We start from the raw sequence: 72,089 nt of genomic DNA, 5'->3' as shown, positions 1-72,089 counted from the left end.
CCAGGGATACAGCACCATGGCTTCCCCCCTGTAAGCACTCACCTCTCCCAAGGTCCTGTTCACGTGGTCCCCTGCTGCGGACCGGGCGTTCCGGGACCTCAAACACCGCTTCACCACTGCTCCCATCCTGGTTCATCCTGACCCCTCCCGTCAGTTTGTGGTGGAGGCCGATGCGTCGGATGTAGGAGTGAGGGCGGTCCTGTCCCAGCGTTCTGCCCTGGACCTGAAGCTACATCCCTGTGCCTTCTTCTCCCATTGCCTCAACGCCACAGAGAGAAACTACGATGTGGGAAATCGTGAGCTTCTCACAGTGAAGATGGAGTTGGGGGAATGGAGGCACTGGCTTGAAGGGGCGGAACACTCGTTTATCATATAGACCGACCACAAAAATCTAGAGTATCTCCGCACCGCCAAACGTCTCAATTCCAGGCAAGCTTGATGGGCCCTGCTGTTCACACGGTTCAACTTCTCCCTCTCCTATCATCCGAGATCCAAGAATGTCAAGCTGGATGCACTTTCGTGCCGTTATGGCCCCACAACTATTAACCTGGGGGGTAATAGCCGTGGCACAGCGGTCCCAGCCGAACCCCGGGGGGGTCCTGAAAACCGGATGTTTGTGCCTGACGCAGTCCGCACCGCAGTCCTGGAGGGGGCCCACTCCTCTAGACTGGCCTGCCACCCGGGCTCCCACCGGACCCTGGCTTTTGTTCGACGACGCTTTTGGTGTCCCACCATGGTCCCTGACGTCTCCGCATTCGTCGCCACTTGCACAGTGTGTGCACAAAACAAGACTCCTCGACAAGCTCCTGCTGGTCTCCTCCAACCTCTGCCTGTCCCTCACCATCCCTGGTCCCACATCTCCCTGGACTTTGTCACGGGTCTTCCCCCATCTGATGGCAACTCCGCAACTCTGGCAACTCCGTCTTCTGGACCCATGGACTGCCGGTCGTCATGGTCTCTGACCGGGGCCCTCAGTTCTCGTCTCGGTTCTGGAAGGCGTTCTGCACTCTCATTGGGTTGTCGGCCAGCCTGTCCTCCGGATTCCACCCCCAGTCCAATGGCCAGTCGGAGCGAGCCAACCAGGATCTGGAGACTACTCTTCGCTGCCTGGTCTCCGCCAACCCTACCACCTGGAGTTAGCAACTGGTATGGGTTGAGTGCACCCGCAACACCCTTCCCTGCTCTGCCACGGGCCTATTTCCTTTTAAGTGTTCCCTGGGGTATCATCCCCCGCTCTTCCCTGAGCAGGAATTCCTTCTGCCCAGATGTTTGTCCGCCGCTGTCGTTGTACCTGGAGGAGAGCCCAGTCGGCCCTCAAGACCACATCCAGGTATTGACGACAAGCGGATCGTCATCAGACCCCGGCTCCCCAGTATCGTCTCGGGCAGAAGGTATGGCCCTCCACCCGGCACCTACCCCTCTGGGTGGAGTCCCGTAAACTTTCCCCCGTTTCAAGCCCGTTCCTCATCTCTATTAGCCCCACTGCTGTTCATCTTCTGTTACCCCATACCCTCCGTATTCACCCTACTTTCCATGTGTCTATGATTAAGCCTGTGTCTCACAGCCCTTTGTCTTCTGTTTCCAGGCCCACCCCTCCTCCCCGTGTCATCGATGGCTATTCGGCATACACGGTGAGACGCCTACTGAGTGTTCGACCACGGGGCAGGGGTTTCCAGTACCTGGTTGACTGGGAGGGTTATAGCCCGGAGGAGAGGTGCTGGGTCCCTGCTAAAAACATCCTGGACCCGGCCTCTCACCACCGGCACCCCAGTCAACCAGGTATGCGCCCAGGTAGGACACCAGGTGGCACCCCTGGGGGGGAGGGGGTACTGTCATGCCCTGATCTGTTTCACCTGTCCTTGTGATTGTCTACATCCCCCTCCAGGTGTCTCCCATCTTCACCATTATCCCTGTGTACTTATACCTGTGTTCTCTGTTTGTCTGTTGCCAGTTCGTCTTGTTTGTCAAGTCAACCAGCATTTTTGTATCAGCTCCTACTTTTCCCCAGTCTCTTTTCTCATCCTCCTGGTTTTTGACCCTTGCCTGTCCTGACCCTGAGCCCGCCCGCCTGACCACTCTGCTTGCCCCTGAGCCTGCCTGCTGTCCTGTACCTTTGCCCCTGTTGCTGTAATAAACATTGTTACTTCGAGACTGTCTGCATCTTACCTTATCCTGATACTAAAGTGTTCTGGTGAAAGTAGTACTTGAAGTCTGAATGAATAACGCGGAAAAGAGGAGAGAGGTGGATGTGAAAGATGGAGACCGGGGTAGAGAGGTGGATGTGAAAGATGGAGACCGGGGTAGAGAGGTGGATGTGAAAGATGGAGACCGGGGTAGAGAGGTGGATGTGAAAGATGGAGACCGGGGTAGAGAGGTGGATGTGAAAGATGGAGACCGGGGTAGAGAGGTGGATGTAAAAGATGGAGACCGGGGTAGAGAGGTAGATGTGAAAGATGGAGCCCGGGGTAGAGAGGTGGATGTGAAAGATGGAGACCGGGGTAGAGAGGTGGATGTGAAAGATGGAGACAGGGTAGAGTGATGGAGTAAAAACTTTGCACTCGTCTTTTGCTACTAGCTATAACTATACTGATAACTTCTTTAATGAGGAAAAGTGTAGTTACTATGACTGATATGTGGTTGTCTCAATTAGTGCATTCATCTTAAGATAGCTAACTGTAAGTCGCTGTGGATAAGTGTCTGCTGAATTACTCAAATGGGAAGGACTGGAGGGGAGAGGCATATGTAAAAACAGAAATTGAGGAATGACGCAAAAATGAGGTGAGATAATGAAGATGGAATCACACTCAAACTGTGTTGGATAGGATGGCAACAAGCTCTCTGAGTGGAGTGCATAATGAATTCCATTAGAAGATGTGTGTATGTTCATTTGTGTGAGAGAGTGAGAGGAAATTGGTTCTCTGCTTCCAGGCGATATAGAAGGAAAGATCCTCAGAGACTACATGCTCAGCCCAGACAGAGCTCTATGCTATATAGCAATAATGTGCAACATAAGTACATTAGAGCTTTAATAGTTCTCAAATTCCACATTCCCCTCAATTCCTAATTTTCCAGATTTACACAAATCCTATATGTGGGTCATGAATCTGTCAGGAATGACACCATGTTTTATTCAATTGGATTTCTGTCATTAATACGAAAGGCTTGTTTGTCATCCTCCCTGATCTTGTTGTTGGAGAGGTCAAGGCAGTGGGGGTTTGTGTTGGGAGGGAGCATTTACAGGCAAACACATGCCACATGCACTCTTAAAATCAATTGTTACGAATCCCTTTGGCCCGGCAGTCTAGGGGGGATGGCATCGAGACCCGTAACATAACTCATGCAAATTATAAATGGTGATAAAGTAACAGTGAGAACAAATAACCACAGACAACTTATAATCTACCGTCAAACACTATTGGTTTATTCCTTAAACACACGGTAATGGGGTGTGAGAAAAGGGGCTGAGCTGGACCCAAGGAAAGAAACAATAATCCAAAAACACCCCTGGGCTAGACTAGCCTATTTCAATAACAGCTAGCTAACTAACCAAAAATACAGTGGGTGGTCTGCCCAGTTCTAACTAGGGTATTTAGACAACAATTAGCTACGGGTAGTGGATGCCCATGGGCGACTTGTCTTGTTACCCCCTTTTCCCACCATCAAACAAACAGTCAAACAACAAAACAATACTCATAGGTACCGGACAAATGTGACATGTATGGGCAAAAACAAACGAGCGATCTGCATACAAAGAGAGAGAGCGCGATATAGCGAGAGCTTGAGACACAGAGAGATTTAACACAGAGAGAGATTGAACTCCAGAGAGAGAGATTGACTGGGGTTTTAAACCAAGGGAAAGGGATGTGATTGGGTAATGGAAAAGGAGCAGGTGTCTTCTGATTGATGACTGATTGGGGAATGATGATTGCCACCTGTGAGGAGGAGAAGGAGAGAAAAGAAATACACATACAGGATACACACTACCTGTATCCGTAACATCAATGAATAAATATAGCCCTTCATGCTTAACAAGTCAGGAATGACACGCTGCATTTACAGGCAAAGACAGAGACATACTCACATCAACATAAAACAGGTAAAATGCATACGTAACAACACAGGGGACATAAAACTCAGACAGTTGTAAACAAAAATAGACAGAGAGACAGAGAGAGGAGGGGGGGTATCAGCGATAGAGAAAGAGTAAGAAAGACGAGAGTGGTGTCTGGGGTGGGATGATGACAGCCTCTGGCTCTGCTCCATCACTGACGAAAGCTGCTCAGCCCCTCAGTTGCCATGGAGACCTGCAGGAGCAGCCAGAGAAAAAGAGGGGATAGGGAGAGGGGAGGGGCATGTGAGGGAGAAATAGAGGAGAAAGAGCTGGAGGGGAGAGATAGGCAGAGGGAGGGATAGAGAGAGGAGAGAGAAACATACTGCAAGCAATTGGAGCACAGCTAGTCTGCAGAGACGGGAAAAAGCGTAAGGTACGAGAAAATAATGGTAAATGTTCAGTTAGCTATAGGTGGGTGAGAGAAATAGAGCACGAAATAGGAAGAGAACAACAGACAGGAATATAGAGATTCAAAATGGATGTACAGTCGGAGAGTAGCGAACCCTCGCCATGCGATCCCCAGCCTCCTGGAAAAATCAGAAAAGCTTTCAAGCTGTTTGGGAAGCGCAAGCCAGGCAGCATCTTCTCCATACGTGGCAAAGGCGAGGGGAACAACAAGTCACCTATCGCCAGGAGCAAGACAGTGGACGGATTAACGGAGTCCGTGGCAGCAGAGTTGGAGCTGGAGAAGGACAAGGAGCCAGAGAAGGAGCAGGAACCAGAGGTGAGTCAGAGAGAGGAGCAGGAACCAGAGGAGGAGCCCCTGGGTGATGATGGAAATCCCTCCATCCCTTCTGCCGACCTTCCCTCCATCTCCTCCATGAACTCCGCCAAATCCCTCAGCTTTCTGATGAAGCTGCAGCGCAGCCGACAAGGAGGAGTAGACCGGAGGTTCCGTACAGAGTCTCAGCCAACAATACGCCAGCGTCGGGGCTTGAAAGGTCTCTTCGGCAGTATGGGATGGAACCAGCGAGAGGAGGCCAGCGACGAGACCGATACCCCTCCGAGCCGCCCCCTCATGTCGTCCTGTACAAACAGCATGGAGATTATCAAGGAGGACATGACTTTGACCCCCAGACCTGTGCCTCACAGCCTGGACGTCCCAGAACCTGAGCCTGGACAAGAGTTCCCTGTTTCATCCAAGAGCCCCACAGTGCATGAGAGCTCAGCCTCTATCCCACCAGAGACAATGGCTCTCTCAGCGGCTACAAACAGTGTCACTGGATCTAATGAGGATGTAGTGTCGCCTCTGCCCACCACTGAACCACCACCGTTTGATCCTGCTGTGGATCGTCTGAGGTCGCTGCTTGCAGACATCTCCTCTCTGATAAGCTTCGACTCGCTGACCGGATGTAGAGACATCACTGCTGAAGTGGAGGCAGAGTGGGGCAAAGCCAGCACCACTGTCGGAACCGGACCTGGGACCAATGGAGCTGTGGTTGGAGAGAAAACCTCATCAACTACTCTTTCAGCCAAATCTGCCCCTTCCCCTATACCAACCCCTGCTCCTACTGCTGCTAATTCATCTAGTACAACCCCTATCCCAATGCTTACCCCTTCCTCTGCCCCTACTACCAAACCTACCTCCACTTTTACCCCTACAACCAAACCTGAACCTACCAGCTGGTCGATAAAACCTGAACCTAACACTATTGCGACAACCAAACCCTCAACTACGCCCACAATTATCACTAGCCCTACCACCAAATCAAGCCCCACCCCTTTAACAAAACCCTCCCCTCCACCAACAACAAAATCCACCCCAAGCCCTGCCCCTATTGGCATCACTGCTACCTCTACTTTCAAACCTGCTCCAGTAGTAACCTCATCCCCACCTCCTGCTCCAATGGTAACCTCATCCCCACCTCCAGCCCCTGTAGTAGCCTCATCCCCACCTCCTGCTCCAATGGTAACCTCATCCCCACCTCCAGCCCCTGTAGTAGCCTCATCCCCACCTCCTGCTCCAGTAGTAACCTCATCCCCACCTGCTCCAGTAGTAACCTCATCCCCACCTGCTCCAGTAGTAACCTCATCCCCACCTCCTGCTCCAGTAGTAACCTCATCCCCACCTCCTGCTCCAGTAGTAACCTCATCCCCATCTCCTGCTCCAGTAGTAACCTCATCCCCACCTCCTGCTCCAGTAGTAACCTCATCCAAGCCAGCTCCTGTAACCACCCCAGCCACTTTTACCTCTGCCCCACCACACAAAATGATATCTGCCCCATGTCTGGATTCCATTACCGCACCTCCTTCCCTAACATCCTTTTATCCAATGGCTGTCCTGAGCTCAGCATTTAAAATTCCCTTTATCCCGGTTCCAGTGCCAGCCTCAGTCACTAGCCCTGCTCCTGTACAAACCCCCTCTTCAATTCTAGCTGACTCAAAGGCTCCCCCTGCCCCTACTCCAAAACCAATCCCTATGTCTAAGACTCCTCCTTTCCCTACCCCTGCCCCTACTACAACTCCAGTCCCTATGTTTAAGACAACCCCTGTCTCTACCCCTGCCCCAGTCCCTTCCTCTATGCCCTCTCCTGTTCTCACCCCTCTCCCTCTGCAGGGTACACCCCTTGCCTCTGCTCAGGTGAAGGGTTGTGAGCGCAAGATCTCTCTGAATAGAGGAGAGGACATGACGAGTCCAAACGGCATGGATGTGCGGGGTGCCTGGAAAAATTCACCCATGAGAGAAGAGAATCGTCATGTTACACAGAATGATATACACATGGTCCCCCAGGGCCCCCCCACAGAGAAGAAGACACGCCCAGTGAGGGCAGCAGGGCTCAGTAAGATCCCTGTCTGCAGTGGAGGCAGGACGGGCAAGTTGCCACTCCGTGAGAGTCAGCCCACTGACCACAAGGGGTGCTGGGACCCACCTATTACAGGGCTGGAAGAGGAGAGTCAACGCCCCAGCTTACGGCACGGAGTCAGCAAGGACACAATTAGTAACTCCTCTGCTGAAGCTGAAGTAGAGGCCAGCCTGTCCCCTGTAAAACATAGCCCGGAGGAAAGTCGCCAGCTCCGGCAACCCACAGTCTACAGAGGTATACCACGTGACTCCAAGATCCCTGTCAAGCTGGGAGTCCAGTCCAATATCCCTGTCCCCCAAGGAGCTAAGGAGCCCCCGCGCTCCAAGATACCTTTGTCCAAGGTTCCTGTCCGCAGGATCAGCAATAAGCTCACAGCCACCACAGCTTCCAGCGCTCAAATCAGAAAATGATACTAAGAGACTGCTTCAAACATAAACATCCAAATGGTGCTTTCACTCAAAATCATTATTTTAATATTATCACATGGGCACCCTTTGCCCTGTATATTTACAAAGACAGTTCAATAATTGTTTTGCTCTGGTTCATCTTCATGACTTTCTCAAATGGCTCTCTATCCCACATCGCTGTCGTCTCTTACTTATCCACACCAACAACAGCTTCAGAGCAACACTAACATGGAGGCTGAGGCTGAAGAACAACAACACATCTCCCCTGGGAACCGGAGTAATGACCATGGCTCCCTTGTATTGTGCCAACTTGACAGATGCATTCAGCCAAGGTTCAGGGCTAATCTCAACCTGGGATAAAATGGTGGTTGAGGAGGACAGTCACAACAACATTTCTTTGAGATGTATCATTAAAGGGGACACGGTACGGTAGCATACCAAGGTCAGAAGCAACAACACATGGAAGAGAGAGACATTCTTAAGGGTGCTTTTTTCCTACTGAATATCAGAGTGAAAAATCTACTTTGTCTACAATACTTTTTATCTTTTGTTACTCCCTCTTTTTGAATAACTGTCTAAAAATCCTGTTTTCTTTTTCTTTTGATAAGTGATACTGTAGCCTTCGTGCCAAGAGAGGGTCCACACCTATGAAGAAACGCAACAAACAAACCAGTATCCTGTAACATCTCTGGATGTACGGCAATATGAGCCAGACGACTCTTCCAATTTTCTCCATGTTTTTTATTTACACTGTGTGGAACCGTACAGACCCTGCCTAGCTGCCTGCTCATAAATAACAATAAATCACACTGTGGACTTTGGGAAAGACTGTTGCTCTGGATGGAGTTCATTATGGATGAGACGGCCCCTATGGAAGGTTTGGACAATATAACGGACCCTGTGAAGTTTGAGTTACACTGAGTAGATGCTGAACACTTCAGATTTCGGAAGGGTGCATCCCTTTACCAATCCCACCAATATATACCTATTCCCCAGGTCGTTGCTGTAAATGATAATGTGTTCTCAGTCAAATTACCTGGTAAAATAAGTATAAATAAAAATAGCGGTAGTCATGCACAGATGAGGACAACATTTGTGTTTATACATGATCTATGTTTCCTATTTAATCAATAAAACAATGTGAGTACACTGTACGCAAGTCACCTTAAAACGACCCTAGATATCTCTAAGTGTGATGTCAAGGATCCATTTCACAACTGCTGTTTTCAGTAACGTGTGACTATGATGCAGTATTTGTATAACAACAGCACAGCGTCTGAAGCAGCTTCATCTGAATAGATAGCGTAGGGATATGTACACACACGATGCAGTTAGCTGGTAGAGATAAATGTGTCAGCTTTATTTTAACAGATGGCATAAGGATTTGCATAGACACTGTGGGTCGAAGAGTGTGTATCTCTCACATTACATACCTAAGGAATTGCTATGCCTATCTTAAGCTGAGATAAATGACACATTGTGTAACTTAATTTCATGTGCGGGTGCATCTTAGGATGTAGAGGCAGCGGGGAGGGATAAACAATGTGTGTCCTGAGGATGTAGAGGCAGCATGGAGAGATAAGTCTATGTGGGTCCTGAGGATGTAGAGACAGCATGGAGGGATAAGTCTATGTGGGTCCTGAGGATGTAGAGACAGCATGGAGGGATAAGTCTATGTGGGTCTTGAGGATGTAGAGACAGCATGGAGGGATACGTCTATGTGGGTCCTGAGGATGTAGAGACAGCATGGAGGGATAAGTCTATGTGGGTCCTGAGGATGTAGAGACAGCATGGAGGGATACGTCTATGTGGGTCCTGAGGATGTAGAGGCAGCATGGAGGGATAAGTCTATGTGGGTCCTGAGGATGTAGAGGCAGCATGGAGGGATAAGTCTATGTGGGTCCTGAGGATGTAGAGGCAGCATAGAGGGATAAGTCTATGTGGGTCCTGAGGATGTAGAGGCAGCATGGAGGGATAAGTCTATGTGGGTCCTGAGGATGTAGAGGCAGCATGGAGGGATAAGTCTATGTGGGTCCTGAGGATGTAGAGGCAGCATGGAGGGATAAGTCTATGTGGGTCCTGAGGATGTAGAGGCAGCATGGAGGGATAAGTCTATGTGGGTCCTGAGGATCAATAGTATGTGTATGTTCATACAGTATGCATGAGTAAGAGACAGTATCAGCAGTGAGGGTAGGGCTCAATGGCGAGGTGACAAACCATTCCACCCCAAAACAGTCTCTACTGCAGTGGCATTATGTTAGGCCTGACACCATTAGAACAGAGGAGGGGAGGGACGAAGAGAGGACAGCATGGGAAAGAGGCAGTCTTCTGGTCCTTTAACTAACCTCCTGGCCCGCTACCATATCCTGTAGGCATTATAATGATGACTGTGCACTGGGATGGTCCAATCTCGGTAGAGCAGCATTCTGCCATGCTCCAAACCCACTGACCTGGTGATCGGCGGCTAGTCGTTTAGCAAAAGGAGAGAGAAATAAAGGATGGATATTTCAGCAATAAGGCCGGAGAGGGTGTGGTATTTGGCCAATATACCACAGCTAAGGGCTGTTCTTAGGCACGAAGCAATGCTTAGCCATGGTATATTGGCAAAATGTACCACAAACCCCTGAGGTGCCTTATTGCTATTATAAACTGATTACCAACGTAATTAGAGCAGTAAAAATAAATGTTTTGTCATACCCGCGGCTGTCAGCCAATCAGCATTCACGGCTCGAACCACCCAGTTTATAATTATAGATGAAGCGCAAGGCAGGCTGCACAAACACAGCTCTGTTCACTAAGTGAAGCCAGAGACCCTGAGCAGAGAAGAGAGCAGTCGCCGTTTCACAGGAAAAGCATGAGATACTGAATTAGACATCAGGACTGTGAAAACGTATCACCCTGCTAAAATAGAACAATATCCTCCCCAGGCTCTATCTATCTACGAAGCAAGCAGGACATGAGAGAGGCTGGGTGGGACAGAATTAGGTGGAAGTAAAAGTTGTTTCAAAGGATCGAGGGGAGTTGTTCAGGATAATATGAAGTGGAGTATGCGATAGATAGGAACATGGAATGTCTACACTGGCAGATTGTTTGGTAGCGAGATGGTGTAAGACAGAAAGGAGTAGCCTGTAGAGTGTTAGCTAGGTCGAGCAGGGAGGTCAGAGGTCAGCCACAGAGACAATAGAGGCATTCATGAGAGATAATTATGGATTTTCACTGGAAATGTTGATGATGGGGGCAAAGAAAAATCTGGGATTATAATGAGCACAGATCAATTTGATTCTCTGTAGTTTGAGTCTCTTTAGTTTGATTCTCTGTAGTTTGAGTCTCTGTAGTAGTGTTTCTCTCTCTCTCTTCAGTCACTGTATGTATACATGACACTGGGACAGATGGAAGCCATTACCAAAGGTGAGGGAGGGTTTACAATGTCAGTGATAAGCTCATTATGCATGTATTATAAGGCCTCCTGAAATTGGAGATGAGAATTTCCATGAGACTTACACAGGAAGCAGATGCATCTATTCCATGTTGTGCTTATTCAATACGGTACATAGGTCTCTATCTGAGCACATACATGTAAACAATGCCCTGAACGGTAACCTTGGTTGCCTGCTATTTACCATAGTTTTACTGTCACGTTGCTTAAATGTTGAATACTATGATGATAAACTATGTACTTTAGTATGGTATAAGACATGCTGATTCTGTCAGGCTGTACAGAAACATCAAGCTGACTGTTTACATTCTCAACCAGCTAGTCAATGTAGTTCTACCAACTAAACCACCCTCCTGCCCCAGATGTTACACAATTTCCCATCCCCACATTGCACTTGGGCAATTCAAAGTGCAGTCCGTGTATGTGTGTGCTCGTCTGCTTCTGCCTCGAGAGAAAGGATGTACTCCTTTTGAAGCTAATTTAGCATGCTCAATTTCCAGTATCTCCATGCCAACCCCACTAGGTCAACCAATGAAAGGGCTGTGAGAGTAGGGAGGAGTGGTCTAGATGTACAGTACCAGTCAAAAGTTTGCACACACGTACTCTTTCCAGGGTTTTTCATTATTTTTACTATTTTCTACATTGTAGAATAATAGTGAAAACATCAACACTATGAAATAACACATATGGAATCATGTAGTAACCAAAAAAAGTGTTAAACAACAGATTCTATATTTTGAGATTTGAGCTTCACCTGGAATGCTTTTCCAACAGTCTTGAAGGAGTTCCCATATAGGCTGAGCGCTTGTTGGCTGCTTTTCCTTCACTCTGCGGTCCAGCTCATCCTAAACCATCTCAATTGGTTTGAGGTCGGGTGATTGTGGAGGCCAGGTCATCTGATGCAGCACTCCATCACTCTCCTTCTTGGTCAAATAGCTCTTACACAGCCTGGAGGTGTGTTGGGTCATTGTCCTGTTGAAAAACAAATGATAGTCCCACTAAGCTCAAACCAGATGGGATGGCGTATCACTGCAGGATGTTGTGGTAGCCGTGCTGGTTAAGCGTGCCTTGAATTCTAAATAAAATAAAATATATTTTGATTTGATTAACACTTTTTTGGTTATTACATGATTCCATGTGATATTTCATAGTTTTGATGTCTTCACTATTATTATACAATGTAGAAAATAGTACAAATAAAGAAAAACCCTTGAATGAGTAGGTGTGTCCAAACTTTTGACAGGTACTGTATGTATACGTGCCCCAACGTGTGAACACACAAATAGGATGATGTCTGTAATAATATGCATCATACCATGCTTGGATGTATAATTCTAAATATTACCTCATTCACTCATGATTTGCATAATGGTATCATAAGTGTACCTGCAAATTTGAAATAATCTATTTTAATGTTGTTATGAAATGTAAAATGAATATTGCCTCTTAATCCAGTTTGTGCTGTGAAGAAACACAGAGTTAGTCTGCTGTGATGGGTGTTGTCTCTGTCTGGGCACCCGCTGTCTCTGTCTGGGCACCCCCCCCTTTCATCTCCACCAAAACACACACGTTTGAAAAAAGCAACCAATTATTCTCTAATGTATAATCTGTATGTGGTTAAGCAGAAAGAAGTTGGTTAATTAGTGTGCACCAGATGGATACGCTGAGCCATGTAGGAGTTTGCAAATTAGGTCACCAGTTCACAAGTGAAGACAGTTAGCTAGTGTAAAGGCAGCAGAACACTTTGCATTTCATATAACACCTTAATTACTAACTGGCTACACCACAATCTATAAAATACAAAAAAACATGATTATGGTCCATACATGTTGAATATTTTCACCGTTACAATATTTGAATAAAAAACATGAGCTGGCGCAACACCCAGAAAATGTATTTTATGTGGAAGTGCTGACTAACGGCGAATAAACTATAAACTATAAAAATAAGGAGAGTTGCACACTCCATCTATCAACTCCCAGTCGTTTATTGGGTAAATCACCAACGTCTCGGCATCACTCTGCCTCCTTCAGGGTGACGTCAAGTGGTGGCACTGGAATCCTCATCTCTCCCAAGTGGACATTCTCTCTTTCTCCCCTGACCCATCTGTCTATCTCCTCATTTGAATTCCATGCTGTCACAGTTACCAGCCCTTTCAAGCTTAACATCCTTATCATTTATCGCCCTCCAGGTTCCCTTGGAGAGTTCATCAATGAGCTTGACGCCTTGATAAGTTCCTTTCCTGAGGATGGCTCACCTCTCACAGTTCTGGGTGACTTTAACCTCCCCTCGTCTACCTTTGACTCATTCCTCTCTGCCTCCTTCTTTCCACTCCTCTCCTCTTTTGACCTTACCCTCTCACCTTCCCCCCTACTCACAAGGCAGGCAATACGCTTGACCTCATCTTTACTAGATGCTGTTCTTCCACTAATCTCATTGCAACTCCCCTCCAAGTCTCCGACCACTACCTTGTATCCTTTTCCCTCTCGCTCTCATCCAACACTTCTCACTCTGCCCCTACTCGGATGGTATTGCGCCGTCCCAACCTTCGCTCTCTCTCTCCCGCTACTCTCTCCTCTTCCATCCTATCATCTCTTCCCTCTGCTCAAACCTTCTCCAACCTATCTCCTGATTCTGCCTCCTCAACCCTCCTCTCCTCCCTCTCTGCATCCTTTGAATTCCTCTGTCCCCTATCCTCCAGGCCGGCTCGGTCCTCCCCTCCTGCTCCGTGGCTCGACGACTCACTGCGAGCTCACAGAACAGGGCTCCGGGCAGCCGAGCGGAAATGGAGGAAAACTCGCCTCCCTGCGGACCTGGCATCCTTTCACTCCCTCCTCTCTACATTTTCCTCTTCTGTCTCTGCTGCTAAAGCCACTTTCTACCACTCTAAACTCCAAGCATCTGCCTCTAACCCTAGGAAGCTCTTTGCTACCTTCTCCTCCCTCCTGAATCCTCCTCCCCCTCCCCCCCTCCTCCCTCTCTGCGGATGACTTCGTCAACCATTTTGAAAAGAAGGTTGACGACATCCGATCCTCGTTTGCTAAGTCAAACGACACCGCTGGTCCTGCTCACACTGCCCTACCCTGTGCTTTGACCTCTTTCTCCCCTCGATCTCCAGATGAAATCTTGCGACTTGTGACGGCCGGCCACCCAACAACCTGCCCACTTGACCCTATCCCCTCCTCTCTTCTCCAGACCATTTCCGGAGACCTTCTCCCCTACCTCACCTCGCTCATCAACTCATCCTTGACCGCTGGCTACGTCCCTTCCGTCTTCAAGAGAGCGAGAGTTGCACCCCTTCTGAAAAAACCTACACTCGATCCCTCCGATGTCAACAACTACAGACCAGTATCCCTTCTTTCCTTTCTCTCCAAAACTCTTGAACGTGCCGTCCTTGGCCAGCTCTCTTGCTATCTCTCTCAGAATGACCTTCTTGATCCTAATCAGTCAGGTTTCAAGACTGGGCATTCAACTGAGACTGCTCTTCTCTGTGTCACGGAGGCTCTCCGCACTGCTAAAGCTAACTCTCTCTCCTCTGCTCTCATCCTTCTAGACCTATCTGCTGCCTTTGATACTGTGAACCATCAGATCCTCCTCTCCACCCTCTCCGAGCTGGGCATCTCCGGCGCGGCCCACGCTTGGATTGCGTCCTACCTGACAGGTCGCTCCTACCAGGTGGCGTGGCGAGAATCTGTCTCCGCACCACGTGCTCTCACCACTGGTGTCCCCCAGGGCTCTGTTCTAGGCCCTCTCCTATTCTCGCTATACACCAAGTCACTTGGCTCTGTCATATCCTCACATGGTCTCTCTATCATTGCTATGCAGATGACACACAATTAATCTTCTCGCTTCCCCCTTCTGACAACCAGGTGGCGAATCGCATCTCTGCATGTCTGGCAGACATATCAGTGTGGATGACGGATCACCACCTCAAGCTGAACCTCGGCAAGACGGAGCTGCTCTTCCTCCCGGGGAAGGACTGCCCGTTCCATGATCTCGCCATCACGGTTGACAACTCCCTTGTGTCCTCCTCCCAGAGTGCTAAGAGCCTCGGCGTGACCCTGGACAACACCCTGTCGTTCTCCACTAACATCAAGGCGGTGACCCGATCCTGTAGGTTCATGCTCTACAACATTCGCAGAGTACGACCCTGCCTCACACAGGAAGCGGCGCAGGTCCTAATCCAGGCACTTGTCATCTCCCGTCTGGATTACTGCAACTCGTTGTTGGCTGGGCTCCTTGCCTGTGCCATTAAACCCCTACAACTCATCCAGAACGCCGCAGCCCGTCTGGTGTTCAACCTTCCCAAGTTCTCTCACGTCACCCCGCTCCTCCGCTCTCTCCACTGGCTTCCAGTCGAAGCTCGCATCCGCTACAAGACCATGGTGCTTGCCTATGGAGCTGTGAGGGGAACGGCACCTCCGTACCTTCAGGCTCTGATCAGGCCCTACACCCAAACAAGGGCACTGCGTTCATCCACCTCTGGCCTGCTCGCCTCCCTACCTCTGAGGAAGCACAGTTCCCGCTCAGCCCAGTCAAAACTGTTCGCTGCTCTGGCACCCCAATGGTGGAACAAGCTCCCTCACGACGCCAGGACAGCGGAGTCAATCACCACCTTCCGGAGTCACCTGAAACCCCACCTCTTTAAGGAATACCTGGGATAGGATAAAGTAATCCTTCTAACCCCCCCTTAAAGATTTAGATGCACTATTGTAAAGTGGTTGTTCCACTGGATATTATAAGGTGAATGCACCAATTTGTAAGTCGCTCTGGATAAGAGCGTCTGCTAAATGACTTAAATGTAAAAAATGTAAAATGTCAAGAACGCTTGAACCAGGTTATGTAGACAAACAGTGCAATTAGTGCAACCAATAATTATTAAGTTAATTAGAATCAATTGAGTGAAACTGTTAAAAAATGATAGTTTATGGCATATTAAATATATTAGCCTATTGTTATCATATGGAAACATAATTGAATATTGGACATAATATTAGCATCAACATACATTATTGTAAAATTACATTTCACATATTTAATTGTTTCCTAGTTCATTTCATATTTGTTGGTTCAACCTTAATGCATAATAAGCATTATCAACAGGGGAACATATTAGGTTTACGCTAATAAGCTGTAGAAAGAATATATAAATGTATAAGACTTGTTCATAAAAAAGAGAATTGTTCAAAGTCAATATTCAGACCACTAGGGGTCAATGTTTCTAGGTAGGATATCCAGTAAGCCTCCCTTTGTAGCAGTTGGATCTCAATATGACTTCCTCTCCTTGGTAGAGCAACACCTCAATACAATATTTGACAAAATATTTAGGACTGAAGTATAAATATAGTGCAATAACAATAGTAACATGAAACAAATTAGTAAACGTATATGATTTATTCTTACATTTGTTTAAAAAACATGCAGGATTAACAATAACACTGTTCATATAAAAATACAAAATATATATTTAAAATGCATCAAAAAAGTGTTGCAGTTATGTTGGTAACTTATACATGGAAAATACCTGAAAAGTGTGCCCGTATTGTGTAGTCACACAGACTGAGCACATCCTGCTTTAAAAGACAACTGGTCACAGAGAGCTTGTCAGTCACCTCTTCATAACACTGTGAAAGATTCCCTGTGAGCTAACCTGCTGTCACCTCCGCAACACTGTCAGAGAAGTCCCTTTAGTCTCGTGTGCACTCTCCCAGTCACCTCATTGACAGTCAGGGACCTTGCTACTACGTTCTACCTGTGAGTTCATGGTGAATGAGAGCCAGTTCAGTATCATTACATCTTACAATTATCATGACTTTTTTTCATCAGTCATAATTACAAATATATCAGCTAAGATACCTGGGTCAAATAAGTAGAATCGCATTTTCTTTTTTCCATGACTTCATATAATCTCCCTAGAATACTGCAGATTGCATTGCTCTTTGGTTTCACACAAATAGCTGATTTGTATGTTCAACATGCACATACTACTGACAAATATGAATATATTTGTTAAACAACAAAAGGAAAATTAAACTAATATAAATTAATGTGCCATTATTTGTGACCCAAAAAGTAATTTTAAAAGTAGTAAGTATATCCAAGTACTGCACAGGTTTTATAGCGACTGTGTAATAACTCAAATTATAAACTGGGTGGTTTGAGCCCTGAATTCTGATTGGCTGAAAGCCATGGTATATCAAACCGTATACCACGGGTATGACAAAACGTTTAGTTTTTCTGCTCTAATTACGTTTGTAACCAGTTTATAATAGCAATAAGCTCCTCTGGGTTTGTGAAATATGGCCAATATACCATGGCTAAGGGCTGTTCTTAGGCACAACGCAACGCTTCTCAAACTTTCAGAAATGAATGAGCCCATTGATCGGTTAGGGAGCTGCACCCAGCCCACTGGCAGCATGATATTACACTACATGTCATAAAACACAACTCACATAAAGGCACAATATACAATGTCACGCTCCATTAAAACATTTCATTTGAACTAGTACTGGAAGTTTTTGCTAACATATTTTAGCTGTATGGCACACACGAAAGGTACACACACACACACACACACACACACACACACACACACACACACACACACACACACACACAGTGTCAATGCCTTCCACACCCGGTAAGTAGCCCTTTGTGGAGCCTTAAGGTTCCATTTCCACGATTTCCATATTAAATACAGACATGGTATGTCTTTGGTACGTAGTGCTGAGAAAGGTACTTTCAAAACCTTCAAGTCCCTGGTGTTTCAGGGTTTCCCCTGTTATCTCCACGTTCCTGAGCAACAGTAGGGTACAAAGGACACACATCGGTGATGTGCATCACCTTGGGTTTTCCACTGGAGGGACATATTGTCCTCTCAGTCTATGCAGATGCTAGACAGTCTCTGGAGGGTTTGGCCCCGGAGAGAGAGGGAGCGTTTGAGGGAAAAAAGAGACTGTCCAGCTGGAAGGAAAACAGAGGGAGAGCTTTGGTTGACCAATCAACAGCCAGCTCAATTTGGATGATGAAAAGGATGGGACAGCTTGTGATCCTTTAATCAATCTGGGCCCGGTTTCCCAAAAGCATCTTAAGGCTAAATTCATCTTTAGAACCATTCAGCCTTAAGATGCTTTTGGGAAACCAGGCCCTGGTCCTCTTCTCAAACCAGAGAAGTAGAGGCGTTAGCTCAATTGTAGCTCAATTGGTAGTGCATGGGCCTTGCAACGCCAGGGTAGTGGGTTTGATTCCCGGGGCTACCCGTACGTAAAATATATGCATGCATGACAGTAAATCGCTTTGGATAAAAGCGTCTGTGAAATGGCATATATTATAATATTATATCCAACGGCAGTCTCAATCCTATGATTCTACTCATAAATAATATGAATAATATATGCTACTTTAAAGGTTTCGATTCGATGTGTAATCTCACTACGCCACAATGGAAGAGAAGTATCTTGTTCTGAATGGGCAGTAATCTCTTGTACACTGTGAGCCTATCAGACTACATAATACACCTCAGACATAGACTCTGGGTCATTAACAGTCATGAAATATCATGAGGGTAAACCATGTTAAGGTGCCAAAAGGCTCCTCTCCAAACGTAAAGCGATAAGTATCAGAATCTTCTGAGTAAGTCCTTTCCGAATGAACAAGCGGCACTGGGCACCCAATCCTCCAGAGGAAGCCATTCCCTGCTAGACTGCGAAGTATCAGATTACCATTACATCAGCTGAATCCGGAAGAGGAGGAGAGAGCTGGGCTCACTGAAGTAAGATGGAAATAAAAGTGGTTACAAAGCTAAAAACCAGAAGGGTATTGTGCTGAGGTCACAGAGGTTCTCAAACCTGACCAGTCAACTTGTTTTGTCTTTTAGGCACTAATGGGACTGGAGGAGAGTATATTCCCTGTTTGTTAGTCATCTGAGAGTCTGTGGTCAGGATGTGCGACCATGGGGGGTTGTTTAGACCAGTAGCGGCCCGCCCATTAGGGCGTTAGGGGCGGTGCCCCAATTGTGATTGGTCAACAAAAATATTTGTATAAAAAATATATACAGTATATATTATATAATTCATGAATTATGTTTTAAATGCTCATAAAAGTGCAGTAAATGTGTACATGTTCCTATTTAAAAAATGTTAAAAACCAGCTGTTCAGTTACTTACTACTCTGTCCCTTGCGGGTGCATATGCCATGCAAACATTGCTTATATTGTTTTGCCAGCTATTTGCTATGAGGGGGAACTGCCCCAATGAAATCGCAGGATTTCTTAGCATAAATTATACCAGCACAAAGGTAATGGACTGTCCTGGGGCGCTCAAATGCGTACTCCATCAGAACTTCTGGGTCTGTTCTAGTCTCCCTCCCAATGAGTCTCTCATGCCAGATCAGGTACAGATGTGTGCTCTATCAGGTACAGATGCGTGCTCTATCAGAACTTCTGGGTCTGTTCTAGTCTCCCTCCCAATGAGTCTCTCATGCCAGATCAGGTACAGATGTGTGCTCTATCAGGTACAGATGTGTGCTCTATCAGGTACAGATGTGTGCTCTATCAGGTACAGATGTGTGCTCTATCAGGTACAGATGTGTGTGCTCTATCAGGTACAGATGTGTGTGCTCTATCAGGTACAGATGTGTGTGCTCTATCAGGTACAGATGTGTGCTCTATCAGGTACAGATGTGTGCTCTATCAGGTACAGATGTGTGCTCTATCAGGTACAGATGGCGCTAAAGCAACAATCTAATTGTAATTAACTTGTAAATAAATAACCACAACAGTCATGGGAGCCTGGGAGCTGACATCTACATACATCCAACAAGTGTCGAAAGACAGAGGGATACACTAGCTAGAACTTTCTCATTGGGGATCTGGTAGGACAAAAAAGCATGACAGTGGCTGGCCAATTGTATTGTTTCCCCCCATGTTGTTCCTTTGGTTCTCTTGTAGGTGACAGGGTGACATGTAGTGTGGACTGAAACAGCATGATAAAATTAATTAATAAGCCAGATACAGTAATTTTTATAAACATTGAGAAATAGTTTAGTAGATTGTTTTGTAAAATTAACCAGTTATCTACCTTTGACAAGCAGCTAGCTAGTTATCGCTATCTTGTAACTTGATTGGTAGTTAGCTCCCATGCCAATTTCAAGTCTTTCTAAACTAATATCTAACTCAGAAATATGGAAAATATTCAGAATGAACTGGCTAGCGCATCCTGCTTTGTGACAGTATATTAGCTATATTACCCCAGTTAGATAATGGGTTTTCACTTATTGCATCTGCATGCTTGTTACGTTCTCGTTCGTTCGTGACCTGGCTTCTCATTCTAAATAGTATAATCTAATCTGTTCAAATCAGTGGCAGCATGTGCAGCAGTGGTCATTTATGCTGTTGTTCAAATGCACAGATCGCTTTATATATCTTCTCAAAGAAACTACCAGTAGCACAAAAACTTGGCATCATATGTCATGCTGCTTTGTTGACAACTCCAACAACCTCGCGCCCCGGGCATTCAGCCAATCACCAACCGCCACTGGTTTAGACCATGAATTGCATGTATCCCTCCGCCCCGGTAACGATGACATCCATCCAGATGCGCATAGCCTCAGGGGAGGGAGACACCATGTAGTACACCCTGTCATGGGTCTTCACACTAAACGTCAGAGATGGGTTGGGGCTCTGGGAGGGAGGGTGGGGGCAAAAGACAGAGCAAAAAGAAAAGCAATGTTACTATAGTTTAAAAAAAAATGTTTCTTAGCATAAAATATGGATACTTCAATACTTTAAATGTGTATACCATTTGTCCCTTACCTTGTGTGCATTCTTTAAATGGTCATAGTAAACCTCTTCTATGGCTTGGAAGTATATGACCCCTTTCATCTTGACCTCATGTTTGTCTGTAAGAGAGCACACACTGTAGCACTGGAATGACCATGTTTATGGGTGGTGAAACAAAAACCACTTGAATCAAAGCTCTTCCTAGATATCCAGAGTAAAACAGCATAGCTTGATGATGATGATGTCATCGCTGCTTTTCTTGCAGCACTCTGATTAATCTACCATTTACAGCTGCAACAGACAGAGAGAAAAGAGCGAGAAGAGAGAGAGAATGTCAGGGGAGAAAAAGAGAGGGAGAGATAGTAGAAGGTACCTGCGTAGTAGGCCAGGGTCTTGCGGTTCCGGTCAAAGACAAACCAGCGTTTTTTCCAGGTCTTGATCTTACCACCCATCTTGACCAGGAACCCTCTGCAGGTTTTATTTGTGATGGCTAGGTGGTAGCAGTTGTCTGGGTTGTGTCCAGCTGCCTCGATGTGACCATGGAGGTCAAAGTCATCCTTCCTCTGAGGGAGGTAGCGTGTCAGCGGCCGGGCCTGGGGACAAATGTCAGAGGTGTCTGGTCTTTGTTGACCCCATGCCTGAAAGCTAAAGATCTGACAGACATTTTTCTTTCAAATGTCATAGTTGCTTTAAAGCATTTTAAAGCTATGGCCTAATTAAATTACCATGCATCTGAAATGATTGGTATTATGAATCTTGGCCCATCCCTTTCTGGATCTCTCACCTGTGCCCTCTGTTTCTCGCGTAACTTCACCTCCCTCTCGATCATTTTCTGTCTCCTGCTGGTCTCCTCTTGCAGTCTCTTCTCCAGGTCCTCCCTCCTCCTCCGCTCCTCCTCCAGGGCCTGCCTACGCACCTCCATCTCACGCTCCTATACACGCCACACACAGAAAGTTACAGCATGGTCAACACACACACAAAAAGGATGGTACAGATGGTTTTAGTTATGAAGGCTTCATTACCTTGTGCTCAAGGAGTCGATGCTTGTCAGCCTGGGCTTCTCGTAACAAACGTTCCATCTCCTTAATCTTTCCTACGTTGGATGTGCTGGCACTGTGGAAAAAGGTTTCATAAACACAAAGCAAGGAGAGTACACACGTCCACCAGAAAAAGGACTGTCCATCCTGGAACCTATTAAGTGTGAGTTCAATTCCAGACCAGGGCCCTTACTATAAAGTTAACAAACTGCACCTCTGCACCAGTCATACCATCACATTCTGTACAACGTATAGACCATACATTTGCTCTCATATTTTTCCATCCTGTATATACTGCATGGACTGACCAAGATCACACTCACACACTTTCTTATTTTTTAAATGTAACCTTTATTTAACTCTCACACACTTAACCAATTTTAACTTTCAGGGTGGTCCTAGGTGTACAGAATCAGTAAAGTAAAAAAACACTTTACTGCCTCTAAAACTGGGTGTGAGACAGCTGGACAACATATGGCCAAGACACGTTCAGCATCCTCACGAACAAAATAAAATGGTCTGATCCCACAAGTAAATGTTCTGGTCCACCTTGGTCAATTCAGAGTAATGATTTGGAGACCTCTTATGTTGATAAATGTGTTTCTTTATAGGCTACCTGCCGACACATGCAGAGATATATAAATAAACATTGTTTTCCCATTGCAACAGGATATCCTGAAGATTTAGAATGAATCTAATAGTTTCACTTGGAAGAGCATGAGATCTAATGGAAAACAGTCAGAACCATGTGTCTGTTAAGCATAACCAACGAGCATAATCAACTTTTGTCTGAGGGTTCAACTGATTTCATCTAACTGATTATTTCTGACAAGAACATGGTTGACAAAGTACTAGTACTTGATTAAAAACAATAACACACAAGTTGTAACAACAAAGGATCCAAAAAGGATACTTTGGTTTAAACAAACACCGCCTCTTCTCTGCAACAGACAACCAAGCACCAACAAACAAGCACACAAACAAGCTCTTTACTCACATCAGATTCAGCCTCTTGGCACTATCCCAGCGACACAGTAACAGTACTGATGGGCTGGATCTCCACGGTGGCTGGGCCCCTTCACTGAGACCACAGCTGTGTGTGTAACCTGACCCTTCTGCAGCAGCCTCAGCCACCCCACTCCCTGCTGGTCAGCCCTCCAACTGGGGCTCTCACCCTGCCTCACTCCTGCATGCTTCGCTCAGCTTCACACCTGAACGCTTCACTCAGCTTCACTCCTGAACGCTTCACTCAGCTTCACACCTGAACGCTTCACTCAGCTTCACGCCTGAACGCTTCACTCAGCTTCACGCCTGAACGCTTCACTCAGCTTCACGCCTGAACGCTTCACTCAGCTTCACGCCTGAACGCTTCACTCAGCTTCACGCCTGAACGCTTCACTCAGCTTCACGCCTGAACACTTCACTCAGCTTCACACCTGAACGCTTCACTCAGCTTCACGCCTGAACGCTTCACTCAGCTTCACGCCTGAACGCTTCACTCAGCTTCACGCCTGAACGCTTCACTCAGCTTCACGCCTGAACGCTTCACTCAGCTTCACGCCTGAACGCTTCACTCAGCTTCACGCCTGAACACTTCTCAGCTTCACGCCTGAACGCTTCACTCAGCTTCACTCCTGCCCGCTTCACTCAGCCTTACTCATGCACGCTTCGCTTAAAATCACAGAACTTGGAAAGAACCATAATATGGAATGATGCTGAGTCACATCTCTCTAATTCATAACATGTTTCTTACATGCCATGCCCCTGGATCTCCTCTGAACAAAAATGCTCTTTAAACTAATGTCACATTGAGCTAACAATGGTCATACTTTAACAGTGGGCCTACTTGAATCATTGTTCTACTTGAACAATGGTCCTACAGTTCTCTCTATCACCTGGAGATGTTGTCTGGGGAGCAGGCAGAGATGCTGGTCTCCATGCTGTCAGAGCTGTCCATACTGAGCGTGTCAAAGCCATGGCCATTGTCTGCGTAGTGGAAGGGGTCCAGGAAGACATTGGACTCAGACACGGTCCTGCTACACAGGTCAACCAGTCTCTGTCTGTTCTCACTCATGTACAGGTGGCTGTGGCCTGCTGAGAGACAGATGAACACACAGACAGACATACTCTTTATAAAGCATTTTATCAGATTAGATTAAACATTTTAAAATGTTTGTTGCTGGTTAACTGTCCCAACTTATTTGCAGTTGGTCAGAGGGCATTGCTGATGTACAAATAGTATATTCCCCTCCAACACTGAAATGGGCATGGTCATTCAACCCCCTCAGACCTGTTTCCAAAGGCTCTAGTTACTTCTGCTTGAGATACTGTCAGAGTATAGCTGAACATGTCTTTCCTGCTCAGACCGATGTTAATGGACACTGGGGGAAAGATGCCCTGTGGCAGTCCATGTTAACTAACAGACTGACATGCAATATTGACCACTCAAGAAAGGAAAAGCTATGAATGTCTATCTCTGCAGCATGTAGCTAGCATGCAGTGAGAAACAGGCAGCAGGTACGGAGAGAGGCAGGGAATCCATGAATGATTAGAGAAAAGCTAGAGAGAGACAGAGCGATAATGAGATGGTGTTACAACACTGAACCAAAATATAAACGCAACATGTAACGTGTTGGTCCCATGTTTCATGAGTTGAAATAAAAGATCCCAGAAATGTTCCATATGTACAAAAAGCTTATTTCTCTCAACTGTTGTGCACAAATGTGTTTACATCCCTCTTAGTGAGCATTTCTCCATTGCCAAGATAATCCATCCACCTGACAGGTGTGGCATATCAAGAAACAGCATGATCATTACACAGGTGCATCTTGTGCTGGCCACTCTAAAATGTGCAGTTTTGTCACACAACACAATGCCACAGATGTCTCAAGTTTTGAGGGAGAGTGCAATTGGCATGCTGACAGAAGGAATGTAATGTTCATGTCTCTACCATAAGCCGCCTCCAACGTTGTTTTAGAGAATTTGGCAGTGCGTCCAACCGGCCCGACAACTACAGACCATGTGTAACCATGTCAGCCCAGGACCTCCACATTCGGTTTCTTCACTTGCGGGATCGTCTTAGACCAGCCACCTGGACAGCTAATGAAACTGTAGGTTTGCACAAGCGAAGAATTTCTGCACAAACTGTCAGAAACCGTCTCAGGGAAGCTCATCTGTGTGCTCATCATCCTCACCAGGGTCTTGACCTGACTGCAGTTCGGTGTCGTAACTGACTTCAGTGGGCAAATGCTCACCTTCGATGGCCACTGACACACTGGAGAAGTGTGCTCTTCCCGGATGAATCCCGGTTTCAACTGTACTGGGCAGATGGCAGACAGCATGTATGGCGTGGTGTGGGTGAGCGGTTTGCTGATGTCAACGTTGTGAACAGAGTGCCCCATGGTGGTGGTGGGGTTATGGTATAGGCAGCCATAAGCTACGGACAATTAATAATGAACTTCTAGACAATAGGTCATTAGAGGCATCATAAAAACAAAATACAAATGAAAGTATTCCCAGACATGCACACAAGTTCACAAAACAAAAAAGTGTTTTGGCTCACCCTTGAGCAGGCGTGGAGTTTCCAGATCTCTGGGAGAGATAGAGAGGCCCCGGGGGATGATACTACCACAGCTGGAGCTCTGGGACAGGGGCAGGTGGGACTGCAGAGTAGACAGACGGACACAACAGAGAGTGAGATGACCTGGTAAGTGTCTCTCTAACCCAATGCTCCTGTAATCAGATGCGGGGACTCTGGGATTCAATGGCATTATCAATTAATGATTAAATTAAGAGAAATGAAGGTCCTGAGGGACTGGAGTTGTGCACTGCTGATCTAACCCCTGTGGTTGTCCTCTGCCCAGCACGCCCCAGGGAGGAGAGGTTGATCTGGTTCCCCAAATGCTCCCCAAATGCTCAGGCTGCCCCCAGGAAAAGGAGGTTGGTCGCTTATGCTCACCTTAGGGGACAGGCTGCGGCCCAGGGAGGGGAGGTTGGTCCCCCATGCTCACCTTAGGGGACAGGCTGCGGCCCAGGGAGGGGAGGTTGGTCCCCCATGCTCACCTTAGGGGACAGGCTGTGGCCCAGGGAGTGGAGGTTGGTCCCCCATGCTCACCTTAGAGGACAGGCTGCAGCCCACGGAGTCGAGGTTGGTCCCCCATGCTCACCTTAGGGGACAGGCTGCAGCCCAGGGAGGGGAGGTTGGTCCCCCATGCTCACCTTAGGGGACAGGCTGCGGCCCAGGGAGGGGAGGTTGGTCCCCCATGCTCACCTTAGAGGACAGGCTGCAGCCCAGGGAGGGGAGGTTGGTCCCCCATGCTCACCTTAGGGGACAGGCTGTGGCCCAGGGAGTGGAGGTTGGTCCCCCATGCTCACCTTAGAGGACAGGCTGCAGCCCACGGAGGGGAGGTTGGTCCCCCATGCTCACCTTAGGGGACAGGCTGCAGCCCAGGGAGGGGAGGTTGGTCCCCCATGCTCACCTTAGGGGACAGGCTGCGGCCCAGGGAGGGGAGGTTGGTCCTCCATGCTCACCTGAGGGGACAGGCTGCGGCCCAGGGATGGGAGGTTGGTCCCCCATGCTCACCTTAGGGGACAGGCTGCCCCCAGGAAGAGGAGGTTGGTCGCCTATGCTCACCTTAGGGGACAGGCTGCAGCCCAGGGAGGGGGTGTTGGTCCTCCATGCTCACCTTAGGGGACAGGCTGCAGCCCAGGGAGGGGAAGTTGGTCCTCCATTCTCACCTTAGGGGAGAGGCTACGGCCCAGGGAGGGGAGGTTGGTCCTCCATTCTCACCTTAGGGGAGAGGCTACGGCCCAGGGAGGGGAGGTTGGTCCTCCATTCTCACCTTAGGGGAGAGGCTACGGCCCAGGGAGGGGAGGTTGGTCCTCCATGCTCACCTTAGGGGAGAGGCTACGGCCCAGGGAGGGGAGGTTGGTCCTCCATGCTCACCTTAGGGGAGAGGCTACGGCCCAGGGTAGAGCTGCTGTAGTGACTGAGGGCCTGCTGGCTCCTCTTACGGGGCAGAGTGTCACTGAGGTGGGAGGAGTTCTCCTTACTGCCCCGCCTCCTCTCCTCTAGAAAGCGGAAGTGCTGCACAGACCAGAACAGAAACATCAACATGTTAAAGGAAAGAAGGTTGGGGATGAAACGCATAAAATATCATTGTACGCTGGCGATGTTGTAGTATAGGTCTGCTATGTCTGACCCTGTGAAGTCTGTCCCAAAGCTAATAGAACGTCTTAAATACATTTGGCAGTTACTCCAGGTACAATATGAATGTTAATAAAACGGAAGCACTGGTCCTTAAATACACATATCACCCCCTATATAAAAACATTGTTCTCTTTTAAGTAGTCAAATGAAGCTATCACATATCTAGGAAATACTATAACTGCTGAACGTGATAACTTATACAAAGCCAACTACACGAAGCTGATAGATAGAATCAAAGGTGATCTGGACTGCTGGTCTGTGCTGCCCCTCACCCTATCGGGAAGGGTAGAATCAATAAGAATGAATGCATTACCTAGATTATTGTTCCTCTTTCAAACACTTCCAATTTGACCACCAAAATCTGTTTGTGCTATTAGACAAACTCATCTCCAGATGTATCTGGCAGGGACGACATCCCAGGGTCAGATATAAAAAAATAAAAACAGGGAGGATGTGCACTCCCCAATCTGAAACATTACTGGCTTGCAACCCAATTTAGGGCCATGACAGTATGTCTGAAGCTGCAGGTACAAGGTGGCTGGAAATAGAAAAGTCAGACTTTACTTTGGTCCCTCTGCCCGTACTCCCATTCACTGAGGAAAATATATTGAGTGAGTTGTGGAAAATGGGCAGGAACCACATAAAAAGAACAGAAAGAGACGCAGCGAGTTTTCAACCTTCCTACAGGAATCTCAGCGTTATCACCCATTGTACATATGAAGGGTTTTAAGCCACTACGATTAGACACAGGTTTTAGAAACTGGGCACATTTGAAACTTCAATACATCCATCACTTATTTGAAAAGAGTACTCTAAAATTTGAAAGACTGAGCTCTGAGTTTAATATACCAAGGTCAGACTTCTTCAGGTATCTACAAGTACGAAGCTTTCTATCCAAACACCAAAACTGGATAAGGTTACAAGGCACCACCACGGCCATAGAACAATGCTTAGCCAGACAACTAACTTATACAGTGCTTTATCAGCCATGAAACAAGATAACACATTGATTCTTAGACAAAGGTGGTAAGGTGAACTTCATCAAGATAAGTGAAGAGACATGGTTAGATATATTCTCTGAAGCTCATAAAGTTACCAATGCAAATTCATGGAGGGGAATTCAGTGGTAAATAGTAGTTTTTTTCAGAACCCACAGATCCCATGTTAGCCATTCTTGGATCCAAGTCGGACATGGTGTTAGAAAGGAAGAAATTATATTTGTTACAAATACTTTTCATTGCAGCTAAAAAAGCTCTGCATTAAGATGGTCCCAGAAAGAATGTCAATTAAAGAATGGCCCCAGAAAGAATGTCAATTAAAGAATGGCCCCAGAAAAATAGCAATTAAAGAATGGCCCCAGAAAAATAGCAATTAAAGAATGGCAAGAGTGGCAATTATAAGAACAATATACATAAAAATCCCATTTAGATTAAGATTAAAGCAAGATCAATGTGGACACGTGGTCATTACTATCTGTGAACATGGAGATTCAGTGGGACTAGAGATAGTGTCTGATCAATGATCCCTTACTCTTTATGGACTATACATGTATATATTAACTGATTCCTTCAAAGTATGTACACAACCCAACCCACTCGGGTGTGGTGTGTCTTGCTATTGCCATTTTTGGTTTATTTTAAATGTTTTGTTGTTGTTGTAGTTTTTCCTTGTATGTATTTGTTGCTTTTGTTTATGCGTCTTATCTTTCAACAACAATCCGTGCAGTACCTGTATGTTGGAAATGAATGCAAAAAAATACGTTTGAAAAAAAAGAAACATATGGAAACGATAAAAGACTTCCATTGATAGAAAATGGGAGGTTTCTTAGAAAGGAACCTCCTCTGTTGTCAGGCATTTCAGTCATGCACTGTGAGGCTCTTAGTAGAGACAGCTGCCATCTGCTGGCCAGACATATGCACTGTGAGTAGTGTATTGTACATCATACCTCCTTCATGGCAACAGGGTTGTTAGGGAAGGCCTGCCCTCCAGTCAGTTCAGCATACTTCCTCTCCAGAGAAGCCAGGTTCTCCCTCTCCTAGAGACACACAGACTGCCAGTCAAACAACGGTAAAGGTATACAGATACAAAACAGAACCAGTACACAAAAACCTTCTTACCCTCTGAACCATCAGGAGCAGGTTGTTCTTCTCTTTCAGGAAGCTGTCCTTCTCTCGCTGAGACTGCTGGGTAATCTGTGTAGACTGCTTCTTCAGGGTCAGGAGTCTCTCCTTGCGTGTGACAGTACTACGCTGGTAATCTGCTATCTCTCGGAGTAGTTGCTGGGTCTGACCCTCCTTCTCCTCGTCCTGACCACTCTCTCTTTCCAGCTGCTGGAACTCCAGGTCCTCAAAACGCTTCCTCTCCGCCTCCAGCACCTCAGCATCCTGACGAACAACACACACACACACACACACACATATGGGTGATTATGCAACTTCGGGCACTTTGGCTGTGCAAACTTTCAGAAATTAAAACTTATTCAAACACCATTTTACCAGCATTGTACTTGTCTTTGATTTGTCTAGAAACTATATCTGATAATGGCTGCGATCGTACTATTCAGGAATGTATATATTTTTGTCAATTTTCCCAGACAGCCATACACAAATGTACATACACATCACGTCATTAAACATCAATTTTAGTTGAAAATGTAATATCATACAATTGATTTATAACGGATTTCTTATACATTTGTACATGAAATTGTATTGAATATTATTTAAAGTGATTTTTAAGGTTTTCCTAATATTAATAATTCAACACGAGGCCTGAATGTATAAACTTGCCTTGGTGAAAGTTGAAAACATTTATTTATCATGAAAAATAAGATATTTCCACCGAACCTTTTTGTGAGATTATGATAACAACCATATGATTTCCATATCTAAAACAAATAAATATATGTAAATTATACATAATATACTCATTTACCTCAAAATATGGGTTGTGATGGAAATGACAAGGTGTGGTGGAAATGACATCTATGTAAAAATAAAACGTATGAAAACAATATTTTATTGCAAACATTTTGAACAACAACCATTGATAAACATTTCAGACCTATACTGGGTTGTAGGCCCATCACTCACAAAGTGTACAGCAGTAGCCGATGGGCAGAGCTCAAGGAAGTAGGCCAGTGTTTTTAAGAGATGGGCCCAGATAGCAGAGGGGTCATGCCGCATAGAAGAGCTCAGTGAGCAAAGTGAAACTGTATCATTTGTGGTATATCCAACACAGGTGTGGAGGGTCACCTGCTTGTGAGAATCACCAAAGTGAACTGCCTGGATTTCACTGGTGTGTTTACACAGGTAGTTCTCTGCCAAGTCAATATGCACAATGATCTCCTCTTTCCCCAGATTCTCTTAATTCTCTCAGTTGAGTATTGGTGTCGAATGTTGTACACGTGTTTCCCCAACTTCTCTTTCAATCCTTTGGAGAAGTCCTCCAGTAGAATCTGCAGTGTGCCACATACCTTTTCTTTTACTGTCAAATGTACAGTGAACTTCTCCATGTTTCCCTCTTTGTTTTTCTTCTCTCTCTCTCCAGCTTTGTTTTTCCACTCAAACCACCATGTCTGCTCACCAGCATCAAAGTCAGATGTTTTAAGCTCTTTTGCTTGACAAAGGGAGCACTCTCTATACATGAGCTCCTTCTTCAGGTTCTTCAGGTTCACAGCACAAAGACTCACTAACTTTCTCAATGTTGCTGCAGCTGATCACTTTGTGATGCTGTAGTTTGTCCTCTATGAACTGGAGGTTGGCGTGGGTTTTGCAGAGACGTGTCCCTATCCTGGACTGTTGGCTTGACAACCCAAAAAGGAAGTATTTTGCAGAATTCACAGTAGGAAATTAGAATTTCTGAATATTCCCTCTTAAACTTCTGATAAAGGTTCTGAATTGTGCCATTCAAGAAGCGCTTCTGCTTTTTCTTCTTGTTCCTCGTTAGTTTGTCCTTTTTCCCTGTTGTTGCTCTGCTGTTGTCATCACATTCATAGAATCTAGTGATTTTCTCTTCTGTGGCAGTGCTAATTCTGTTACACTGATTTTTCCTGGAGTATTGAAGACTTGATGGCCTGTTTTCATTTGCCCTCATTGCTTTTGCTGAAAATCCAAATTCTCTGTTTGCGGCTTTGACCAGGCCATACTTTCTCAGGATGTTGCCTCTGAGCATTTTTGAAGCCACTTGTTTGTCTTTGGCACTGCACATTTTTTTATACTTTTGTTTTAACTCTGCACTGATGGTATTTTGAAAACAATAAAATCCTTCTCAAGTTCTTCGGAGTTCCCTTCATTTGCTGTTTTGTCTTTGGGGAATTTTGTCTCTTCATTTTGTTCATCAGTCGATCATACCTTTTTTTGTATTTCTCAGCTTTCCGTAAAGCATTATCAAGTTTGACATTTGTCATACTAAGATCTCTGTATGCCTTTGAGCGACCTCTCAACCTTTTTCCTTCCAGCAAGTATTCGACTTCTCATTCATGTTGCAGACAATGAGGAAGGGGTATCAGCGCGTGCATCTGGGGCAGGTAAGTTAGGGGCAGGTATGTTAGCCTCATGTTCTGGCTGCAGGTCATCTGGTGACTGAGGTGGTGTGTTGCCTGATAGGTAGGTCTCCATTGCAACTGTTCTCTTTAAAGTCTGTCTTCTATTCCGTTGGTTACATTTTCATTGCCTTCTCTTGTTTCTTTGTCCTCGCTTTGTAAGCTCAGAGATAGATTTCACTTCTCCCTTCTCTTTTTTTCTTCCAGTATCTCTCCCTGTCTTTTTGCAGATGTTCCTGGTATCGTATAGGATCATTTTTTATTTTGTTTCTATATGTCTGTGACCTCTTTGCTGTTTTATATGGCATCTTCAAAAAATAAAGACAAATACTACTTAGTTTTCAACTTGTGCACACCTTGGAGCATTTTCTAGATTCAATTAATTTAAAACATGATTAAATAAAAATAAAAAAGTCAAGTAAAACTGAATAAGATAATGGACTTGTGTCATTTCCACCACATTCTGTCATTTCCACCACACTTAAGTTTGTGATGGAAATGACTGTGATGGAAATGACATTTCTACAGTTTCTGGAGAAAATTGACAGACAGCTTAGCATGCTTTGATTAGTATTACAGCTAGCATATCGTTTACCTTAAATACATAAAATATTTTTTTTTAAATCAAAAGTTCTACCACAAATTAAAGAAATTATAGCCTGTTTGGAAATGACTGACAATTAAAATATTCTCTACACAAGCAATATTTACCTCGATTTTTCTTAAACTTCTGGACATCACATCTGGAACAACTGTCCACTGCAGCCATTGTTGGAAATGACTCCACTCCCAAAGGACAGGTATATTTTGTGTAAAAAACAATATAAGGGCATACTCACAATAAATATTGATATAGATTTTATTTAATTGACTCTTTCTGTAGTACATAACATGATATAATGCGTAATTATTAATGTTTTGTCACAGAAAAACATAGTAGAAGCTTAAAAGTCTGGGTCAGGGACAAGGGCAAAATAGTGAAATTGAGGTATATAATGCATCTAAAACGTGGCTAAAATACTTGATAGAGAGGTGTTAAAAAAGTATGGGGTGATTCCAGTGTGGACTTAACATACAAATATTTGTATTTGTTTTATTTTTTATAAAATCCCCCAAATTGACCCGAGGACATGGAAGTGCCCGTAGTTGCATAATCACCCATATACACACACACATCATTTAAGGTTGAGAATGCACTGGCTTTGAGTGGGTCCTTGTGTGGAGGATTCAAACTCACAGAGACAAATACATTGACATTTTACAGACAAATAGACCACAATAATGAGCTCCCATTATCCTGTAATGCCAATTAAATTCCTTAGCTAGATAACAACAACCTACAATCTCCTTCTTAGCACATACTTCATGTCACTGCACTTTCCATTCTTGGATGGGACCACTGCTACTCCCATTTTCGAACTGCCTACAAGGCCCTCCCCCACCCTCCCTTCAGCAAATCAGATCACAACTCCATTTTGCTCCTCCCTTCCTATAGGCAGACACTCAAACAGGAAGCACCCGTGCTAAGGTCTATTCACTGCTGGTCTGACCAATTGGAATCCATGCTTCAACATTGTTTTGATCACGTGGACTGGGATATGTTCTGGGTAGCCTCTGAGAATAACATTGACGTATACACAGACACGGTGACTGAGTTCATCAGGAAGTGTATAGAGGATGTTGTTCCCACTGTGACTATTAAAACCTACCCAAACCATACACCGTGGATAGATGGCAGCATTCACGCAAAACTGAAAGTGTGAACGACTGCATTTAACCATGGCAAGGTGACTGGGAATATGGCAGAATATAAACAAACAGTGTAGTTATTCCCCCTGTAAGGCAATCAAACAGGCAAAACGTCAGTCCAGAGAAAAAGTGTCTCAATTCAACAGCTCAGACACAAGACATATGTGGCAGGGTCTACAGAGAATCACGGATTACAAAGGGAAAACCAGCCACGTCGCAGATACCAACGTCTTGCTCCCAGACAAGCTAAACACCTTCTTTGCCGCTTTGAGAATAACAAAGTGCCACCGACATGGCCCGCTACCAAGGACTGTGGGCTCTCCTTCTCCGTGGCCGACGTTAACCCTCACAAGGCTGCCGGCCCAGACGGCATCCCTAGCCACGTCCTCAGAGCATGCGCAGACCAGCTGGCTGGAGTGTTTACGGACATATTCAATCTCTCCCTATCCCAGTTTGCTGTCCCCACTTGCTTCAAGATATCCACGATTCTTCCTGTACCAAAGAAAGCAAAGGTAACTGAACTAAATGACTATCACCCCGTAGCACTCACTTCTGTCATCATGAAGTGTTTTGAGAGGCTAGGTAAGGATCATATCACCTCCACCTTACCTGACACCCTAGACCCACTTCAATTTGCTTACCACCCCAATTGGGTCTGAACCCCACCCTGTGCAACTGGGTCCTGGACTTCCTGACGGGGGTGGTGCGGTCTGCCCAACGCATCACCGGGGGCACACTGCCTGCCCTCCAGGACACGATGTCACAGGAAGGCCAAAAAGATCATCAAGGACATCAACCACCCGAGCCACGGCCTGTTCACTCCGCTATCATCCGTAGGTCAGTACAGGTGTATCAATGCTGGGACCGAGATACTGAAAAACAGCTTCTATCTCAATGCCATCAGACTGTTCACTAGCCGGCTACCACCCGGTTACTCAGCCCTGCACCATAGAGGCTGCTGCCCTATATACATAGCCATGGAATCACTGGCCACTTTAATAATGGAACACTAGTCACTATCTTTTGTACTGTATTTTAGTCAATGCCACTCCGACATTGCTCATCCAAATATTTCTATATTTCTTAATTCGATTCTTTTACTTTTAGATTTGTGTGTATAATTGTGAATTTTTAGATTCCGCTGCCCTGTTGGAGCTAGGAACACAAGCATTTTGCTACACCCGCAATAATATCTACAAAAAATGTGTATGTGACCAATGACATTTGATTTGATTTGACCATCTCTGTCTGAACCATAACAGAAAGGCCATCAAGTGAAACCATGGCGATTACAAGGAGTAGGGGGGGAAGTTAGGAGGAAAAGGGGGGACAGTTAGGATGAGGAGGGGCAGCCAGAGAGGAAAAGCAGCCAGAGAGAAGGAGGAGGGGCAGCCAGAGAGGAGGAGGAGGGGCAGCCAGAGAGGAAAAGCAGTTAGAGAGGAGGAGGAGGGGCAGCCAGAGAGAAGGAGGAGGGGCAACCAGAGAGGAGGAGGAGGAGGGGCAGCCAGAGAGGAGGAGGAGGAGGGGCAGCCAGAGAGGGAAGCAGAAGCACTTTAGTGGAAGAAAGGCAGCCATACTAACTGAGGAGCATGAGGGACCAGTTAGGAGTTAGCGCCTCGGGACAGGTGTCCAGCTGGGTCCTCTGGTCAGAGACAAGCTCCTCCAACCACTCTACCTTTACCCTCTCAACATCGAGCAGGGCTTTGTGCTGCACAGCAGTGGACACACACATACACACACGTATACAAGAGCACCCACATACACACACGTATACAAGAGCACACACATGCGTGCGCGTAAGAACACACAAACACCCACAACACAGCAAAGACTGAGAGCAAGGAAATAGAGTGTTAGTGAAGGTTAAGGAGGAACCAAGGAGGCAGCAGAAAAGAAGGCCTGCCCTACTGTATTCAGACCTGTGGGCTGGACTGTAGATTCCTCCAACTCAGATTCTCACCACTGAAACCCCAACTCCCACATGTACCCTGACCGTATGTCTCTCTCTCTCCCCTCTCCGCCTCACATTCCCTGTGTCTGAAAGCAATGGCATCCAACTCACAGAGATGGACAACATGTCTGCTGCTGTTACCTGGGACTTGTCTGTGAGGACAGTCTTGTCATTGCTGCCAATCTTCTCATTGAGTTGGTCCAGTACCTCCTTCTCCCTATGCAGCAGGGCCATCTCAGAGTCCTGCTCCCCCTCCAGCAGAGCCCGCTCCACCTCCATCTGCACCACACGCGCGCGCACGCACGCACGCACGCAACACAACACACACACACACACACACACACACACACACACACACACACACACACACACACACACACACACACACACACACACACACAGCTTAAAATCAGTATTGTTAGCTCCCCAAAGCCAGACACAGATGGACCAAAACTACCCCCCCCCCCATTACTATCATTACCCAGCCACTGTAAACACTCATTTCCTAACTCCACAAAGTATCCCAACTCATAAACACACACATGTCAACACACACTGACACACACAGCATGGGTGAAGCTCCCTCCATTCACTCTCCCATGCTGTGCTCTGTTGTGCTCTGTTGTGTTGTGTGGTACTGTGTTGTGCTGCATACCTCTCTGATGGATTCCTCCATCTGGTTGTCCAGGTCTTTGATCTTCTGCTCCAACTCTTCTATGTTGTTTAGCACCTGGATCCTCTCTTCCTCGATACGCGTCACTTCCTGTTTCAGATGCACATCCTCCGTAGCCTGCTGCTGGTGATATTACAGAGCCATCATCAGTCCATGGGCCTACAAACTATCAATTAATCAATCAACCAATTTAAACTATCAAGCAATCAATCAACCAATCAAATGTATTGTATAAAGCTCTTTTTACATCAGCAGTTGTCACAGAGTGTTTTACAGAAACCCAGCCTAAACCCCCTGCTATCTACTCACAATGTGTGTTACTGTCAACACTGTGATGATGTCATGTCTTAAACACGATATGGTCCACTACAGGATCATGCCTCATTTAAAGCTATGGTACATGTTTTTATGTTTTCTTAACAACCTTCTGATTTGTAGCTAATAGTACATTGGTTAGATGGATCTGCCTCAGATTGCTGTCAGCGATAGTGAGGGGGAGTAATGCCCCTTCCATGTGTCTGTAATGCAGCAGAGATTCAGGTCCCTCAGGAGAACAGGGACTGGGTTAATACTCTACTGTCTCACAAGGAGTCTACTGCACAAGCCTCAGTGATCTCCTATCAGTAAGAGAGCCCTGCTGCCACCAGAGAGTCAACATCAGCTCCTGTCATCAGCCCCTGATCTAATCCACACACATCCGGGCACACACTGTATCTGACACATCACAACCTGTATCATATCTGCTGCCTGCTCGAGGCCTGCTGAACAGCAGTCAGAGCCTCACGTGGCAGGCAGGCAGCAGTCCTGGGATTTATGGGCTGTTTCAGAGGCAGTATCTGACTGCCTGCTCCACTGTTCCACTGCCAGGATTTAGGAATGAGATGGGAGAAGAGATTGGATTGGGGCGGCAGGTAGCCTAGTGGTTAGAGCATTGGACTAGTAACTGGAAGGTTGCAAGATCAAATCCCCGAGCTGACGAGGTACAAATCTCTCGTTCTGTCCCTGAGCAAGGCAGTTAACCCACTGTTCCTAGGCTGTCATTGAAAATAAGAATTTGTTCTTAACTGACTTGCCTAGTTAAATAAAGGTAAAATTGGAAGGTTCAATAACTAATGTATTTAATGGGACTCTGGCTCAGCTGTAAGAAATTATAGTGGAAATGTATTCCCTACATGAAATATAATGCTGATCTTGTAGTTGGGTACCAAATGAAAGTAGTAAAGTAGGCCCCAATGTATTTTATTTTCCAAATACACAATGCTTGTATGATTATCTGTTGTAATGGTATAAATATTCATATCAGCTACAAAGTAGGTACCGGGTATTATAAGTACTTTAATATTAACAAAACATCTTACACACAGCACACGAGTGCGCACAGTTATTCTACTGAGGATAAAGTCATTTCCTGTTCCCCTTCCTTTCAGAAAGACTGAGTGGCTGTAACTGTATTCCCCAGAGAACTCCTCCATTAAAACTAAACACACCATTAAGTCATTACTGCTCTAGAGTGGAAAATGCCACAGTCTTACAGCACCTCTACAACTGTAACAGTGGCTCTAAGACTGAGACTGGGGTTAGGTGCAGAGAGAGTGAGCTACTCGTGACATACTGGGGCACCATTGGAGGTGTACTCTGTGTGTAAGAATTCCGTATATCTTTAACAACACTGATACCTCAACCCCCACTGCGCTGCATAGTTTCCTCTACATTCACACCAACTCTGTCATGGGTGAACACACACAGCTATGTCGGAATGAGTTACTGTGTCATGCAGATGCTTTGATAAATCCCTCCCTAACCCTGTAATTATCAACAACAAGCCCCTGGGCAAGGGGAATTCCTTCTTTCATTTCATACTTTTCCCACTCATGTTCTACTGTGAGTATGTGTGCACCCACATGTTTGGCTGTCTAAGATGATGTGCTTGTTTGAGTGCTGAAGGGTTGAGATGAAAGACCTCGGGTCTCAAGACAATGTTAGACATGTCACCAGGACTTACCCTGGCTCTGTGGTGAGGGGAGGGTGAGGGGACAATAATGCGCAGGCTGACAGCAGGTGACTGGGCCCTGGAATCCCTGGCTTCTCTGTGCCCGCTGTGGCGGCGCTGGCGGACCTGCCGCTCCTCAGCCAGCTGGTACTCCCGGGCTTTGGTGCCAAAGACATTCTCCGGGGCAGTGCCACTGACGCTGCCGGGGGAGTTGGAGAACACTGAGTCATCATCAGACTCTTGCAGCTTCTCCAGCTCCTTGTTGATCTTCTGCAGGTCGGAGATGGCTGAGCCGCCCTGGTCCCGGCCCAGCTCAGTACACAGGCTCAGGATGGTCTCCAGCCGCTGGTGCTCCTATACACATTACATTAAGATGACCAGTGGTTAACACAGTCACACATTACAGGGAGAGGACCAGTGGTTAACACAGTCACACATTACATTAAGATGACCAGTGGTTAACACAGTCACACATTACAGGAAGAGGACCAGTGGTTAACACAGTCACACATTACAGGAAGAGGACCAGTGGTTAACACAGTCACACATTACAGGGAGAGGACCAGTGGTTAACACAGTCACACATTACATTAAGATGACCAGTGGTTAACACAGTCACACATTACAGGAAGAGGACCAGTGGTTAACACAGTCACACATTACAGGAAGAAAACCAGTGGTTAACACAGTCACACATTACAGGAAGAGGACCAGTGGTTAACACAGTCACACATTACATTAAGATGACCAGTGGTTAACACAGTCACACATTATAGGAAGAAAACCAGTGGTTAACACAGTCACACATTACAGGAAGAAAACCAGTGGTTAACACAGTCACACATTACATTAAGATGACCAGTGGTTAATACAGTCACACATTACAGGGAGAGGACCAGTGGTTAACAGAGTTCCACATTACAGGAAGAAAACCAGTGGTTAACACAGTCACACATTACAGGGAGAGGACCAGTGGTTAACACAGTCACACATTACATTAAGATGACCAGTGGTTAACACAGTCACACATTACAGGAAGAGGACCAGCGGTTAACATAGTCACACATTACAGGAAGAAAACCAGTGGTTAACACAGTCACACATTACAGGAAGAAAACCAGTGGTTAACACAGTCACACATTACAGGAAGAAAACCAGTGGTTAACACAGTTCCACATTACAGGAAGAGGACCAGTGGTTAACACAGTCACACATTACAGGAAGAAAACCAGTGGTTAACACAGTCACACATTACATTAAGATGACTAGTGGTTAACACAGTCACACATTACAGGGAGAGGACCAGTGGTTAACACAGTCACACATTACATTAAGATGACCAGTGGTTAACACAGTCACACATTACATTAAGATGACCAGTGGTTAACACAGTCACACATTACAGGAAGAGGACCAGTGGTTTACACAGTCACACATTACAGGGAGAGGACCAGTGGTTAACACAGTCACACATTACAGGGAGAGGACCAGCGGTTAACACAGTCACACATTCCATTAAGATGACCAGTGGTTAACACAGTCACACATTACATTAAGATGACCAGTGGTTAACACAGTCACACATTACAGGAAGAGGTCCAGCGGTTAACACAGTCACACATTACATTAAGATGACCAGTGGTTAACACAGTCACAAATTACAGGAAGAGGACCAGCGGTTAACACAGTCACACATTACAGGAAGAAAACCAGTGGTTAAAACAGTCACACATTATAGGAAGAAAACCAGCGGTTACCACAGTCACAAATTACAGGGAGAGGACCAGTTGTTAGCACAGTCACACATTACAGGAAGAAAACCAGTGGTTAACACATTCACAAATTACAGGAAGAGGACCAGCGGTTAACACAGTCACACATTACAGGAAGAGGACCAGCGGTTAACACAGTCACACATTACAGGAAGAAGACCAGTTGTTAACACAGTCACACATTACATTAAGATGACCAGTGGATAACACAGTCACACATTACAGGAAGAGGACCAGCGGTTAACACAGTCACACATTACAGGGAGAGGACCAGTGGTTAACACAGTCACACATTACATTAAGATGACCAGTGGTTAACACAATCACACATTACAGGGAGAGGACCAGTGGTTAACACAGTCACACATTACATTAAGATGACCAGTGGTTAACACAGTCACACATTACATTAAGATGACCAGTGGTTAACACAGTCACACATTACAGGAAGAGGACCAGCGGTTAACACAGTCACACATTACAGGGAGAGGACCAGTGGTTAACACAGTCACACATTACAGGGAGAGGACCAGTGGTTAACACAGTCACACATTACAGGGAGAGGACCAGTGGTTAACACAGTCACACATTACATTAAGAGGACCAGCGGTTAACACAGTCACACATTACAGGGAGAGGACCAGTGGTTAACACAGTCACACATTACAGGGAGAGGACCAGCGGTTTACACAGTCACACATTACATTAAGATGACCAGTGGTTAACACAGTCACACATTACATTAAGATGACCAGTGGTTAACACAGTCACACATTACATTAAGATGACCAGTGGTTAACACAGTCACACATTACAGGGAGAGGACCAGTGGTTAACACAGTCACACATTACATTAAGATGACCAGTGGTTAACACAGTCACACATTACATTAAGATGACCAGTGGTTAACACAGTCACACATTACAGGAAGAGGACCAGCGGTTAACACAGTCACACATTACATTAAGATGACCAGTGGTTAACACAGTCACACATTACAGGAAGAGGACCAGCGGTTAACACAGTCACACATTACAGGAAGAAAACCAGTGGTTAAAACAGTCACACATTATAGGAAAAAAACCAGTGGTTAACACAGTCACATATTACAGGAAGAGGACCAGCGGTTAACACAGTCACACATTACAGGAAGAGGACCAGTTGTTAACACTGTCACACATTACATTAAGATGACCAGTGGTTAACACAGTCACACATTACAGGAAGAAAACCAGAGGTTAACACAGTTCCACATTACAGGAAGATGACCAGTGGTTAACACAGTCACACATTACAGGGAGAGGACCAGTGGTTAACACAGTCACACATTACATTAAGATGACCAGTGCTTAACACAGTCACACATTACAGGAAGATGACCAGTGGTTAGCACAGTCACACATTACAGGAAGAGGACCAGTGGTTAACACAGTCACACATTACATTAAGATGACCAGTGGTTAACACAGTCACACATTACGGGGAGAGGACCAGTGGTTAACAAAGTCACACATTGCATTAAGATTACCAGTGGTTAACACAGTCACACATTACATTAAGATGACCAGTGGTTAACACAGTCACACATTACATTAAGATGACCAGTGGTTAACACAGTCACACATTACATTAAGATGACCAGTGGTTAACACAGTCACACATTACAGGGAGAGGACAAGTGGTTAACACAGTCACACATTACATTAAGATGACCAGTGGTTAACACAGTCACACATTACATTAAGATGACCAGTGGTTAACACAGTCACACATTACAGGAAGAGGACCAGCGGTTAACACAGTCACACATTACATTAAGATGACCAGTGGTTAACACAGTCACACATTACAGGAAGAGGACCAGCGGTTAACACAGTCACACATTACAGGAAGAAAACCAGTGGTTAAAACAGTCACACATTATAGGAAGAAAACCAGTGGTTAACACAGTCACATATTACAGGAAGAGGACCAGCGGTTAACACAGTCACACATTACAGGAAGAGGACCAGTTGTTAACACTGTCACACATTACATTAAGATGACCAGTGGTTAACACAGTCACACATTACAGGAAGAAAACCAGTGGTTAACACAGTTCCACATTACAGGAAGAGGACCAGTGGTTAAAACAGTCACACATTATAGGAAGAATACCAGTGGTTAACACAGTCACACATTACAGGGAGAGGACCAGCGGTTAACACAGTCACATATTACAGGAAGAGGACCAGCGGTTAACACAGTCACACATTACAGGAAGAAAACCAGTGGTTAAAACAGTCACACATTATAGGAAGAAAACCAGTGGTTAACACAGTCACATATTACAGGAAGAGGACCAGCGGTTAACACAGTCACACATTACAGGAAGAGGACCAGTTGTTAACACTGTCACACATTACATTAAGATGACCAGTGGTTAACACAGTCACACATTACAGGAAGAAAACCAGAGGTTAACACAGTTCCACATTACAGGAAGATGACCAGTGGTTAACACAGTCACACATTACAGGGAGAGGACCAGTGGTTAACACAGTCACACATTACATTAAGATGACCAGTGGTTAACACAGTCACACATTACAGGAAGATGACCAGTGGTTAGCACAGTCACACATTACAGGAAGAGGACCAGTGGTTAACACAGTCACACATTACATTAAGATGACCAGTGGTTAACACAGTCACACATTACGGGGAGAGGACCAGTGGTTAACAAAGTCACACATTGCATTAAGATTACCAGTGGATAACACAGTCACACATTACATTAAGATGACCAGTGGTTAACACAGTCACACATTACATTAAGATGACCAGTGGTTAACACAGTCACACATTACATTAAGATGACCAGTGGTTAACACAGTCACACATTACAGGGAGAGGACCAGTGGTTAACACAGTCACACATTACATTAAGATGACCAGTGGTTAACACAGTCACATATTACATTAAGATGACCAGTGGTTAACACAGTCACACATTACAGGAAGAGGACCAGCGGTTAACACAGTCACACATTACAGGAAGAGAACCAGTTGTTAACACTGTCACACATTACATTAAGATGACCAGTGGTTAACACAGTCACACATTACAGGAAGAAAACCAGTGGTTAACACAGTTCCACATTACAGGAAGAGGACCAGTGGTTAAAACAGTCACACATTATAGTAAGAATACCAGTGGTTAACACAGTCACACATTACAGGGAGAGGACCAGCGGTTAACACAGTCACATATTACAGGAAGAGGACCAGCGGTTAACACAGTCACACATTACAGGAAGAAGACCAGTTGTTAACACAGTCACACATTACAGGAAGAAAACCAGTGGTTAACACAGTTCCACATTACAGGAAGAAAACCAGTGGTTAACACAGTCACACATTACAGGAAGAGGACCAGTGGTTAACACAGTCACACATTACAGGGAGAGGACCAGTTGTTAGCACAGTGACACATTACAGGAAGAAAACCAGTGGTTAACACAGTCACACATTAAAGGAAGAGAACCAGCGGTTAACACAGTCACACATTACAGGGAGAGGACCAGTGGTTAACACAGTCACACATTACAGGGAGAGGACCAGCGGTTAACACAGTCACACATTACATTAAGATGACCAGTGGTTAACACAGTCACACATTACATTAAGATGACCAGTGGTTAACACAGTCACACATTACAGGGAGAGGACCAGTGGTTAACACAGTCACACATTACATTAAGATGACCAGTGGTTAGCACAGTCACACATTACAGGAAGAGGACCAGCGGTTAACACAGTCACACATTACATTAAGATGACCAGTGGTTAACACAGTCACACATTACAGGAAGAGAACCAGCAGTTAACACAGTCACACATTACAGGAAGAAAACCAGTGGTTAAAACAGTCACACATTATAGGAAGAAAACCAGTGGTTAACACAGTCACACATTACAGGGAGAGGACCAGTGGTTAACACAGTCACACATTACAGGGAGAGGACCAGTGGTTAACACAGTTCCACATTACAGGAAGAAGACCAGTGGTTAACACAGTCACACATTACATTAAGATGACCAGTGGTTAACACAGTCACACATTACAGGAAGAGGACCAGCGGTTAACACAGTCACACATTACAGGAAGAAAACCAGTGGTTAACACAGTCACACATTTCAGGAAGAAAACCAGTGGTTAACACAGTCACACATTACAGGAAGAAAAACAGTGGTTAACACAGTCACACATTACAGGAAGAAAACCAGAGGTTAACACAGTTCCACATTACAGGAAGATGACCAGTGGTTAATACAGTCACACATTACAGGGAGAGGACCAGTGGTTAACACAGTCACACATTACATTAAGATGACCAGTGGTTAACACAGTCACACATTACAGGAAGATGACCAGTGGTTAGCACAGTCACACATTACAGGAAGAGGACCAGTGGTTAACACAGTCACACATTACAGGAAGATGACCAGTGGTTAACACAGTCACACATTACGGGGAGAGGACCAGTGGTTAACACAGTCACACATTACATTAAGATGACCAGTGGTTAACACAGTCACACATTACAGGAAGAGGAACCAGTTGTTAACACTGTCACACATTACAGTAAGATGACCAGTGGTTAACACAGTCACACATTACAGGAAGAGGACCAGCGGTTAACACAGTCACACATTACAGGAAGAAAACCAGTGGTTAAAACAGTCACACATTATAGGAAGAACACCAGTGGTTAACACAGTCACACATTACAGGGAGAGGACCAGTTGTTAGCACAGTCACACATTACAGGAAGAAAACCAGTGGTTAACACAGTCACACATTACAGGAAGAGGACCAGCGGTTAACACAGTCACACATTACAGGAAGAGGACCAGTTGTTAACACTGTCACACATTACATTAAGATGACCAGTGGTTAACACAGTCACACATTACAGGAAGAAAACCAGTGGTTAACACAGTTCCACATTACAGGAAGAGGACCAGTGGTTAAAACAGTCACACATTATAGGAAGAATACCAGTGGTTAACATAGTCACACATTACAGGGAGAGGACCAGTTGTTAGCACAGTCACACATTACAGGAAGAAAACCAGTGGTTAACACAGTCACACATTACAGGAAGAGGACCAGCGGTTAACACAGTCACACATTACATTAAGATGACCAGTGGTTAACACAGTCACACATTACAGGAAGAGGAATATCAGTTAACACAGTCACACATTACAGGGAGAAAACCAGTGGTTAAAACAGTCACACATTATAGGAAGAACACCAGTGGTTAACACAGTCACACATTACATTAAGATGACCAGTGGTTAACACAGTCACTCATTACGGGGAGAGGACCAGTGGTTAACAAAGTCACACATTGCATTAAGATTACCAGTGGTTAACACAGTCACACATTACATTAAGATGACCAGTGGTTAACACAGTCACACATTACATTAAGATGACCAGTGGTTAACACAGTCACACATTACATTAAGATGACCAGTGGTTAACACAGTCACACATTACATTAAGATGACCAGTGGTTAACACAGTCACACATTACATTAAAATGACCAGTGGTTAACACAGTCACACATTACAGGAAGAGGACCAGCGGTTAACACAGTCACACATTACAGGAAGAGGACCAGTTGTTAACACTGTCACACATTACATTAAGATGACCAGTGGTTAACACAGTCACACATTACAGGAAGAAAACCAGTGGTTAACACAGTTCCACATTACAGGAAGAGGACCAGTGGTTAAAACAGTCACACATTATAGGAAGAATACCAGTGGTTAACACAGTCACACATTACAGGGAGAGGACCAGCGGTTAACACAGTCACATATTACAGGAAGAGGACCAGCGGTTAACACAGTCACACATTACAGGAAGAAGACCAGTTGTTAACACAGTCACACATTACATTAAGATGAGCAGTGGTTTACACAGTCACACATTACAGGAAGAAAACCAGTGGTTAACACAGTTCCACATTACAGGAAGAAAACCAGTGGTTAACACAGTCACACATTACAGGAAGAGGACCAGTTGTTAGCACAGTCACACATTACAGGAAGAAAACCAGTGGTTAACACAGTCACACATTAAAGGAAGAGAACCAGCGGTTAACACAGTCACACATTACAGGGAGAGGACCAGTGGTTAACACAGTCACACATTACAGGGAGAGGACCAGCGGTTAACACAGTCACACATTACATTAAGATGACCAGTGGTTAACACAGTCACACATTACATTAAGATGACCAGTGGTTAACACAGTCACACATTACAGGGAGAGGACCAGTGGTTAACACAGTCACACATTACATTAAGATGACCAGTGGTTAGCACAGTCACACATTACAGGAAGAGGACCAGCGGTTAACACAGTCACACATTACATTAAGATGACCAGTGGTTAACACAGTCACACATTACAGGAAGAGTACCAGCAGTTAACACAGTCACACATTACAGGAAGAAAACCAGTGGTTAAAACAGTCACACATTATAGGAAGAAAACCAGTGGTTAACACAGTCACACATTACAGGGAGAGGACCAGTGGTTAATACAGTCACACATTACAGGGAGAGGACCAGTGGTTAACACAGTTCCACATTACAGGAAGAAAACCAGTGGTTAACACAGTCACACATTACATTAAGATGACCAGTGGTTAACACAGTCACACATTACAGGAAGAGGACCAGCGGTTAACACAGTCACACATTACAGGAAGAAAACCAGTGGTTAACACAGTCACACATTTCAGGAAGAAAACCAGTGGTTAACACAGTCACACATTACAGGAAGAAAACCAGTGGTTAACACAGTCACACATTACAGGAAGAAAACCAGAGGTTAACACAGTTCCACATTACAGGAAGATGACCAGTGGTTAATACAGTCACACATTACAGGGAGAGGACCAGTGGTTAACACAGTCACACATTACATTAAGATGACCAGTGGTTAACACAGTCACACATTACAGGAAGATGACCAGTGGTTAACACAGTCACACATTACATTAAGATGACCAGTGGTTAACACAGTCACACATTACAGGAAGAGGACCAGCGGTTAACACAGTCACACATTACAGGAAGAAAACCAGTGGTTAAAACAGTCACACATTATAGGAAGAACACCAGTGGTTAACACAGTCACACATTACAGGAAGATGACCAGTGGTTAACACAGTCACACATTACGGGGAGAGGACCAGTGGTTAACACAGTCACACATTACATTAAGATGACCAGTGGTTAACACAGTCACACATTACAGGAAGAGGAACCAGTTGTTAACACTGTCACACATTACATTAAGATGACCAGTGGTTAACACAGTCACACATTACAGGAAGAGGACCAGCGGTTAACACAGTCACACATTACAGGAAGAAAACCAGTGGTTAAAACAGTCACACATTATAGGAAGAACACCAGTGGTTAACACAGTCACACATTACAGGGAGAGGACCAGTTGTTAGCACAGTCACACATTACAGGAAGAAAACCAGTGGTTAACACAGTCACACATTACAGGAAGAGGACCAGCGGTTAACACAGTCACACATTACAGGAAGAGGACCAGTTGTTAACACTGTCACACATTACATTAAGATGACCAGTGGTTAACACAGTCACACATTACAGGAAGAAAACCAGTGGTTAACACAGTTCCACATTACAGGAAGAGGACCAGTGGTTAAAACAGTCACACATTATAGGAAGAATACCAGTGGTTAACACAGTCACACATTACAGGGAGAGGACCAGTTGTTAGCACAGTCACACATCACAGGAAGAAAACCAGTGGTTAACACAGTCACACATTACAGGAAGAGGACCAGCGGTTAACACAGTCACACATTACATTAAGATGACCAGTGGTTAACACAGTCACACATTACAGGAAGAGGAACATCGGTTAACACAGTCACACATTACAGGGAGAAAACCAGTGGTTAAAACAGTCACACATTATAGGAAGAAAACCAGTGGTTAACACAGTCACACATTACAGGGAGAGGACCAGTGGTTAATACAGTCACACTTTACAGGGAGAGGACCAGTGGTTAACACAGTTCCACATTACAGGAAGAAAACCAGTGGTTAACACAGTCACACATTACATTAAGATGACCAGTGGTTAACACAGTCACACATTACAGGAAGAGGACCAGCGGTTAACACAGTCACACATTACAGGAAGAAAACCAGTGGTTAACACAGTCACACATTTCAGGAAGAAAACCAGTGGTCAACACAGTCACACATTACAGGAAGAAAACCAGCGGTTAACACAGTCACACATTACAGGAAGAAAACCAGAGGTTAACACAGTTACACATTACAGGAAGATTACCAGTGGTTAACACAGTCACACATTACAGGGAGAGGACCAGTGGTTAACACAGTCACACAATACATTAAGATGACCAGTGGTTAACACAGTCACACATTACAGGAAGATGACCAGTGGTTAGCACAGTCACACATTACAGGAAGAGGACCAGTGGTTAGCACAGTCACACATTACAGGAAGAGGACCAGCGGTTAACACAGTCACACATTACAGGAAGAGGACCAGTTGTTAACACAGTCACACATTACATTAAGATGACCAGTGGTTAACACAGTCACACATTACAGGAAGAGGAACATCAGTTAGCACAGTCACACATTACAGGAAGAAAACCAGTGGTTAAAACAGTCACACATTATAGGAAGAAAACTTGTGGTTAACACAGTCACACATTACAGGGAGAGGACCAGTGGTTAACACAGTCACACATTACATTAAGATGACCAGTGGTTAACACAGTCACACATTATAGGAACAAAAACCAGTGGTTAACACAGTCACACATTACAGGAAGAGGACCAGTGGTTAAAACAGTCACACATTACATTAAGATGACCAGCGGTTAATACAGTCACACATTACAGGGAGAGGACCAGTGGTTAACACAGTTCCACATTACAGGAAGAAAACCAGTGGTTAACACAGTCACACATTACATTAAGATGACCAGTGGTTAACACAGTCACACATTACAGGAAGATGGCCAGTGGTTAGCACAGTCACACATTACAGGAAGAGGACCAGTGGTTAACACAGTCACACATTACATTAAGATGACCAGTGGTTAACACAGTCACACATTACAGGGAGAGGACCAGTGGTTAACACAGTCACACATTGCATTAAGATAACAAGTGGTTAACACAGTCACACATTACATTAAGATGACCAGTGGTTAACACAGTCACACATTACAGGAAGAGGACCAGTGGTTAACACAGTCACACATTACAGGGAGAGGACCAGTGGTTAACACAGTCACACATTACATTAAGAGGACCAGCGGTTAACACAGTCACACATTACAGGGAGAGGACCAGTGGTTAACACAGTCACACATTGCATTAAGATGACCAGTGGTTAACACAGTCATACATTACAGGAAGAGGACCAGTGGTTAACACAGTCACACATTACAGGGAGAGGACCAGTGGTTAACACAGTCACACATTACATTAAGAGGACCAGCGGTTAACACAGTCACACATTACAGGGAGAGGACCAGTGGTTAACACAGTCACACATTACAGGGAGAGGACCAGCGGTTAACACAGTCACACATTACATTAAGATGACCAGTGGTTAACACCGTCACACATTACATTAAGATGACCAGTGGTTAACACAGTCACACATTACATTAAGATGACCAGTGGTTAACACAGTCACACATTACAGGGAGAGGACCAGTGGTTAACACAGTCACACATTACATTAAGATGACCAGTGGTTAACACAGTCACACTTTACATTAAGATGACCAGTGGTTAACACAGTCACACATTACAGGAAGAGGACCAGTTGTTAACACTGTCACACATTACATTAAGATGATCAGTGGTTAACACAGTCACACATTACAGGAAGAAAACCAGAGGTTAACACAGTTACACATTACAGGAAGATTACCAGTGGTTAACACAGTCACACATTACAGGGAGAGGACCAGTGGTTAACACAGTCACACATTACATTAAGATGACCAGTGGTTAACACAGTCACACATTACAGGAAGATGACCAGTGGTTAGCACAGTCACACATTACAGGAAGAGGACCAGTGGTTAGCACAGTCACACATTACAGGAAGAGGACCAGTGGTTAACACAGTCACACATTACAGGAAGATGACCAGTGGTTAACACAGTCACACATTACGGGGAGAGGACCAGTGGTTAACACAGTCACACATTACATTAAGATGACCAGTGGTTAACACAGTCACACATTACAGGAAGAGGACCAGCGGTTAACACAGTCACACATTACATTAAGATGACCAGTGGTTAACACAGTCACACATTACAGGAAGAGGACCAGCGGTTAACACAGTCACACATTACAGGAAGAAAACCAGTGGTTAAAACAGTCACACATTATAGGAAGAAAACCAGTGGTTAACACAGTCACACATTACAGGGAGAGGACCAGTTGTTAGCACAGTCACACATTACAGGAAGAAAACCAGTGGTTAACACAGTCACACATTACAGGAAGAGGACCAGCGGTTAACACAGTCACACATTACAGGAAGAGGACCAGTTGTTAACACTGTCACACATTACATTAAGATGACCAGTGGTTAACACAGTCACACATTACAGGAAGAAAACCAGTGGTTAACACAGTTCCACATTACAGGAAGAGGACCAGTGGTTAAAACAGTCACACATTATAGGAAGAATACCAGTGGTTAACACAGTCACACATTACAGGGAGAGGACCAGTTGTTAGCACAGTCACACATTACAGGAAGAAAACCAGTGGTTAACACAGTCACACATTACAGGAAGAGGAACAGCGGTTAACACAGTCACACATTACATTAAGATGACCAGTGGTTAACACAGTCACACATTACAGGAAGAGGAACATCAGTTAGCACAGTCACACATTACAGGAAGAAAACCAGTGGTTAAAACAGTCACACATTATAGGAAGAAAACTTGTGGTTAACACAGTCACACATTACAGGGAGAGGACCAGTGGTTAACACAGTCACACATTACATTAAGATGACCAGTGGTTAACACAGTCACACATTATAGGAACAAAAACCAGTGGTTAACACAGTCACACATTACAGGAAGAGGACCAGTGGTTAAAACAGTCACACATTACATTAAGATGACCAGCGGTTAATACAGTCACACATTACAGGGAGAGGACCAGTGGTTAACACAGTTCCACATTACAGGAAGAAAACCAGTGGTTAACACAGTCACACATTACATTAAGATGACCAGTGGTTAACACAGTCACACATTACAGGAAGATGGCCAGTGGTTAGCACAGTCACACATTACAGGAAGAGGACCAGTGGTTAACACAGTCACACATTACAGTAAGAGGACCAGCGGTTAACACAGTCACACATTACAGGGAGAGGACCAGTGGTTAACACAGTCACACATTGCATTAAGATAACAAGTGGTTAACACAGTCACACATTACATTAAGATGACCAGTGGTTAACACAGTCATACATTACAGGAAGAGGACCAGTGGTTAACACAGTCACACATTACAGGGAGAGGACCAGTGGTTAACACAGTCACACATTACATTAAGAGGACCAGCGGTTAACACAGTCACACATTACAGGGAGAGGACCAGTGGTTAACACAGTCACACATTGCATTAAGATAACCAGTGGTTAACACAGTCATACATTACAGGAAGAGGACCAGTGGTTAACACAGTCACACATTACAGGGAGAGGACCAGTGGTTAACACAGTCACACATTACATTAAGAGGACCAGCGGTTAACACAGTCACACATTACAGGGAGAGGACCAGTGGTTAACACAGTCACACATTACAGGGAGAGGACCAGCGGTTAACACAGTCACACATTACATTAAGATGACCAGTGGTTAACACAGTCACACATTACATTAAGATGACCAGTGGTTAACACAGTCACACATTACATTAAGATGACCAGTGGTTAACACAGTCACACATTACAGGGAGAGGACCAGTGGTTAACACAGTCACACATTACATTAAGATGACCAGTGGTTAACACAGTCACACTTTACATTAAGATGACCAGTGGTTAACACAGTCACACATTACAGGAAGAGGACCAGTTGTTAACACTGTCACACATTACATTAAGATGATCAGTGGTTAACACAGTCACACATTACAGGAAGAAAACCAGTGGTTAACACAGTTCCACATTACAGGAAGAGGACCAGTGGTTAAAACAGTCACACATTATAGGAAGAAAACCAGTGGTTAACACAGTCACACATTACAGGGAGAGGACCAGTTGTTAGCACAGTCACACATTACAGGAAGAAAACCAGTGGTTAACACAGTCACACATTACAGGAAGAGGACCAGCGGTTAACACAGTCACACATTACAGGAAGAGGACCAGTTTTTAACACTGTCACACATTACATTAAGATGACCAGTGGTTAACACAGTCACACATTACAGGAAGAAAACCAGTGGTTAACACAGTTCCACATTACAGGAAGAGGACCAGTGGTTAACACAGTCACACATTACAGGGAGAGGACCAGTTGTTAGCACAGTCACACATTACAGGAAGAAAACCAGTGGTTAACACAGTCACACATTACAGGAAGAGGACCAGCGGTTAACACAGTCACACATTACAGGAAGCGGACCAGCGGTTAACACAGTCACACATTACATTAAGATGACCAGTGGTTAACACAGTCACAAATTACAGGAAGAAAACCAGTGGTTAACACAGTCACACATTACAGGAAGAGGACCAGCAGTTAACACAGTCACACATTACAGGAAGAGGACCAGCGGTTAACACAGTCACACATTACAGGAAGAAAACCAGTGGTTAACACAGTTCCACATTACAGGAAGAAAACCAGTGGTTAACACAGTCACACATTACAGGAAGAGGACCAGCGGTTAACACAGTCACACATTACAGGAAGAGGACCAGCGGTTAACACAGTCACACATTACAGGAAGAAAACCAGTGGTTAACACAGTTCCACATTACAGGAAGAAAACCAGTGGTTAACACTGTCACACATTACAGGAAGAGGACCAGTGGTTAACACAGTCACATATTATTGCCAATATACTATTCATTAGACTCAGACTGTGCTATTGGGATCCAATTGTTTCATAGATGGGTATTTTCATCTATTTACAGAGTATTTTTTCAACACAATGGGATCATGTCATCACCCAAAAGCCCGATCAAACAACCTATAAACTACCCATAGAAACACAATAAAACCAGAGAAACTACATTTCAAATGTAATCCAGTGATTTTCCGAGGAGCACAAAGTTCAAATGAGTCTTAACCAGTCTGACCAACTGTCTGACCACCAGTCTGACCAACAGTCTGACCAACAGTCTGACCACCAGTCTGACCAACAGTCTGACCACCAGTCTGACCAACAGTCTGACCAACAGTCTGACCAACTGTCTGACCAACAGTCTGACCACCAGTCTGACCACCAGTCTGACCACCAGTCTGACCAACAGTCTGACCAACAGTCTGACCAACTGTCTGACCAACAGTCTGACCAACAGTCTGACCACCAGTCTGACCACCAGTCTGACCAACTGTCTGACCACCAGTCTGACCAACAGTCTGACCAACAGTCTGACCACCAGTCTGACCACCAGTCTGACCAACAGTCTGACCACCAGTCTGACCAACAGTCTGACCACCAGTCTGACCAACTGTCTGACCAACAGTCTGACCAACAGTCTGACCAACAGTCTGACCAACAGTCTGACCACCAGTCTGACCAACAGTCTGACCAACAGTCTGACCAACTGTCTGACCAACAGTCTGACCAACTGTCTGACCAACAGTCTGACCAACTGTCTGACCAACTGTCTGACCAACTGGTTCATGGCGCATCGCTCCGTGTGTTCCATCTCTTTACAGCAGGAGTGTGAGAGTGAGTTCAGTCAATGAAACATGATGACAACTAGCCAGAACATCCAATTAGCCTTCTCAAGAAATAAAAGCTGAAATCAAAGCACTATAAGCACTTTCATGTATTCATAACAGTCCCTAGTAAAGAGACGGGACCAGACGAACTAGCAGAATGAAACCAGGTGTCGAAGTCACACAATCAGAGCCTGCTAGAGTAGTAGACTCTAGAGTCTAGACTGAAGAATAAAGGCAGGATAATAATAATAATAACATAATAATAAAAAAGGTTTAATAATAATGAATAGAGTGCATTAGACAACAAGTAAAATGATTGATCTAAGGCTGTGTTTATCTCACCAGTCTCTGCACCTCCTGTTCTCTGAGCCTCTCGTCTCTCTGGTGCTTGTGATAGTCTGTAAGCTCCTCCTTCCCATTCAGAGAGCTGATGCTGCCTCTTCTTGATCTCAGCCCCAGCCCACCCTTCCCAAAGGACTGCCTCCTCTCCCCCAGGCCCAGGTCCAGGCAGGGTGAGGAACCCCGCAGGCCCCCGTGCTCCAGTTCACAGCCCAGAGAGGCCAGAGAGGCCAGGCTGGCCCTGCGGGGAGTACCCGGTATGCTGGCTGTTGCTAGCACTGTTACGTCTGGCGGCCGCTCCAGAGGAGACAGGCTGCGCCTCATTTTGGAGGACAGGGACACAGAACCCTTCTCCCCTCTGTGGGAGCCCATGGAGCGGCGTGGGGGCAGGGACAGGGCTGCAGAGTCTGACGACCGGTGGAGGCGGGGTAGAGAGCGGCTGTGGGTAGAGCCCAGGCCGTTGAGTGACCCTGTAGAGTACTTCCTCTGACGTGGTGCAGGGTCCATACCATTGTCCCCGTTCCGGCCCTGGGCATAGAACCTGCGGCCTAGACGAGGGCTGGAGGGCATGCTGGCCGCCCCACTGTGGCCCTGAGGAGGACGGGGTGCAGGATCCCCATAGGAAGAGGAACCATTCCACATGGACAGGAGAGAACTGGCTACATTTGGGCGATGCCCGTCAGAGGAGCTAGAGAGGAGCAGGCTGTCCTGTGATTGGTGGCGTGAGCGGGTGTATGGTGGTTTGGGGCTGAGAGGACGCTCACCCTGGCGAGGGGAGGGGGGCGTGCTACTACTGGTTATGTAGGGGAGGCCTCTGGAGGAGGGGGGGCGCTCGGCACTCCTGGGGGGCGTGGGGGACAGGGGGCTAGGAGGGGGCAGGCTGAGGTAGGTACGGGTAGATTCTGTGCTGGCCCTCAGGCTAGCCTCTAGAGCACTCTTCCTGCGCTGCAGAGTCTCCATCAGGTCCTGCAGCTCCGCCTTCGATCGGGAGCCTCTCATCATGGTGCCATCTACTGAGCCGCCATTGCTGTGCTCAGTCTTTACACAGTCTGTGGAAACATCAGATGCATAGAAACCAAACTCTCATTAATGTGTATATATGATGCTGTCTTGGAGCACAGTAAAACACACCCTATACACACCCTCAAGCCTAACGCCTATAAGCTGAAAGAGACTGAGGCAACCAGCCTGAGTGGGATCTAATAACCAAACAGTGATCAGCCCATGTAGTATGCTGACTAAGGAGGGAGAAACCAGCGAAGAACGTCCTTCAGACGGTTCTGGGCCCAAAACAAACACAGTCCGTGGTTAAGGAAAGCTTCTTCTAAAAATGGAAGAATGCTGGCGGAGTGAGACGGGCCGGAATGCCTTTGTACTTTCTGGCACTGAGGGAGAGCCTGGACCCTGAGGAATCCCCTCTGTCAGCACGCCCCTTCCTCCCACCGACCCGGCACCCGCGGCCCAGCATGCAGTGCAGGGTTTCTGCTCTGAGACCACCTGGGCTGGCTGACCTCAGGCTCTGTTTATCTGTGCTGACATGCTGTCATTTGTTCTCTCAGCGGATAAACTCACACCGGACAGGGGAGAATGTGGTGGACTTCCATTTATTTATACCTTACATGGGCAGTTTGACCCAAGGACTTTGGCTGTGTACATACTCGCTTAGCTGAAGAGTATAACCGTCAGACTTGAGTAAAGCAGAGTGGAGCCAAGCAGAGCCAGAGCATGACCCTTGCCCCCAGCAGACAAAGAGACAGATAGATAGAGAGAACGAATACATTCTGAACTCTGAGAACCACTTCCTTACCACACAGCCATCACAGTGACACCTTGGCACTTCTGCAGGTTCCTCATGCAGGGGAAAAAGGGATAAACAGGGAAGAATAGCAGTAGGATTGGGAAATGTAGAGAAATAGCGGTAAGAGTGTAGTCTTCAGGGTTGTGCGAGAGAGAGAGATCAGTCCCTACCTGAGCTGTAGCCCATAGTGGCAACAAGACTCTTCTGGGGCTGCATGCTCTTCATACGTCTGGCCTCCTCAGGGTGGTTAAAGCGGAAGAAGTAGGATTTACCCAGACAGAGTGTGAATCCTGGATAAACAACAGTCAGAACTGACTCTCTCACAAATACACACACATTCAACAGAGCGCTTTGTAGAGTATTTTGAACACAGCCATACACACACACACACACACACACAACAGAATGTTTCTACCTTGGAGTAAAGGGCTTTACTGAGTTTTCTCCAATTACATCAATGTCCAAGTAAAACACATTGTTTAATGCAGAGGGCAGTAGTGTAAGACATTGTCACGATGCCTCAGTCCAGGCAGCATAAGGAGCACATTACAGATACCCTCTGTTCTCTAAACCGTACTGTCTGGAGCCGAGGAGCTAAATGAGGAAACCTTACAGAGTAGGAAAACAGATTCAGCCTCCAGCATTAATGGTATCTGAGATGGAAACAAAATTCTCCTCACTTTTGTGGACAAAGAATTGATGACTGAGAAGGCTGCTGCTGTGTCCCTGAATCAATAAGCCATTTCTCTTGTATCTGTCATTGAGCCGGGCTGTCTTCTACACTGAGACACTGTGATGATTTCAGCAATATTTACTCTCTGAGACTGGGGCTATGACAGAGATGCACAACTCCCTTCCCCCAAACACACACACACACACACACACACACACACACACACACACACACACACACACACACACACACACACACACACACACACACACACACACACACACACACACACACACACACACACACACACACACACTTCAGGGTCGGAGTCTTCTGGGTCTGATAATCCAAGGTTTCCTGCTCCGCCACGCTGATGGTTCTTCAGGAAGTGGGGTATCCTTTTACACAGTCAGCTACATACAATCCATCAGCATGAGTTAGTTCACCCTGCTCTGGCCACCTGAAACAGCTTTCCCTCATATGAGAAGTGGGGGGGGTTAAAGCATCACACAGACAGCAGGGCAGCAAGGCAGAGCAAAAACCAGACAGAGGAATTTTTTTTATACACACCATTGGGGAAACCCAATTCAGAGTCCTCCTACACATTTGGGTTCTACTCAGTGTGTGTGTGTGTTATATGACTAGCCTTCCACTGGAACTACGGCTACTTTATGAAATGATATAGTAGGCTGTATATTACTAACTGATAAGACCTGTAATAAGTTGTTCTAATAAAACATTTTAATCCTCTATTAATAATCTGTCTACTACAGAGAATGGCAGTGTGGTACCTCAGATAATCAAACACCCAGGGCTCAGGGAATTCCCCTCTCACAGCCCCTTCTGAGAATAATAGCCTATCCCTTTTTGTCTAATTAAGTAACCACATAATGACCACTAATGACATGGTTCTTTTGGAGCAAAGATGTAAAAATGAAGGACCAATGTACAGGCAGCTCAACTTCTGATTCGGGACCAACAGGCTGCTCGACTTCTGATTAGGGACCAATGCGCAGGCCTCTCGACCTCTGCATCCATCTATGCTACCTCCCAATCACTTGTTTATTTTTCCCCAAGGAGTACCAACCCACTTCGGGGAAACGTGCAATGAGTACCAAACCACTTCGGGGAAACTTGCAAGGAGTATCAAACCACTTCGGCGAAACGATGCAACCATATGAAAATGATTAAGAAAAGCGCACTCTTGGCCATACAGCACTATTTTTATTTATTCTTTGTTTAACTAGGCAAGTCAGTTAAGAACAAATTCTGATTTACAATGACGGCCTACCCCTGACGTCGCAGGGCCAATTGTGCGCAACCTGATGGGACTCCCAATCACGGCCGGATTGTGATACAGCCTGGAATCGAACCAGTGACGCCTCTAGCACTGAGATGCAGTGCCTTACGCCACTCACGAGCCCATTTAAACCCGCTAAAGTTTAAACAGTCCCCTAAAAGGTGTGCGGCATATCCTACTACTGAGTCTATACTAAAATGCACTTCGAGTATTTCAATGGCTTTAAAATAAAATAAGAAAATTGACTATTTTGCGCGCAACTCTTTGACAAACTGGACATAACCAAAGAAAACCATGTATAGCCTACAATTGAACAATGAATCCAAACTGGAGTTCGCGAAAGATTACTGACGGGTTAAAAAAGTTATTATCCTGCAAGATGAGGAGGGAGAATGGTGAAACAGACACGCATCTTTTCTGGAGCAACTTTTGAAAACGTCTGAGATGTTTTTGTTTCGAGGACGACAACTAACCTTTGTGTGCTGTTCCATTCAAACTGTTGAGCGTTGGTGATGGACGGAACTCCTCTGCCTTGGATTAGCATGACAAAGGGACAGAGGCGCTTCCCTCTGCTACCTTGACGAGTCCTCAGACACTCCTCCTCCCCATTCTCAAGTCTGGTTGGCTGATTTGGGTGGTCGCAGACGCGCCAAATTGGGGAGAGGAGGGGGCTTTGGTGGGACGGGGGAGAAGGGGGCGGGTGACGGGGGATGCTGTAACCCCAACCCTAAGGGACAGTCACATTTTTTTTTAAATGTAACCTTTTTTAACTAGGCAGTTCGAGTTTACAAACGTGGATATCGACTTTGCCAAAAAATACATCTCTTCCTACCTTGTAGGCCTACCCAGAATCAAAGGCTTGGATTGACAATCTCCTAATGTCGTTGAACTTTCTGTTGTTTTGCAACAGAGGTCTCTTTCCATTCATCAAACGGAAGGTGCACAGTTTGGATTGATTAACTGAATGTTTTTATTTGTCAGTAAAAAATACATACAGTATATACACTCAGTACAAATATTTGTAAAAGTGACCAGGATTGCACAATAAAGTCGGGGATTTATTTCCATTGTGTGTAAATACTTAGAGCACATAAAAAATCCGGTTAAATTCCCATGCACCGAAAAAAAATGTTAAATGGGTTCCATCGTATTTTTAACTCTAGGCCTGCTGATGGTTTTGTCACAAAAAATATATAGCTAATATGCTAATATGCACCGTCTGGTAACCTATTGGCACATGCGCTCTAGTGGCTCTAGCCAACAGCTCGCAGATACAGTGCGGGTATATGCTACATGATGAGGATTTATTATGGACAAAAGTGTGAGATTATTTTTATTTGTCAAATGCCAGCCAAGCATTGATCATCATGTCACCAGAATAAAACCCTCGTTATTGAAAGGAGCATCAAACTCATCACCGTGCACATTCACTCCCTGTGAAGTTAATCATAATTTATTTAATATAGCCTAATAAATGGCATGCTTTCCCATGATGTCGTGACATGTTTTATCCGACATGTAGGACTACTTTACTCGCATAAAAGGGTTGGATGTTAACCTAATGTAAAGCCATTTTGAGAATGGTGGAATTATAAATAGGATGAATGTGCGCATGCCTACAGGAGATTTTTGAAGTGGCCTAATCAGATTAAAACATCGTGTCTGGTTGTGTTTATGCCATATATAAAATGTAATACCTTTTAAAAGTTAAATGACAAATATTTAGGCTGTATAGGTTAGGTTGTAGGTACGTGAGGAATAGCCGCTCAGATTTGGAGAGGCAGAGTGCGCTTTAAACTTTCCTGACTAACTGGTCATGTCAGGTGCACACGTGGCCACAATATTATTGGACGACTTGGGAGAATGATGATCTGCAACAGACAGCACATCTCAGTATCATCCTTAAAAAAACAGCCAGACTGTGTCTTTCTAGACCTTATAAACTGTCGAGAGTAGACCCGCAACTGATCTAAATGCTTTTGCGCCATTATTCAAATGACATTTACCCTGCAGCCCAGAGTATACTTTTTTACTCACTTGAAAACAATAATGCAATTATTAACATGACCTTTATGAATTATGAAGCCTTTCTGTAATGTATGTTTTTATTATTACAAATTCTTCAAAATTAACAAAAAGTGACGTTAGCTGATTAAGATTATCTCATACAACAAAATGTATAAGATCTCCTAAACCTGCGTTTGCCACAGACGATACAAAACCCTACAAAACGCCATTAATTTCCCCCATAAGCTTTGTATAGCGAACCATAGTGGAGTTCGTGCCTACAAAAAAGACTCCATTATTATTGACCTCTATTGACACTATGAATGGTGGATAGAGGACAGGATAGACAGACTGGTAGACTATACTGACCTGTGGTATAATAAAAGTTAGCAGGGAAAAGCGTAGTGCATAAGGGAAGTACCAAAACACCTTGATATAGGGGAAGTGCCAGCAAGCAGATGAGGCAATTTGGCTAGGATGGAAGAAATTATATAGTACAACCTTCACTATCACGAATGTAAACCAGGGAAAAATTGCACTACCCTCCCTTGTGCCCAATAAAAAAAACACACAACCCTCCCCAAAGCAAAACATATTTTTTTATACAACCCCTCCCCTATTTTGCCCCCCCCTTTCCCACAGTACATTTAGAACTGTCCCTAATCGACCCAAGCTGAGAAAGCAGTCCAAAGAGCAATGTCTAAAACAAAATCATCAGCACATTATGCACATCACTCAAGTCTCCAATCAGTGCTTTTTCCTTGTTTATTTCATACCTAAATAATGTAGACCACTGTATGTTTCCCCTAGGGCATTAAAAACGACAGAAACCAGGTAGAACTACTACAATGGTCCTGGTAACACTACAAACACTAATACATATGGCTAACATTATAATAATATAATAATTATTATTAAATAACTCAAATTAAACAGATACAAAGAAGCAGTGACAGTGACTGATGAACTAACAAATTTACGACTGTCATCTCTCAGAGTGCGGACCGTGGGATAGTGTGTATGTGTGTGTGTTTGGGGTGTATTTGTACAAGTGAAAGTTAGGCAGTGGAAGGCAGGGGCCTCGCCCACTGCTGAAACCCTTCAGGCTCTGCTCTCCATCACACTCACAACTGCTGTTACATCATGGGGAGGGGCTGCTGATTACTTCCAGATGCTGCTCTTTAGTCCTTGTTGAAAATCTCTCTCAACACACACACTGACTCACACAGACTCTTGTGTGCGACCGCGCGTGCACACACACACACACACACACACACACACACACACACACACACACACACACACACACACAATATTAAACACACCAAACAATTTTCTCTCTTACACGCCAATGATGCAGAGATGATGAGTGGTGATCAAGTCGATGTGTAATGTTATTTCATACACTGCGTGTGAAGGAGGGGCGTGAATACCAGACACGTACTGTACCATGCTTAGTATCTTTGCTGAGAAGCATCTGTGTGTTTGTGTGTCTAGGAACTGCGAGCACAGAAACTATATTGACTACTACCCCTTCTACTGTAAACACTGGTCCCACACAGACTAGGGAGATCCCAGTGAGAATATATAGATGTATACATTGGACTCTGACATTGCTCGTCCTAATATTTGTACATTTCTTAATTCCATTCTTTTACTTTTAGATTTGTGTGTATATTGTTGTGTATTGTTAGATATTATTGCAGTGTTGGAGCTAGGAACACAAGCATTTTGCAACACCTGCAATAACATCTGCTAAATATGTGTATGTGATCAATACAATTGGATTTGATTTGATTTGAAGAGTGGAGGAGGAGTGGGTATGATAGGTCCAGTATTACTCCTAGGGAGAGTCAGAGTTACAGCATTTGGGAAGTCTCACCCCACTAAGCACCTCACCCAATCTCAATAGGGCGGGCCTACTGTATGTCAACAGCCTGGCCTGATGGGTAACTGACCGGCGACAAGAAATCATTAATTCTCACAGTTTGTTGTCCTAACACTACAGGAGATTACATCCTCAGACAAGACCAGAGGAGTTGAAAATATTTTCTACTTCACCTCAATCTGATACTTGTATGCATCTGTATGTTTGCATATGAACCATTTAATACGTGTGTATGTTGATGACAAGTGTGTGTGTGGGTATGCATGCATGTGCATATGTGAGTGTGTGTATTACAAGTGTGTTACCTTGTGTCAGCAATGTTGGCTTTGAGACATGGACTCCATCAAGTGAGCACAGGTTTCCGGAAGGGTGAAGGGTGATGACTCCTCCTCTGTTTATAATACGACAATGCTCTGCCTCTATACCCAGGCCCTCAATAGTGATGTCTTGAGGTACGGACGCATCCTCTCGGCCAATTCGGGTCACACCTGAAACACAGAAAAGTCTCGTCATTGAAAGCTACTGTCTCTGTAGCACATAGCACCCCATATGAAACATCAACACACGGCAGGTAGCCTAGCGGTTAAGAGCGTTGGGCCAGTAACCAAAAGGTCACTGGTTGGAATCCCAGAGCCGGCAAGGTGGAAAAATGTGCTGTAGAGGGGTTGGGTTAAATGCGGGAAGACACATTTTGGTTGAATGCGTTCAGTTGTGCATCTGACTTCATGCATACAGTAGTGCTGGTCATAACCCCTCAACATTTAGCACTGGTTCATTTAAAAGGCATGTGACTATGCACTGATATTATGGCATTCACACTGCATTGCTAAGTCAAATCATCCTGGGTCTTAGCAGCCAAGAGACACACTCACACCAGAGTACTTGCAGTTCAGTGCCTCCCTTTTTGGAAATACAGAAAGTCTACAGAACTGTGTTTGTGTTCTCTAGAAATCAATTGGACTTTATTTAAATAAATGCATCTAGGTTATTTCTTTGTGTGTGTGTGTGTGTGTGTGTGTGTGTGTGTGTGTGTGTGTGTGTGTGTGTGTGTGTGTGTGTGTGTGTGTGTGTGTGTGTGTGTGTGTGTGTGTGTGTGTGTGTGTGTGTGTGTGTGTATAGTGTGTATAGTGTGTATAGTGTGCATACCTTCATTTAGGGGCATAAGTGTGATGGCAACACTGAGCCGGCCACTGCCCAGGCCAACCAGGTGAGGTGTGGTCGTCTGTACCTTCATGCCTCCTCCAGTCTCTATCAGGTTGAGTGGTGGCCTCTGTGGGGAAAGAGAGAGTGAGGTAGGGTCCTGGAGTAGTGCTGTGAGCTTTAACAAAATAGAGAGTGTGTGTGTGTGTCACAGGAGGTTGGTGGCACCTTATTGGGGAGGACGGGTTCGTGGTAATGGCTGGAGTGGAATAGGTGGAATGGTATCTAATACATCAAACACATGGTTTCCATGTGCTTGATGTCATTCCATTTGCTCAGTTCCAGCTATTATTATGAGCCGTCCTCCCCTTAGCAGCCTCCACTGGTGTGTGTGTGTGTGTGTGTGTGTGTGTGTGTGTGTGTGTGTGTGTGTGTGTGTGTGTGTGTGTGTGTGTGTGTGTGTGTGTGTGTGTGTGTGTGTGTGTGTGTGTATACTCACCATGGGTGTAGCTAGAACTTGCTGATCAGACTCTGCCTGGGACTGGCTCTCTGTACAGCTGCTTGTGTCTGAGTCCTATAAACCAACAGAACGATGTAAGCCCAAGAGTCGACCCAGACACACACACACACACACACACACACACACACACACACACACACACACACACACACACACACACACACACACACACACACACACACACACACACACACACAGACACAGACACAGACACAGACACAGACACAGACACACACACATACACACACACAGACACACACTAACAACTCTCTGAGAACAGATGGATGTCATAGGAAGTTCCAGAGGGAGATGGCCTTACATCAGGATGGAGAATGTGGTGGGAAAAAAGGAATGGGAGTGGTTTAGGAGAGAAAATTAGGAACAGATTCAGGGGATTTTGAGAGAGGGGGAGCGAGACAGAAACTACAGAAAGAGAAAGAGAGAATTGTTGAAAAGATTTCATCTAAATAGAATAGAGAAACAGAGAGTCAGTAAAAGTAGAAAAAAACAAGTAACCCCGAAAATTGAGGAGTGAGGACAAGTTATTAAACTCAGACTGACAAATCACAATAATCCAGTGGAAATTGATTAGAGCTGAAACTAATGTGAAGTGTTAATTCCACTGCTCCAGTCTCCTGCTAGTTTCTAGGTATGTCCTTGTGCCCCAGGAGTTGTGAAAACTCATGCATTTCCTCTCATTGAAAGCTCACGTCCTGTATGATGTCACTGATAATACCATCATATTATTCCCTAACTTCAGGGGCAGTTTGGACTTGGGCATCTCCACAGTAACAGAGCGATGTCGAGACTCTTTTTTTTTTTTAAACACTAATAACACATTTACTTGAAGAACAGTGCAGCACAAACAGCACAAACGTCATCCTGTTACCAAACTTTTTAATGTTCTGTGGAAATTGTTAAAAGTAATCTGTTATGTATGGTACGACGTGCTGTACGTCATACTGTACGTTATGGTTTACGACAGTGTGCTCCTTTACGGAGGAATGGGTTGTCAGGATGAGTGGCACATGTCATTAAAGGACAGAGTGATGTACAATGTGAAACTGTGCAGATGTGCGTTCGTCTACAGCTAGGCTAGATATAACATTGGCGACGAAGATGCTGAATTCAGTTTACCACCGGCAGCACCATTCCTCGCCGTGCCTGGCGAACCTCCAGTCCCGTGGAATAACTGGCTCGAAAGCTTTAACACTTATCCCGAAGCTATGGACTTTTCTACAATCTCCGACAAGCGGAGGACAGCACTGCTCCGTCACTGCCTCGGTACAGAGGGACAGAGGATTTTCAGAGCGCTTGGAATGGCTCCTACATTCATTGCTGCAGTCAGCCTCCTACAGAACCACTTCGCCGGGAAAGAGCGAGTGCTCCTCCGACGCTACCGGCTACGGAAGAGACACCAACGGCCGGGTGAGTCCATTCAAAGCTACGTGGCTAATCTGAGGGATTTGGCTAGCTCTTGTAACTACGGGACACTTCAGGATGAGATCATCAGGGATCAGTTGATAGAGGGGACGCTATGTGAAAAGACAAGGGAAAAACTGCTTTTGGAATCGGATAATTTACAACTAGATGGAGCTATTAAAATAGCACTCCAGGTTGAAGTGGCGTTAGAATGCTCTACTATGCTAACAGACAGATCTGCAGCATACACTCGGCCCCCAGCCATTCTCACACAGCAGCTTCAGCCCGAGCAGGCGCACTACAACGATCACACGCTGCGCATGGCCTCCCACGTCGATAGCTGCATGGACACAGACACCGGCATGCCCGTGCAGCAGGCACACAGACAAACATACAGAAGTAGCTGTGACAACTGTGGGGCTAGCTCTCACAATTCAAGGGCTTCAAACTGCCCAGCCCATGGGAAAATATGCAAGAACTGTTCAAAATACAATCACTTTGCGAAAGTGTGTCGTTCTGCCCCAGCTACTAGCTCCACCCAGCACAGGCACTTAGTTTCATCTCACTCTCAACATGAACGCACGGAAATCCAAACTGTCTCCACCAACCATGTGTCATTCAGGACATGCACTGTGCAGCTGGGTGAGGTGGGTTTGCCTTTGCTGCTGGATACTGGCGCTGTGGTGTCATTGCTCAACCTTGCCACTTACTACAGGTTTTTCAGTCACCTACCACTCCAACAGCCCTCCACTGCCCTGTGTGGGTACGGTAGATCCAAGATAGACATTGTAGGCACCCTCCAAGCATCTGCCATCATTCACATTTCATGTTGCAAAGCGGGGTGCCAACCTCTTGGGCCTCGACCTCTTCACAGGCTTGAGATTCACGCTGAGAGATGACAGTGGGTCAGCTATCCACCAGGTTACCTGCACATGGCAACAGAACTGGCCAACTCTGTTTGATGGACTGGGCTGCCTCACAGCCTTTACTCACAGGCCCCTAGTGAATCCGGAAGTGACCCCAGTCATGCAGCCCCTGCGGCGCATTCCCTTTGCACTGCGTGATGACGTCACAAAAGATCTCCAGGCACAGTTGGATGCAGGCATCATTGAGCCAGTCAACGCTGCCCCCTGGATTTCAAACTTGGTCATTCAAAAACAAAAAGTCAGGTGGAATCCGGACCTGCGTGGATCTCCGTGCTGTGAACAAGGCCGTTGTCCCGGATAAGTACGCTGACCGCACAATTCCATGGCTCCACGATCTTCACGAAGCTTGACCTTCATCAGGGTTATCTTCAGGTACCCCTCCATGCAGCTAGCAGAGACCTCACGGCCTTTGTCACACATGCTGGTGTGTTCAGATATACACGCATGCCTTTTGGACTTAGCTCCGCCCCCAGCTGCTTCCAGAAGGTGATGAGCACCATCCTCGCTGGAATACCTGGGGTGGCGGTCTATCTGGATGACATCGTGGTCCATTGCCCTGACCTCCACATCCATGATTATCGACTCCACAGTGTATTCAGCACTCTACTGCAGAACAACCTGACCCTTAACGGTGGAAAGTGCACCTTTGCAGCTCCAGCCGTCAAGTTTGTGGGGTTCCGCCTGTCGGCCAAAGGCATTGCCCCACTCATGTCGAACATTGAAGCCGTCCACAGGATCCCGGAACCGACCTCAGCCTCTCAGGTGGCCTCATTCTTGGGCATGACAGCTTAATACCTCCGGTTTCTGCCCCACTACTCCCAGACCACAGCGCCCCTTCGCCAGCTCCTCAAGAAGGATGAGCCATGGGCCTGGACGGCAGCCTGCTCAGACGCGGTCCACTCACTGAAGAGCCAACTCACCACAGCCCCAGTCTTGGCTCACTTTGACCCCGTCTGCCCCACCATTGGCACATGTGACGCCTCAGCTGGAGCACTAGGAGCTGTCCTCTCACAGCCGCAGAATGGCATTGAGAGGCCCGTCGCCTTCGCCTCAAGGGCCCTGAGCCCCACAGAACAACGGTACTCTGTGGGCGAACGAGAAGCAATGGCCTGTGTCTGGGCGTGCGAAAGGTGGCAGCTCTACCTATATGGCCGTCTGTTCACGCTCCGAACCGACCACCAGTCCCTCACAACGCTACTGTCAGCATCAGGAACTGGCCACAAGCCACTTCGGCTGCACAGATGGGCCGACCGCCTCAGACAGAACGACCGTCAGCTGAAGTTCACTCCGGGGAGGGATAACGTGGTGGCAGACCTCCTCTCACGCTCCTTTGACGCTCCTACTCCGACCGTCTTGCCAGACGACAACGAAACAGAGCTTGTACAAATGCTTTACGCTCCTCTTCAGTCAGTCGTCTCACTGGAGGAGCTGAAGCAAGCATCGGAACAGGATCCCACACTGTCTACCCTGCGCACCTACATATGGCCAGCACACGTGCCGGAAGAGCTAGCGACTTTCGCCAGGGTGAAGCACGAACTTTCTTGCTGGGAAGAAGTCTGTGTCTCTTGAGGGTTTTGCACTGTGGTCCCAAGTGGTCTGCGTGCGTGTGTTCTATCCATGGCGCACGAGGGGCACTTGGGCATAGTGAAGGTCAAACAGCGATGTCGAGACCTTGTGTGGTGGCCAGGCATCGACCACGACATTGAAGCCCTGGTCAGGGATTGTGCTGCATGCCTCCTCAGTGGGAAAACAGGACAGTCCGCCACACCCCCCCTGCAGCCTCTCGCATGGCCGTCCCGCCCCTGGGAGCACATCCAACTGGACATCTGTGGCGAGATCCATGGACACGCAGTCCCTCACCATCAGCACTTCCTCATGGTGGTGTATGACCTCCACTCTAAGTGGCCAGAAGTGGTTCCTGTCGGAACTGTCACAGCACAGGCCATCGTGGACATCCTAGACAGCCTGTTCACAAGGTGGGGCCTACCCCTCACCCTTACCACAGACAATGGGCCCCAGCTAATCTCTGCCGAGTTCTCCTCATATCTCAGCAACAAGGGAATCAAACACATCCGCACGGCCTACTACAACCCACAAGCTAACGGAGGGGTGGAACGCTTCAACCAAACGCTGAAGACCGGCATCAGAGCGCACCTGGTCCAGGGGTACACGTTCCAAACTGCTTTGAATCAAACGCTAATGCAATACAGAGCAAGCAAACACACAACAACACAGGTCTCCCCGGCATCCCTCATGCTAGGTCGTGAGATGGAACTGCCACTGGACAGACTCAGAACACAGAGAGTTGCAGAACCGGTGACTAGGTGCACCCAAGAAAAGCAGGCATTGACCAGGCACCAAAGAGCAATGAAACAGCGTTTTGACAAGGCACACAGGGTGAAGAAGTCGATCATCCAAATGTCTGACTGGGTCCGAGCCCGACGGCCTCAGCGGTGCAACAAAATGGCCTCATTCTGGTCGGAACCCCTGCAGGTCAGTCGACAACTGGGGCCCGCCACATTCATGTTGAGCAATGGATCACGCTGGCACGCCAGCCGCCTCAGAAAAGTCCCTGGCCCTCAAGGAATACAAATGCACACAGAACAGACATCCAGGCCAGAGACGCCACCGGATGGACCTCCCCCACCACTACCACCCGAGCCCCAGCCTCTGTGGGCTCCCCAAGGGCCAGAGCCACAAGCGGTGGCGGTTGAAGAAAGGCCTATGCGGGCACGAACTCGCCCTGCTAATCTGGGGGACTACTTAACCTCTTTTCATTCTTAGGCTCCGGTAGGTGTTTTAGTCAACCTCCAGGTTAATGGACTGAACTGGCTAGTTTGGAGAGTCCTTCCGTTTAATGTTTATTTCTTATAGGTATCACTCTAGGTTCTTGCCCTATGGACATTTTATATATGGTACCAGTCCCTGGTTTTGGAAAGGGGGGGGAAATGTTATGTATGGTACGACGTGCTGTTCGTCATACTGTACGTTGTTATGGTTTACGACAGTGTGCTGCTTTACGGAGGAATGGGTTGTCAGAATGAGTGGCACATGTCATTAAAGGACAGAGTGATGTACAATGTGAAACTGTGCAGATGTGCGTTCTTCTACAGCTAGGCTAGATATAACATAATCCTTGTGTAATCCTACTTTGAGTTGTTTGGTTTGATTACTTTGCAACCATTGGTTTTTGTTTGGCATTAATTTTAAATTGAGTCTCAGCATTACTCTATTAAAAACCCATCTAAGCAGAAACAGATTGTGTGTTCACTCAGCTGTGTTATTGCATGTCAAAACACCCATGCTGTGTTTAGGCTCTGGGAACCAGGTCATGGTCCAGAGTGAATCTTAATAGTGGGCTATCATCTGAAAGTCCATCATGAGCTCACGAGGGGAATGACACAACCGAGCAAACGGTCACTATATATCACTATATCTACCACCATTTCCCTTCAAGAGGTCAAGAATCAGCTCCTGATCTATATAGTATTAATCAATTTATAAAACGTTACATCCTGCACATGTATTCAAAGTCATTCCTGTCCTAATGACCATGGACATACAGTTGTGTTTACAGTGTAAATACCATCAGAGTGCTGTCTCACATCTCTCCTCCAATGGAATCCTAGTAACAGCTCTCATCTGGGGCCAGATCATAAAATGTAAAGGAATTTGGGTTTTTGATACATTTGTATCTGCTGCTGCATGTCACATTATTCAGAGGATAATAATGTAGCCATTGTTACCTGCAGTGTTCAGGATTACAAAGTCTGTAGCCTACTATCAGAGACTGTTTAAAAATGATAAAATAACTAACAGTGTAGGAAGCAACATTTTTAAAAATCAGTTAGAGCTTCAAGCTACAGTCAGACCACTTTGACCACTTGTAAAATTGTAGGAAAAAAACATACCATTGTTGAAGTCGAACTGCAAGCTTCAGTTATAACTCCCGAAATGGACGTTAATGGCAAATTAATCTAATTACGAGGAGGGCATCTCTTTACAGGGCGAGACACTGTTAGTTGGGGGGGGGTTCTTCGGTGCCATTAAGGTCTCGACTCTCGACAGAATATTCACAAGTCCAAAAGAAGACTGTAGCATTATTGGTGGAATGAAACTTGCGGATTGTCATCTCTTCTGGACGGAAGGATACATATTTTTGTAAACAGGAAACCCCCCCTCCCCTTAAAGAGCTTGAGGGGAGGGTAGTGAGTTTTTTTCCCTGGTTTACATTCGCTCTTCTGCTCATATTTTCCCTATAAACAATGGCTTGATTTACTTTTGATATCACCGTAATAAAGTTTAGAAACGTTTGTGAAGGTTTGGTATGGTGTGGCTATTATTAAGCTTTAGCTACAGCAGGCCTGTGATATGAAGGCGGTGCACCCCAGTGCTGCAACTGACTCTGACAGTTGACCTTGAGGTGAGGAGGACTGCTTCAGGCCTACCAGAGTTACTCCTATAATCTAACAATATAATGCTTATCTTTATACAAAATATTTGGATCGAAATGTATGAATTACACTCCTTCTGTTCGTCGATATCTGCATAGCAGACGAAGTAGACATCTGACATAAAGAAATGCATGTCGGTGTCGTAGCATGCCACCAGCATATCTCTATCTCTATGGGGTTAACCTCTACATGATCGGTGTGCCCCCCGTGGGACGGTTGAGCTAACATGCGCTATTGGGATTAGCATGAGGTTGTACGTACAAGAACATTTCCCAGGACATAGACATATCTGATATGGGCAGAAAGCTTCAATTCTTGTTAATCTAACTGCACTGTCCAGTTTACAGTAGCTATTACAGTGAAAGAATACCATGCTATTCTTTGAAGAGAGTGCACAGTTATGAACTTGAAAATTGGGCAGACTTGATACAACATTTTGAACAGAAATGCAATGGTTCATTAGATCAGTCTAAAATGGTGCACATACAATGCTGCCATCTAGTGGCCAAAACCTAAATTGCGCCTAGATTCCTAAGTCATATATTGGCCTTTCTCTTGCATTTCAAAGATGATGGAACAAAAATAAATTGAAAATGCGTGTTTTTTTCTTTGTATTATCTTATGCCAGATCTAATGTGTTATCATCTCTAGGGTAGGGGGCAGTATTTGCACGGCCGGATAAAAAACGTACCCGATTTAATCTGGTTATTACTAATGCCCAGAAACTAGAATATGCATATAATTGTTTGATTTGGATAGAAAACACCCTAAAGTTTCTAAAACTGTTTGAATGGTGTCTGTGAGTATAACAGAACTCATATGGCAGGCAAAAACCTGAGAAGATTCCTTACAGGAAGTGCCCTCTCTGACCATTTCTTGGCCTTCTACACTCTCTTTATTGAAAACTGAGGATCTCTGCTGTAACGTGACACTTCCTACGGCTCCCATAGGCTCTCAGAAGGTGGCAGAACGTTGAATGATGACTTTGCAGGCCATGGCTGAAAAACAGTAGCGCATTTGGTAAGTGGTCGATCAGAGAACAATGAGACTGGCGCTCGCGTGCAAGAGAAGAGTCCATTTTAGATTTTTAGTCTTTGAACGAAAACAGGGTTTCCCGGTCGGAATATTATCGCTTTTTTACGAGAAAAATAGCATAAAAATTGATTTTAAACAGCGTTTGACATGCTTCGAAGTACGGGAATGGAATATTTAGAATTTTTTTGTCACGATACGCGCCGGCGCGTCACCCTTCGTTACCCTTCGGATAGTGTCTTGAACGCACGAACAAAACAGAGGATATTTGAACATAACTATGGATTATTTTGAACCAAACCAACATTTGTTATTGAAGTAGAAGTCCTGGGAGTGCATTCTGACGAAGAACAGCAAAGGTAATCCAATTTTTCTTATAGTAAATCTGAGTTTGGTGAGTGCCAAACTTGGTGGGTGTCAAAATAGCTAGCCCGTGATGGCGAGCTATCTACTCAGAATATTGCAAAATGTGCTTTTGCCGAAAAGCTATTTTAAAATTGGACATAGCGATTGCATAAAGGAGTTCTGTATCTATAATTCTTAAAATAATTGTTATGTTTTTTGTTTACGTTTATCGTGAGTAATTTAGTAAATTCACCGGAAGTTTGCTAGGTCTGTACGTCACATTGTAATGTAAAAAGATGGTTTTTGATATAAATATGAACTTGATTGAACAAAACATGCATGTATTGTATAACATAATGTCCTAGGAGTGTCATCTGATGAAGATCGTCAAAGGTTAGTGCTGCATTTAGCTGTGGTTTGGGTTTATGTGACATTATATGCTAGCTTGAAAAATGGGTGTCTGATTATTTCTGGCTGGGTACTCTGCTGACATAATCTAATGTTTTGCTTTCGTTGTAAAGCCTTTTTGAAATCGGACAGTGTGGTTAGATTAACGAGAGTCTTGTCTTTAAAATGGTGTAAAATAGTCATATGTTTGAGAAATTGAAGTAATAGCATTTCTAAGGTATTTGAATATCGCGCCACGGGATTCCACTGGCTGTTGAGTAGGTGGGACGATTTAGTCCCACATACCCTAGAGAGGTTGTATTCTCCCACATTAATTTCACATTT

At 45.4% G+C, this 72,089-nt stretch overlaps 1 protein-coding gene across 8 annotated transcripts; it reads right to left on the bottom strand.

Moving 5' to 3' along the window:
* Nucleotides 1-16,133: 16,133 nt before the first annotated feature.
* Nucleotides 16,134-69,678, bottom strand: LOC106563572 (pleckstrin homology-like domain family B member 2). 8 transcript variants are annotated; one of them, XM_014129271.2, is made up of 19 exons: nt 69,438-69,678; nt 63,158-63,232; nt 62,665-62,788; nt 61,824-62,006; nt 55,821-55,940; nt 53,856-54,901; nt 37,701-38,042; nt 35,681-35,821; nt 35,167-35,304; nt 28,900-29,166; nt 28,728-28,817; nt 26,519-26,659; nt 25,136-25,235; nt 23,469-23,667; nt 21,559-21,649; nt 21,321-21,467; nt 20,910-21,129; nt 20,570-20,655; nt 16,134-20,437 (listed from the first exon to the last, which is right to left on the bottom strand). In XM_014129271.2, the coding sequence occupies exons 1-19, from the start codon at nt 69,438-69,440 to the stop codon at nt 20,297-20,299; spliced, it is 3,654 nt and encodes a 1,217-aa protein (XP_013984746.1). In that variant the 5' UTR covers nt 69,441-69,678; the 3' UTR covers nt 16,134-20,296. The 8 variants fall into 8 exon arrangements, with proteins under 8 accessions (XP_013984746.1, XP_013984748.1, XP_013984747.1 ...); XM_014129273.2 differs by having other exon boundaries at nt 23,469-23,664; XM_014129272.2 differs by having other exon boundaries at nt 35,681-35,818.
* Nucleotides 69,679-72,089: the final 2,411 nt, after the last annotated feature.

The sequence above is a fragment of the Salmo salar genome, chromosome ssa11 (genome assembly GCF_905237065.1).
Source record: "Salmo salar chromosome ssa11, Ssal_v3.1, whole genome shotgun sequence".
Lineage (NCBI taxonomy): Eukaryota > Metazoa > Chordata > Actinopteri > Salmoniformes > Salmonidae > Salmo > Salmo salar.
The sequence above is the reverse complement of the archived record's forward strand: the minus strand, read 5'-3'. Positions and strand labels throughout refer to the sequence as shown.

Coding starts and splice junctions, on each gene's coding strand:
- LOC106563572 (XM_014129271.2), bottom strand. Junction 28,818..28,899: donor TGCTCCTGATGGTTCAGAGG/GTAAGAAGGTTT, acceptor GTGTGTCTCTAG/GAGAGGGAGAACCTGGCTTC. Junction 23,668..25,135: donor AACTCCACGCCTGCTCAAGG/GTGAGCCAAAAC, acceptor TCTGTCTCTCAG/CAGGCCACAGCCACCTGTAC.